At 46.8% G+C, this 72089-nt stretch overlaps 1 protein-coding gene across 4 annotated transcripts; it reads right to left on the bottom strand.

The window, feature by feature from the left end:
* Window positions 1-22635: 22635 nt before the first annotated feature.
* Window positions 22636-69105, bottom strand: gtf2h5 (general transcription factor IIH, polypeptide 5). Of its 4 annotated transcripts, none has more exons than XM_068045788.1 (3): window positions 69025-69105; window positions 36593-36722; window positions 22636-23080 (listed from the first exon to the last, which is right to left on the bottom strand). In XM_068045788.1, exons 2-3 carry the CDS (start codon window positions 36625-36627, stop codon window positions 22900-22902), a joined length of 216 nt encoding a protein of 71 aa, XP_067901889.1. In that variant the 5' UTR covers window positions 36628-36722; window positions 69025-69105; the 3' UTR covers window positions 22636-22899. The 4 variants fall into 4 exon arrangements, with proteins under 4 accessions (XP_067901889.1, XP_067901891.1, XP_067901892.1 ...); XM_068045790.1 differs by lacking the exon at window positions 69025-69105 and adding an exon at window positions 68912-68982; XM_068045791.1 differs by lacking the exon at window positions 69025-69105 and adding an exon at window positions 64715-64734.
* Window positions 69106-72089: the final 2984 nt, after the last annotated feature.

Genomic DNA, 72089 nt, shown 5'->3' with positions numbered 1-72089 from the left:
ACAGAGAGAGAGAGAGAGAGAGAGGGAGCGAGACAGGGGGTGGGACATAGAGAGAGGGGACAGAGAGACAGAGAGAGAGAGAGAGAGAGGGACAGAGAGAGAGATACGCGGGGACAGAGAGAGAGAGAGAGAGTGGGACAGGGACAGAGAGAGAGCGAGGGACAAGGAGAGAGAGAGGGACAGAGAGAGAGAGAGGGACAGAGAGAGAGAGAGAGAGAGTGAGGGGACAGAGAGAGAGAGTGGGATAGAAAGAGAGGGGGGACAACAGAGAGAGTGAGAGGGGAGTCAGAGAGAGAGAGAGAGGGGCCAGAGAGAGAGGGGGGACAGAGGGAGGGGGACAGAGAGAGAGTGAGGGACAGAGAGAGAGAGGGGGAACAGAGAGAGAGTGAGCAATATAGAGAGAAAGAGAGCGATAGGGAGGGGTGTGACAGAGAGAGAGGAGGAGAGAGAGAGAGAGAGAGCGAGACAGGGGGTGGGACAGAGAGAGAGGGGGACAGAGAGAGAGAGAGGCGGGGACAGAGAGAGAGAGAGAGTGGGACAGGGACAGAGAGAGAGGGACAGAGAGAGAGAGAGAAATAGGGGGTGGGACACAGAGAGAGGGGGACAGAGAGAGAACGACAGACAGAGACAGAGAGAGAGAGAGATAGGCGGGGACAGAGAGAGAGAGAGAGAGAGAGAGATATTGGGATAGATAGAGAGGGGGGTACAGAGAGAGAGGGGGGGACAGAGAAAGAGACAGAGGGGGACAGCGAGGGGGGACAGAGGGAGGGGGACAGAGAGAGAGGGGGGGGACAGAGAGAGAGAGAGGGACAGAGAGAGAGAAAGGCGGGGACAGAGAGAGAGAGAGCGTGAGGGGGACAGAGAGAGAGGGATAGAAAGAGAGGGGGACAGAGAGAGGGGGGACAGAGAGAGAGAGAGAGAGAGAGAGAGACAAAGAGGGGGACAGGGAGAGAGAGACAGAGACAGAGACAGATAGGGAGAGAGAGTGTGCGAACAGAGAGAGAGAGTGGGATAGAAAGAGAGTGGGGGACAGAGAGAGAGAGTGGGATAGAAAGACAGGGGGACAGAGAGAGAGGGGGGACAGAGAGAGAGAGAGAGAGACAAAGAGGGGGACAGAGAGAGAGAGACAGAGACAGAGACAGATAGGGAGAGAGTGTGCGAACAGAGAGAGAGAGTGGGATAGAAAGAGAGTGGGGGACAGAGAGAGAGAGTGGGATAGAAAGAGAGGGGGACAGAGAGAGAGGGGGGGGGACAGAGAGAGAGAGAGAGAGAGAGAGACAAAGAGGGGGACAGAGAGAGAGAGAGACAGAGACAGAGATAGGGAGAGAGAGTGGGGGACAGAGAGAGAGGGGGGACAGAGAGAGACACAGAGGGGGACAGAGGGGGAGTGGGGACAGAGGGAGGGGGACAGAGAGAGAAAGAGAGAGACAGAGCAAGAAAGGGGGTGTGACAGAGAGAGAGGGGGACAGAGAGAGAGAGAGAGAGAGAGATAGAGAGCGAGACAGGGGGTGGGACTGAGAGAAAGGGGGAAAGAGAGAGATAGCGACAGAGAGAGAGAGAGACACAGGCGGACAGAGAGAGAGAGTGGGATAGAAAGAGAGAGAGGGGGACAGAGAGAGACAGACATCGAGAGAGAGGGGAGACACAGAGAGAGAGCTAGGAGACAGAGAGAAGGACAGAGAGGGAGAGAGAGTGAGGGGGACAGAGAGGGAGAGAGAGAGGGATGGTGACAGAGAGAGAGAGAGAGAGACAGAGAGAGAGAGAGACAAAGAGGGGGACAGAGAGAGAGATAAAGGGCACGACAGAGAGAAAGATAGAGGGGGGACAGAGAGAGAGAGAGAGAGGGGATAGGGAGAGAGACGGGGACAGAGAGAGAGGGGGAATAGGCAGAGAGATAGAGGGGGGGCGGAGAGAGAGAGTAGGGGACAGAGAGCAGAGAGAAGGGGACAGAGAGAGAGAGAAGGGACAGAGAGAGAGAGAGAAGGAGACAGAGAGAGAGAGAGAGAGAAAGAGTGAGGGTGGATAGAGAGAGAGAGAGAAGGGGGGAGGGGAACAGAGAGAGAGCGGGACAGAGAGAGAAAAGGGGACAGAGAGAGAGATAGAGGGGGAGACATAGAGAGAGATACTGAGAGAGGGAGAGAGATTGGGGGACAGAGAGAGGGAGAGGGACAGAGAGAGAGAAAGAGAGAGAGAGAGAGAGAGAGAGGGAGGGAGCAGACAGCGAGAGGGGGGGACAGAGAGAGAGAGGAGGGTGGGACAGAGTGAGAGAGAGAGAGAGATAGAGAGGGGGGACAGAGAGAGAGAGGGGGGACAGTGAGAGAGACAGAGGACGGGAGAGAGTGAGATGGGGGGGCAATGAGGGAGTGAGAGAGAAGGGGACAGAGAGAGAGAGAGAGAGAGTGAGAGAGTGAGGGGGACAGAGCGAGAGTGAGAGGGGGGGACAGAGAGAGAGCAAGGGACAGAGAGAGAAAGAGAAGGGGAGTCAGAGAGAGAGACAGAGGGGGACAGAGAGAAAGGGGGGAACAGAGAGAGAGGGGGGGACAGAGAGAGAGACAGAGGGGGACAGAGAGAGAGGGGGTCAGAGAGAGATAGGGGAGGATAGAGAGAGATAGGGGGGACAGAGAGAGAGAGTTAGAGGGGGGCACAGAGAGAGTGAGAAGGGGACACAGAGAGAGAGAGAGTGGGACAGAAAGAGAGAGAGAGAGAGTGGGACAGAAAGAGAGAGAGAGAGAGGGGGATGGGGACAGAGAGAGCGAGAGAGAGAGAGTGGGACAGGGACAGAGAGAGGGGGGGACAAGGGGAGAGAGAGAGGGACAGAGAGAGAGAGTGACACAGAGAGAGAAAGAGGGAGCGAGACAGGGGGTGGGACATAGAGGGAGGGGACAGAGAGACAGAGAGAGAGAGAGAGAGGGACAGAGAGAGAGAGAGAGAGTGGGACAGGGACAGAGAGAGAGGGGGTGACAAGGGGAGAGAGAGAGGGACAGAGAGAGAGAGAGGGACAGAGAGAGAGAGGGACAGAGAGAGAGAGAGAGGGAGCGAGACAGGGGGTGGGACATAAAGAGAGGGGACAGAGAGACAGAGAGAGAGAGAGAGAGGGACAGAGAGAGAGATACGCGGGGACAGGGAGAGAGAGAGTGGGACAGGGACAGAGAGAGAGAGGGACAAGGATAGAGAGAGGGACACAGAGAGAGAGAGGGACAGAGAGAGAGAGGGACAGAGAGAGAGAGAGAGAGGGAACGAGACAGGGGGTGGGACATAGAGAGAGGGGACAGAGAGACACAGAGAGAGAGAGAGAGGGACAGAGAGAGATATACGCGGGGACAGAGAGAGAGAGAGAGTGGGACAGGGACAGAGAGAGAGAGGGACAAGGAGGGAGAGAGAGAGTGAGGGGACAGAGAGAGAGAGTGGGATAGAAAGAGAGGGGGGGGGGACAGAGAGAGTGAGAGGGGAGTCAGAGAGAGAGACAGAGGGGCCAGAGAGAGAGGGGGGACAGAGGGAGGGGGACAGAGAGAGAGTGGGGGACAGAGAGAGAGAGGGGGAACAGAGAGAGAGAGAGCAAGACAGAGAGAAAGAGAGCGAGAGGGAGGGGTGTGACAGAGAGAGAGGAGGAGGAGAGAGAGAGAGAGCGAGACAGGGGGTGGGACAGAGAGAGAGGGGGACAGAGAGAGAGATAGGCGGGGACAGAGAGAAAGAGAGAGTGGGACAGGGACAGAGAGAGAGGGACAGAGAGAGAGAGAGAAATAGGGGGTGGGACACAGAGAGAGGGGGACAGAGAGAGAGCGACAGACAGAGACAGAGAGAGAGAGAGAGATAGGCGGGGACAGAGAGAGAGAGAGAGAGAGAGAGAGAGAAAGAGAGAGAGAGAGAGAGGGATAGAAAGAGAGGGGGGGACAGAGAGAGAGGGGGGGGACAGAGAGAGAGAGAGGGGGGACAGAGAGAGAGAGAGGGACAGAGAGAGAGAAAGGCGGGGACAGAGAGAGAGAGAGCGTGAGGGGGACAGAGAGAGAGAGCGGGATAGAAAGAGAGGGGGACAGAGAGAGGGGGGACAGAGAGTGAGAGAGAGAGAGAGACAAAGAGGGGGACAGAGAGAGAGAGACAGAGACAGAGACAGAGACAGATAGGGAGAGAGAGTGTGCGAACAGAGAGAGAGAGTGGGATAGAAAGAGAGTGGGGGACAGAGAGAGAGAGTGGGATAGAAAGAGAGGGGGACAGAGAGAGAGGGGGGGACAGAGAGAGAGAGAGAGAGACAAAGAGGGGGACAGAGAGAGAGAGACAGAGACAGAGACAGAGATAGGGAGAGAGAGTGTGGGGACAGAGAGAGAGAGTGGGATAGAAAGAGAGTGGGGGACAGAGAGGGAGAGAGGAGACAGAGAGAGAGAGCTAGGAGACAGAGAGAAGGCCAGAGAGAGAGAGAGGGGGATGGTGACAGAGAGAGAGGGGGACAGAGAGAGAGAGAGATAGAGAGAGAGAGAGAGACAAAGAGGGGGACAGAGAGAGAGATAAAGGGCACGACAGAGAGAAAGATAGAGGGGGGACAGAGAGAGGGGATAGGGAGAGAGACGGGGACAGAGAGAGAGAGGGGGAATAGGCAGAGAGATAGAGGGGGGGCGGAGAGAGAGAGTAGGGGACAGAGAGCAGAGAGAAGGGGACAGAGAGAGAGGGGACAGAGAGAGAGAGAGAGAGAGAGAGAAGGAGACAGAGAGAGAGAGAGAGAGAAAGAGTGAGGGTGGACAGAGAGAGAGAGAGAGGGGGGGGGGTGGGGAACAGAGAGAGAGCGGGACAGAGAGAGAAAAGGGGACAGAGAGAGAGATAGAGGGCCAGACAGGACAGAGAGAGAGAGATAGAGGGGGAGACATAGAGAGAGATACTGTGAGAGGGAGAGAGATTGGGGGACAGAGAGAGAGAAAGAGAGAGAGAGAGAGAGAGAGAGAGGGAGCGGACAGCGAGGGGGGGGGGGGACAGAGAGAGAGAGAGGGGGGTGGGACAGAGTGAGAGAGAGAGAGAGAGAGATAGAGAGGGGGGACAGAGAGTGATAGAGAGGGGACAGAGAGAGAGAGGGGGGACAGAGAGAGAGACAGAGGACGGGAGAGAGAGAGATGGGGGGGCAGTGAGGGAGCGAGCGAGAAGGGGACAGAGAGAGAGAGAAAGATAGAGAGAGGGAGAGAGAGAGAGAGAGAGTGAGGGGGACAGAGCGAGAGTGAGAGGGGGGGACAGAGAGAGAGCAAGGGACAGAGAGAGAAAGAGAAGGGGAGTCAGAGAGAGAGACAGAGGGGGCAGAGAGAAAGGGGGGACAGAGAGAGAGGGGGGGACAGAGAGAGAGACAGAGGGGGACAGAGAGAGAGGGGGTCAGAGAGAGATAGGGGAAGATAGAGAGAGATAGGGGGGACAGAGAGAGAGAGTTAGAGGGGGGGCACAGAGAGAGAGAGAGGATAGGGGACAGAGAGAGAGAGAGAGAGAGAGAGAGAAGGGGACACAGAGAGAGAGAGAGAGAGTGGGACAGAAAGAGAGAGAGAGAGAGGGGGACCGGGACAGAGAGAGAGAGAGAGAGAGGGAGCGAGACAGGGGGTGGGACATAGAGAGAGGGGACAGAGAGACAGAGAGAGAGAGAGAGAGGGACAGAGAGAGAGATACGCGGGGACACAGAGAGAGAGAGAGAGAATGGGACAGGGACAGAGAGAGAGAGAGGGACAAGGAGAGAGAGAGGTACAGAGAGAGAGAGAGGGACAGAAAGAGAGAGAGAGAGATTGAGGGGACAGAGAGAGAGAGTGGGATAGAAAGAGAGGGGGGGGGTACAGAGAGAGTGAGAGGGGAGTCAGAGAGAGAGACAGAGGGGCCAGAGAGAGAGGGGGGACAGAGGGAGGGGGACAGAGAGAGAGTGGGAGACAGAGAGAGAGAGGGGGAACAGAGAGAGAGAGAGCAAGACAGAGAGAAAGAGAGCGAGAGGGAGGGGTGTGACAGAGAGAGAGGGAGAGAGAGAGAGAGAGAGCGAGACAGGGGGTGGGACAGAGAGAGAGGGGGACAGAGAGAGAGATAGGCGGGGACAGAGAGAGAGAGAGAGTGGGACAGGGACAGATAGAGAGGGACAGAGAGAGAGAGAGAAAAAAGGGATGGGACAGAGAGAGGGGGACAGAGAGAGAGAGAGAGAGAGAGAGAGAGAGAGAGGGAGTGGGATAGAAAGAGAGGGGGGGACAGAGAGAGAGACAGAGGGGGCCAGAGAGAGAGGAGGGACAGAGGGAGGGGGACAGAGAGGGAGAGGGGGGACAGAGAGAGAGAGAGGGACAGAGAGAGAGAAAGGCGGAGACAGAGAGAGAGAGAGAGAGTGGGATAGAAAGAGAGGGGGACTGAGAGAGAGGGGGGGACAGAGAGAGAGAGAGAGAGAGAGAGAGAGAGACAAAGAGGGGGACAGAGAGAGAGATAAAGGGCACGACAGAGAGAAAGATAGATGGGGGACAGAGAGAGAGACACAGAGGGGATAGGGAGAGAGACAGGGACAGAGAGAGAGAGGGGGAACAGGTAGAGAGATAGAGGGGGGCGGAGAGAGAGAGACGGGGGACAGAGAGAGAGGGGACAGAGAGAGAGAGAGAGAGAGAAGGAGACAGAGAGAGAGAGAGAAAGAGTGAGGGTGGACAGAGAGAGAGAGAGAGAGGGGGGGAGAGGAACAGAGAGAGAGCGGGACAGAGAGAGAAAGGGGGACAGAGAGAGAGATAGAGGGCCGGACAGGACAGAGAGAGAGATAGAGGGGGAGACATAGAGAGAGATACTGAGAGAGGGAGAGAGATTGGGGGACAGAGAGAGGGAGAGGGACAGAGAGAGAGAAAGAGAGAGAGAGAGAGAGAGAGAGAGAGGGAGCGGACAGCGAGAGAGGGGGGGGACAGAGAGAGAGGGACAGAGAGAGAGAGGGGGGGTGGGACAGAGTGAGAGGGAGAGAGAGATAGAGAGGGGGGACAGAGAGTGATAGAGAGGGGACAGAGAGAGGGGGGACAGAGAGAGAGACAGAGGACGGGAGAGAGAGAGATGGGGGGGGGGGCAGTGAGAGAGCGAGAGAGAAGGGGACAGAGAGAGAGAGAAAGATAGAGAGAGGGAGAGAGAGAGTGAGAGAGTGAGGGGGACAGAGCGAGAGTGAGAGGGGGGGACAGACAGAGAGCAGGGGACAGAGAGAGAAAGAGAAGGGGGGTCACAGAGAGAGACAGAGGGGGACAGAGAGAAAGAGGGGACAGAGAGAGAGAGGGGGACAGAGAGAGAGACAGAGGGGGACAGAGAGAGAGGGGGGACAGAGAGAGAAAAAAAAAAGCCCATGACATCCAGGGAAATGTAGCAAGGTGGATACGAAATTGGCTCAGTGACAGGAAACACAAAGGGTGATTGTTGATGTATGTTTATGCGACTGGAAGGCCATTTCCAGCAACATTCCACAGGGCTCAGTACTTGGTCCCCTGCTTTGTGTGATATATATTAATGATTTGGGTGTAAATGTAGAGGTATGATCAGGAAGTTTGCGGATGACACAAAGATTGGCCATGTGGTAGAATCCAAGAAGGATAGCAGTAGGCTACAGGAAGATATCGATGGACTGATCAGGTGGGCAGAAAAGTGGCAAATGGAATTCAACCCAGAGGAGTGTGAGGTAATGCATTTATGGAGGTCAAACAAGGCAAAGGAATACACAATTGATGAGAGAACACTGAGAGGTGTAGCGGAAGTGAGGGACCTTGGAGTGAATGTCCACAGATCCCTGAAGGTAGCAGGACAAGTCAATGAGCATATGGGATCCTTTCCTTTATTAGCATTGGTATAGAATACAAGAGCAGGGAGGTTATGCTGGAAATGTATAAATCATTGGTTAGGCCACAAAATGAGTACTGTGTGCAATTCTGGTCACCTCATTACAGAAAGAATGTAACTGCACCAGAGAGGGTACAGAGAAGATTTACGACGATGTTGCCAGGACTGGAAAAATGCATCTATGAGGAAAGATTGGATAGTCTGGGGTTGTTCTCCTTCCAACAGAGGAAACTGTGGAGAGATCTGTTTGAAATGTACAAAATTGTGAGGGGCCTGGAGAGAGTGGAGGTGAAGGGCCTAGTTACCTGAGCAGAGAGGTCAGTGACTAGGAGCATAGGTTTCAAGTTATTGGTAGAAAGATTAGTGGGGAGATGAGAAAAATCCTTTTCATTCAGAGGGTGGTGGGGGTCTGGAACTCACTGCCTGAAAGAGTAGTAGAGGCAGAACCCTCATTTAAAAAGGTGTCTGGATATGCCTCTCAAGTGCCGTAACCTGCAGGGCTACAGACCAAATGCTGGAAGGTAGAATTAGACGAGGTGGCTCATTTTTTGGCTGGCGCAGACACGATGGGCCAAGTGGCCTCTTCTGTGCTGTAAAACTTTTATGATTCTATGAAAGAGAGGGAAAGACAGACAGACAGACAGACCGACAGGGAGAGACTGACAGAGAGGTGGGTGGAGACCTTCTTCCAGATTAAAATTCCGGAATTGCTCCACTGAAGAACAATGTTCACAGCGTAACATAATATTCTGATCAAACTGTCTTCAGGAGTTTACCTTTGGCTGCTTGCTTGACAAAGAAAGCAGAGGATGTGTTTATAAGGTCAAACGGAGGGGCTATGGGTGGGCATCATCTGGAAGAGTTAGAGAATTACATTCATCAATGCACCCGTCTATGTCAACATTTGCTGAGGGAAAGGGGAGGGACTTTTAGGAAACAGCTATGAATTTGACCATTACTATCAATTCTTGATATATGAAGTCTTACATTTTTCCATGTGATGATATAGGCTTCCTGATTTTTTTTGGCAAGTTCTGCAAAAACCCACGTTCAGGGTCAGTCAGGTCGAATAACGGTTGCAAGAAGGTAGGCCTTCACCTGAGCTAGGAATTAATATGTAGAAGGTTGGCTTTTCCAGTTAGGAGCTTAGCTAAATGGAAATAAAAACAATAAAAGTGAATATTGTGCCTTCTATTCAGGTTGACAAAGGTGTTCTTTTTCTTTTGTGTTGTTATGGGAAGCACCATGAAATTTAGTAAAGCCTAGAATTTCCAATTTGGTTCAGTCACGTATACAATTAAAATAACACAAGTTTCTTTATTCAAGACCTCATTTTACCCAAGTGTTCATTTATTCTTACCTATCGAAAGACTCTTCTTCTTCTTCTTCTTTGGCCTCCTTGTCTCGGGATACAATGGGTAAGCGCCTGGAGGTGGTCAGTGGTTTGTGGAGCAGCGCCTGGAGTGGCTATAAAGGTCAATATACTAGAGTGACAGAGTCTTCCACAGGTGCTGCAGATAAAATTGGCTGTCGGGGCTGTTTCGCAGTTGGCTCTCCCCTTGCGCTTCTGTCTTTTTTCCTGCCAACTGCTAAGTCTCTTTGACTCGCCACACTTTAGTCCCGCCTTTATGGCTGCCCGCCAGCTCTGGCGATCGTTGGCAACTGACTCCCACGACTTGTGATCAATGTCACAGGACTTCATGTTGCGTTTGCAGACGTCTTTAAAGCGGAGACATGGACGGCCGATGGGTCTTATACCAGTGGCGAGCTCGCTGTACAATGTGTCCTTGGGGATCCTGCCATCTTACATGCGGCTCACATGGCCAAGCCATCTCAAGTGCCGCTGACTCAGTAGGGTGTATAAGCTGGGTATGTTGGCCGCCTCAAGGACTTCTGTGTTGGAGATACGATCCTGCCACCTGATGCCAAGGATTCTCCGGAGGCAGCGAAGATGCAATGAATTGAGACGTTGCTCTTGGCTGACATACGTTGTCCAGGCCTCGCTGACATAGAGCAAGGTACTGAGAACACAGGCTTGATACACTCGGACTTTTGCGTTCCGTGTCAGTGCGCCATTTGTCCACACTCTCTTGGCCAGTCTGGACATAGCAGTGGAAGCCTTTCCCATGCACTTGTTGATTTCTGCATCAAGAGACAGGTTACTGGTGATAGTTGAGCCTAGGTAGGTGAACTCTTGAACCACTTCCAGAGCGTGGTCGCCAATATTGATGGATGGAGCATTTCTGATGTCCTGGCCCATGATGTTCATTTTCTTGAGGCTGATGGTTAGGTGAAATTCGTTGCAGGCAGCCGCAAATCTGTTGATGAGATTCTGCAGACACTCTTCAGTGTGAGATGTTAATGCAGCATCGTCAGCAAAGAGAAGTTCCCTGAAAATTCCCTATCGAAAGACTGGAGAAGCATAAGAGGCCACATGCAAGTTTACAGTATCAACTTCGCATCTTCATGTTTTACACTATCATATAGGTACATATTATAACTACAATTATACAATAATTAGGTAATCTGAGTTAACACATTGATAGGTGTAACTGGTACCATTGAGGCCTTGAAAATATTTATGGAAAACCCAACATTTGTAACAGTACTGCTCTCCGTATCTGGGCGATGTTAAACTTTTCATTGATTCAAAAAGATTTTGTTGCAGACATTAATTTGTTCTGCAGCAGCAAACCTGGCTCTGACTCAGTTTATACTCATACATTAGGGCAGCACAGTGCTTAGTACTGCAGCCTCACAGCTCCAGGGACCCGGGTTTGATTCTGACTACTGCCTGTGCGGAGTTTGCAAGTTCTCCCTGTGTCTGCGTGGATTTTCACCGGGTGCTCCGGTTTCCTCCCACAGCCAAAGATTTGCAGGTGATAGGTAAATTGGCCATTTATAAATTGCCCCTAGTGTAGGTAGGGAATATGGGATTACTGTAGGGTTAGTATAAATGGGTGGTTGTTGGTCGGCACAGACTCGGTGGGCCGAAGGGCCTGTTTCAGTGCTGTATCTCTAAATAAAATAAAATCAGGGCCTCTATGCGCGGATTCTAGTTCTCTCACTCTAATGCTTTCTGTGTCTGAGGATGGAGCACATTGCAATTTTATGGCATAATCCCTAAAAGTCACAATTTCCATAGCAACACTATCGAGAGACATGTTCTTGGAGATGAACTAGGATAATTAGTGGAATATGCAGATTAAGATTACAGCATTGCTTGGGAGTAATATGCTAGGTTGGTTGTCCAGGCTTAGTTACCAGCTAGAACTATTCCTTCATTCTGACTTGTGGGCATTTACTTACCCTGCCAAAGAGCGCAAGTACATGTTTATCCATCTCAGGATACACCATCTACTCTCCAACAAAACTAAAGGTTGTATGGTGACAGTGGGAGGGTTGGAGGTGGAATTACCTTTTAACTTCTCAAGTAGTGGGGTGACACTGACTTTTGTTCCGTCCCAATTGGATTTGGTTGGTAAGCTGTGGCGTGCACTAGTCCTGGGAGGTGGGTGGTGGGGCTGGAAGTCTCTAACTTTTGGATTTTACCTTTAGTTAGCATACATCTTTTACTAAAGATGTGTTACATTCTTATCAGTGCACCAAATGTTAAAAAATATACACATCACAAGTATAAAGAGAAAAGGGGACTCTGAGGAATAATGATTTATACAGTGCAGAACAGCCCCAATTTGGGGCATGATCTGAATGCTGAGGTACCATGAAATGTAGTGAAAACATGGGCAGTTCACTCAGGAATTTATTCTACTTCCATGGAAATTTGTTGTTTGCTTTAAGCTTACCTAAAAAGTATCACTCACGGTTAATTACTTTGCATTTGAGAGGAGCTATATGTCATAATTTCATTCAATTAGGGTCATTCAGACAGAAAGGACCCTGGAATGCATACATTCTGCATTTCTAGCAATACTATCTACTTTTCTGCAAAAAAGAGTAGTGTTTTTTATATAGTACACATTATGGTGTGATATAACTGGCGATTAACATGCATCGCAAAATAAAAAACATCGTGGAGTTGCTGCACATCAAGTGATGATGTGACAGAAAGTTGGCAGGCACTGTTCTTTTTCTGCAAAAAACCCACCTCTTTTAAAGAACTTATTGTTATGCCAATGTGTTTTGTTGAATGATAATTTTCTTTGGTCCACTGACTGGAGATATGACTTCATTTTTTTTTGAAGAAATTTAATAGGCACTTTTGAAAAAGGGTGACTGCTAGCAGCTTAAGAGATCACATAGCTCGCAACAATGTAACCTACATTGCAAAGGAGTGTGAGGAGGGAGACAAAAGAGTTGCATTTTCCAGAAAGGGCGGCACAGTGGCGCAGTGGTTAGCACTGCAGCCTCACAGCTCCAGCAACCCGGGCTCAATTCTGGGTACTGCCTGTGTGGAGTTTGCAAGTTCTCCCTGTGTCTGCGTGGGTTTCCTCTGGGTGCTCCAGTTTCCTCCCACAGCCAAAAGACTTGCAGGTTGATAGGTAAATTGGCCATTGTAAATTTCCCCTTGTATAGGTAGGTGGTAGGGGAATATAGGAATAGGTGAGGATGTGGTAGGAATATGGGATTAGTGTAGGATTAGTATAAATGGGTGGTTAATGGTCGGCACAGACTCGGTGGGTTGAAGGGCCTGTTTCAGTTCTGTATCTCTAAAAAACCAAGACCCATGACGTTTAAAGGAACTATCTGTTCTTTCAGCAAGCAGAGAAATACTGCTAATTGCTATTTTTGAATGAGTGACTGTCATGTGACACGCCCCTCCCCATCTGTGGTTTTCAAGCTGGTGTTTTCTCTGCAGCAGAGAAGCAACTGGACTCTGACATGAGCAGACCCTAAGTGAGGGTCCCTCTCGCTCTCCATTCCAGTTTGAAAACTTTCAAATCCTGCTTGTTGACTGACCACCTTTGCATACTCCAGCTACAATCAGAAACCCTGTTGGAGGAAATCATCTGCATCGCTATCTCCAAGAAACCCACCAAACCAGTCATCTACCTCTTCAAACTAAAAGCTTCAGGATCAATGAATTCAGCTAGAAGCCAGCCGAATCACCAAACTCCACAGACTCCACAGATTTTTATGGACTCTAACTCAACCAATTTCTTTCCCCACTCTGTAACCTATTTGTGTGTGCATAAACCTGTAGTGTGTGTGAGTGAAAGTTGGCACATTGTTTATTATTTTAATAGTTCAGTGTAGGTATGATTGATTACTTATTTGCTATGATCATAACGAGAACCAAACACCTACTGAATTGGCCAGTACATTCAATTTAAGAAAGAATTAAACCTGTTGTGGTCAAAGAAGAAGAGGGAAAAGAGAGAAGCCCATCAACCCCTCTCACTTGACCATAACACATACTTGATGTTTTAAATAGAATATTCAGCAGGGCCTGCAGATTCAATATTTGAACCTTTAATTATATTTATGGAATATAGACATTGACTTTTGAACAACATACTTTGTTTTTCCAGTTAAATCTTGGCTGCTCAGACTAAATTATCTTTAAATTTTTATTTCAACCTTAGATTAATCTTTTCTCTCACGATTGTCTCCTCCTCCTAACTATTCAGTGAAATATTTGTGGACAGATTGAAGAAGTAGGCTGTACCTGGATTTCTACCAAAGCTACTGGGAGGCGCACAAAAGCCATACAGCTTGAAATACAACATAATATTTTCTTCCTGCCTGTGAGGAGGCATCCTGGTTTTATTTGGATGTTCCTGACAGCCTACGGCACTTACAAACTCACTGAGTTGGGGCGCATGCACAAACTTACTTACACAACACACCCAGTCCCAGAATTTTTCATATTCTGGAACACATTACTTGTGCAATTCAGCAAGTCACCATTCAGCACTATTAACCTCATGAATTTAATTCCATCTCAGCATCACCAGTTATTTATTTGTACCACATGTGGTAGTATGCAGTTAGGAACTATTGAAAACACAGAGAAATTGTGTTAAAGCGGAATCCCCATTTGAAGTACAAGTACCATGCTACCTAATCAGTACAATGTTTGTCTCTGTATGTAATAAGATTGGAGGGTCTGGTGCAATGTTCAAAAGGCATTCCATTTTTCATTGCCGGTAGAATGCAGAACTTTACGAAGAACCAAGAAGCTCACAGCTTATTTAATAATTGTTACAAGGTAAAGTTCAAGTATTCTTTCCATTATATTAAGAGAAAACTAGAAAAGATCACTGTACATTGATAGCACAGCGAAAAATTTCAGCTTAAAAACGAGGTATATATAGTTATTAATATTGTGCCAGTTGCTGCGGAATCCACCCTGCTGCATAAACAGCACCTGAAATATGAATATGAATACTTCTATGCCAAATGTTTGAGGTCAAAACACAGCAGAAAGTACAAGAGCTGTGACCAAATCAGCTGTCAATTCCCGCAAGCAGGAGAGAATCAGAATGTTTCCTGCTAGAAGACGAACACTAGCATTGTTATTTGTGGAAGAAAAAACGTTGAAGGATCGTCTGGGTCTGTAATCTTTAAGCAATGTGGAAGAGGAAGCATCATCTGACTCTTAAAGATTACAAAACCTGTGTTATTGCACGTGGATGATAAAACTATTAAGATTGCATTCACCGACCATTAGGAGCCACACTCTTAATATTTAGCCCTGGAAGCAGAGCAGCAGGTCACCTGCCTATCTTCCGACCAGGAGAAAAGAACAAAGAGGCAATTGAATTACAATACTAGAATTAAAAAGGAGGAAAGACTATGGCACTACTTTCTGAAAGGTTCTTACAAGTGGATGCATAAATCACATTAAGTAAACGCTAAATTAAAGTGACAGCAGTAATAAGTGCTCTACAAGGGTCCAAATGTGTTCTTTAATCCAGATGATATGCTTTGAATATTTCTTTGGATTTTGTTCAGAATGGCCTCATGCCTGTGATTGTGCTTACAGAGCTTTAACATTTTTGGGTATACAGACTTTTCTTACTCTGCAATACAGAGATTAGGAAAAAAACACATTTATTCCTGCAACTGGAATGTTCCCGTAAGGTTTCATTGTACTCATTTACTAATAACCACTTTTTAAAGACTCATAGAATTAATAGTAAATTAGACAGATGATCAAAAAGTAACCTAACAACGGGAAGCAGGTGGTAAATGGAGAAAGCGCAATCTTAAGGCTTGTGGTGAAGTTTTGGAGGTGGCTGTTCCAGGTTCCCAGCTATTTGTACTACTCAAGCATACCTTGGCGAAGAGTCATAGAGTCATACAGCATAGAAATAGGCCCTTCGGCCCACCGCGTCTATGCCGACCATATACTAATCCCTGCATTAATTCCATATCCCTCTATGCCTTGCTCATTCAAGTAACTGTCCAGGTGCCTCCTAAATGTTGCTACTGTTCCTGCCTCCACCACCTCCTCAGGCAGCTCATTCCAGATACCCACTATTCTTTGTGCGAAAAATTTACCCCTTTGATCCCCTTTAAACCTCCTCCCTCTCACATTAAATCTATGTCCTCTAGTTTTAGTCACTCCTACCATGGGAAACAGACTATGGCTATCTACCCTACCTATGCCTCTCATAATTTTATATACCTCTATCATGTCCCCTCTCAGCCTCCTTCGCTCCAGGAAAAACAGACCCAGCATATCCAATCTCTCTTTATAACTCAAGCCCTCCAAACCAGGCAATATCCTTGTGAATCTTTTCTCCACCCTCTCTAGCTTAATCATTCCTGTAGTGCGGCGACCAGAACTGCACACAGTACTCCAAATGCAGCCTAACCAACGTTATGTACAACTGTAACATGACGTCCCAACTCTTGTACTCAATGCCTCGGCCGATGAAGGCAAGCATGCCATACGCCTTCTTCACCATCCTGTCTACCTGTGTTGCCACTTTCAGGGAACTATGTCTCTCTGCTCAAGAACACTACCCAGGGCCCTGCCATTCACTGTATATGTCCTGCCCTGGTTTAACTTCCCAAAATGCATCACTTCACACTTGTTTGTATTAAATTCCATTTGCCACTCCCTTGCCCACTTTCCCAGTTGATCTATATCCTGTTGTAACCTTAGACAACCTTCTTCACTGTCCACTGTACCACCAATTTTGGTGTCATCTGCAAACTTACTAATCATGCCCTTTACGTTCACATCCAAGTCATTACTATATATGACAAACAACAGAGGGCCCTGCACTGATCCCTGCAGCACACCACTGGTCACCGGCCTCCAATCTGGAAAACAACCCTCCACTACCACCCTCTGCCTCCTATCCCCAAGCCAATTTTGTATCCAATCTGCTAGCTCACCCTGGATCCCATGTGTTCAAACCTTCCGGACAAGCCCACCATGCGGGACCTTGTCAAAGGCCTTGCTAAAGTCCATGTAGACAACGTCCATTGCGCTGCCCTCGTCAATCCTCTTGGTCACCTCCTAAAAAAACTCAATCAAATTCTTGAGACATGAGTTCCCACGCACAAAGCCATGCTGACTATTCCCTCCAGTTTGCACTGAAGTGCTGACTTGGATTGCATTAGAGTGCGACAGTGGAAGTTTGGTAACTGAGGATAATTAAGGGTTAATTTTATCTTAAATCTAATCTGTCTTTTATTTAGCAGATCAACTTAACAGTTGCTGTTAGGGTTGGAGAAGGTGAGTTTTAGACCAGCTTTAAACAGGGTTCACTCAGGCTCTGCTTGCAGCTGCACCTTGTTAATTAGAGAATTGGCTTAAACCAGTTTTCAGGGGGCGAGAGTCAGTCAGTATAAAAGTGAGCCATCTTAAAGTGCTGATTTTGTTTGCACTGGAGTGCTACAGTGGAAGTTTGGTAACTGAGGATGTTCGGTGAGGAGCTCCTTTAATTTCCTACCTGTCCTCAGAGTGAGGGGAGCCAAGAGCTTCCAAAGAGCACAGCTGACTGGGAGAAGACTCGGAGGGTGGAGTTCCGGACTGGTAAGTATAAAAAACTTACCTCTGGTAAAAAAAAAAGCTGTGACCTGATTGGCTGGTAGGGAATTTTTTTTACTGAATTTGAAATTAAAACATTGATAAAAATTGATTAAAAACCTAATTAACTAATTAATAAGTAGAGTAACCAGAGGGAGGAGATTACTGTATTTAGATAGCATTTAATATTTATAGTAGGAATCTAGCACAAGGGATCATATAGTTATTATAACAATTTAGTAAGGATTTAATAAATATTTATTTATCTTAAATTAATTTATTAATCAGTGCTAGAAATGTCAGTTAGAGGGGTGAAGTGCTTCACCTGTGAGATGTGGGAGGTCCGTGATGCTTCCAGTGTTCTGGACAACTACATCTGCAGGAAGTGTACCCAGTTGCAGCTCCTCACAGACCACATGGAACGGTTGCAGCATGCAGGTAGCAGAAAGCGTCATAGACAGTCGTTTTAGAGAAGTGGTTACACCCAAGGTGTAGGCAGATAGATGGGTGACTGCTAGAAGGGGCAGGCAGTCAGTGCAGGAATCCCCTGTGTCAATCCCCCTCTCTAACAAGTATACCATTTTGGATATTGTTGGGGGGGATGACCTATCAGGGGAAAACAGCAGCAGCCAGAGCAGTGGCACCATGGCTGGCACTGTTGTTCAGCAGGGAGAGACAAAGTACAGAAGAGCAATAGTTATAGGGGACTCTATAGTCAGGGGCACAGATAGGCACTTCTGTGGATGTGAAAGAGACTCCAGGATGGTATGTTGCCTCCCTGGTGCCAGGGTCAAGGATGTCTCTGAACGGACAGGGGGCATTCTGAAGGGGGAGGGTGAACAGCCAGAGGTTGTGGTACACATTGGTACCAATGTCATAGGCAGGAAGAGTGACGAAGTCCTGCAGGGGGAGTTTAGGGAGTTAGGTAGAAAGTTAAAAAACAGGACCTCTCGGGTTGTAATCTCGGGAAGACTCCCTGTGCCACGTGCCAGTGAGGCTAGAAATAGGAAGATAGTGCAACTAAACACGTGCCTGAGCAGCTGGTGTAGAAGGGAGGGTTTCAGATATCTGGACCATTGGGATCTCTTCAGGGACAGATGGGACGTGTACAAGAAGGACGGGTTGCATCTAAACTGGAGGGGCACAAATATCCTGGCTGCGAGGTTTGCTAGCGTCACTCGGGAGGGTTTAAACTAGTGTGGCAGGGGGGTGGGAACCAGAGCAGTAGGACAGCAAGTGAAAGAAATGAGGGGGAACTAGTAAATAAGGCCAGTATGACCAAGAGGAAGAGCAGGCAGGGAGATGTTGCGGAGCACAGCGGGACTGGTGGTCTGAAGTGCATTTGTTTCAATGCGAGAAGTACAACAGGTAAGGCAGATGAACTTAACGAGCTTGGATTAGTACTTGGAACTATGATGTTGTTGCTATGACAGAGACTTGGTTGAGGGAAGGACAGGATTGGCAGCTAAATGTTCCAGGATTTAGAAGCTTCGGGTGGGATAGAGGGGGAAGTAAAAGGGGTGGGGGAGTTGCATTACTTGTTAAGGAGAATATCACAGCTGTACTGCAGGAGGACACCTCGGAGGGGTCGTGCAGCGAGGCAATATGGGTGGAGCTCAGGAATTGGAAGGGTGCAGTCATGATGTTGGGGGTTTTCTACAGGCCTCCCAATAGCCAGCTGGAGGTAGAGGAGCAGGTATGTAGACATATTTTGGAAAGATGTAAATGTAACAGGGTTGTAGTGGTGGGTGATTTTAACTTCCCCTATATTGACTGGGACTCGCTTAGTGCTAGGGGCTTGGATGGGGCAGAATTTGTAAGGAGCATCCAGGAGGGCTTCTTGAAACAATATGTAGATAGTCCAACTAGGGATGGGACCGTACTGGACCCTGTATTGGGGAATGAGCCCGGCTAGGTGGTCGAAGTTTCAGTAAGGGAGCATTTCGGGAACAGTGCCCATAATTCCATAAGTTTTAAGGTACTTGTGGATAAGGATAAGAGTAGCATGTTCCTGTGAGGAAGAAGGATAAGTTTGGCAAGTTTCGGGAACCTTGGATAATGCGGGATATTGTGAGCCTAGTCAAAGAACAAAGAACAAAGAAAATTACAGCACAGGAACAGGCCCTTCTGCCCTCCAAGCCTGCGCCGATCCAGATCCTCTATCTAAACCTGTCGCCTATTTTCTAATGGTCTGTATCTCTTTGCTTCCTGCCCATTCATGTATCTGTCTAGATACATCTTAAAAGACGCTATCGTGCCCGCATCTACCACCTCCGCTGGCAACGCGTTCCAGGCACCCACCACCCTCTGCGTAAAGAACTTTCCACGCATATCCCCCCTAAACTTTTCCCCTCTCACTTTGAACTCGTGACCCCTAGTAGTTGAATCCCCCACTCTGGGAAAAAGCTTCTTGCTATCCACCCTGTCTATACCTCTCGTGATTTTGTACACCTCAATCAGGTCCCCCCTCAACCTCTGTCTTTCTAATACCCCGTCCGATGAAGGAAAGCATGCCGTATGCCTTCTTGACCACTCTATTGATCTGCGTTGCCACCTTCAGGGAACAATGGACCTGAACACCCAAATCTCTCTGTACATCAATTTTCCCCAGTCAAAAAGAAAAAGGAAGCATTCGTAAGGGCTGGAAGGCTAGGAACAGACTAATCCCTTGAGGAATTAAAAGACAGTAGGAAGGAACTTAAGCAAGGAGTCAGGAGGGCTAAAAGGGGTTATGAGAAGTCATTGGCAAACAGGATTAATCAAATCCCAAGGCTTTTTATACGTATATAAAGAGCAAGAGGGTACATAGGGAAAGGGTTGGCCCACTTATGGACAAAGAAGGGAATCTATGTGTGGAGCCAGAGGAAATGGGCGAGGTACTAAATGAGTACTTTGCATCAGTATTCACCAAAGAGGAGTTGGTGGATGATGAGCCAAGGGAAGGGCGTGCAGATAGTCTGGGTCATGTCAATATCCAAAAGGAGGAGGTGTTGGGCGTCTTGAAAAACATTAAGGTAGATAAGTCCCCAGGGCCTGATGGGATCTACTCCAGAATACTGAGGGAGGCAAGGGAAGAAATTGCTGGGGCCTTGACAGAAATCTTTGCATCCTCATTGGCTACAGGTGAGGTCCCAGAGGACCGGAGAATAGCCAATGTTGTTCCTTTGTTGAAGAAGGGTGGCAAGGATAATCCAAGAAATTATAGGCCGGTGAGTTTTACGTCAGTGGTAGGGAAATTATTAGGTTCTTCGGGACAGGATTTACTCCCATTAGGAAACAAACAAACTTATTAGCGAGAGGCAGCATGGTTTTGTGAAGGGGAGGTCGTGTCTCTCTAATTTGATTGAGTTTTTTGAGGAAGTGACGAAGATGATTGATGAAGGAAGGGCAGTGGATGTTATCTATATGGACTTTAGTAAAGCCTTTGACAAGGTCCCTCATGGCAGACTGGGACAAAAGGTGAAGTCACACGGGATCAGAGGTAAGCTGGCAAGATGGATACAGAACTGGCTCAGTCATAGAAGACAGAGGGTAACAGTGGAAGGGTGCTTTTCTGAATGGAGGGATGTGACTTGTGGTGTTCCGCAGGGATCTGTGCTGGGACCTTTGCTCTTTGTAGTATATATAAATGATTTGGAGGAAAATGTAGCTGGTCTGATTAGTAAGTTTGCGGACGACACAAAGGTTGGTGGAGTTGCGGACAGTGATGAGGATTGTCAGAAGATACAGCAGGATATAGATTGGTTGGAGACTTGGGTGGAGAAATGGCAGATGGAGTTTAATCTGGACAAATGTGAGGTAATGCATTTTGGAAGGTCTAATGCAGGTGGGAAGTATACAGTAAATGGCAGAACCCTTAGGAGTATTGACAGGCAGAGAGATCTGGGCATACAGGTCCACAGGTCACTGAAAGTGGCAACGCAGGTGGATAACGTAGTCAAGAAGGCATACGGCATGCTTGCCTTCATCAATCGGGGCATAGAGTATAAAAATTGGCAAGTTATGCTGCAGCTGTACAGAACCTTAGTTAGGCCACACTTAGAATATTGCGTGCAATTCTGGTCGCCACACTACCAGAAGGACGTGGAGGCTTTGGAGAGGGTACAGAAGAGGTTTACCAGGATGTTGCCTGGCCTGGAGGGCATTAGCTATGATGAGAGGTTGGATAAACTCGGATTGTTTTCACTAGAACGATGGAGGTGGAGGGGCGACATGATAGAGGTTTACAAAGTTATGAGCGGCATGGACAGAGTGGATAGTCAGAAGCTTTTTCCCAGGGTGGGAGAGTCAGTTATTAGGGGACATAGGTTTACGGTGAGAGGGGCAAAGTTTAGAGGGGATGTGCGAGGCAAGTTTTTTACACAGAGGGTGGTGAGTGCCTGGAACTTGCTGTCGGGGGAGGTGGTGGAAGCAGGTACGATAGCGACGTTTAAGAGGCATATTGACAAATACATGAATTGGATGGGAATGGAGAGATACAGTCCCTGGAAGTACTGAAGGTTTTAGTTTAGGCAGGCATCAAGATCGGCGCAAGCTTGGAAGGCTGAATGGCCTGTTCCTGTGCTGTACTTTCTTTGTTCTTAACAGACCATGCCTTTCCAGATGTGTATAAATCCTGTCTCTCAGAATCCCTTCCAATAACTTTTCCACCACTGCTGTAAGGCTTACCGGCCTGTAGTTCCCTGGCTTATCCCAGCTGCCCTTCTTAAATAAAGGCACAACATTAGCTATCCTCCAGTCTTCCGGTACCTCACCCGTGGCTAACCATGATGCAAAAATCTCTGCCAGGGGCCCAGCAATCTCCTCCCTTGCTTCCCATAGAATCCTAGGATACACCTGGTCAGGCTCTGGGGATTTATTCACCTTAATGCACTTCAAAACCTCCAACCTTCTCCTTTGTAATGTTGATATGCTCCAGGATATCGCTATTCCCGCCCTTGAACTCACTAGCTTCCGTGACCTTCTCCACGGTAAATACGGACAAGAAATATTCATTTAAGATCTCGCCCATTTCCCACACATCGATTGCCACACTGTTCCTTAAAGGGACCTTCTCTCTCCCTAGCTACCCTTTTAACTCAATATACTTAAAGAATCCTTTAGGATTCTCTTTCATCTTATCTGCCAGGGAAATCTCATGGCCCCTTTTCACCCTCCTAATTTCCTTCTTAAGTGTACTCCTACATCCCCTATAATCCTCGAGGGACTCGCTCGATCCCAGCTGCCTATACCTGACATATGCCTCCTTCTTTGTCCTGACCAGACCCTCACTATCCCTCGTCAACCAAGGTTCCCCCAACTTGCCAGCCTTGCCCTTCCATCTAACAGGAACATGCCAGCCCTGCACTCTTCCTATCCCACTTGCCAGACGTCCCTTTACCTGTACACAGCCTTTCCCATTCAACTTTTGAGAGTAACTTTTGTAATATGAAATTTACTGATGGTGGCATAAGGAATACAAATTGCATTTAAAAATGGGCTCAGGAAAGACAGATTGATTTTAATATAAATACAAGTTAATCCATATTGGAGAATTTGAACAAGTTGAGAGGCTGCCCTCAGCAACAGTAAAGGAGGAAAAGGAATGGGTGTGATTAGTGATCATTAATTGAAAGCATATATAGTGGTGGAGAAATAAAAAGAATAAATATTCTGGAGTTTTGTTTGATTTCTTTGAGAATCCAGTACGAATCTTGATGGTTCAATGAGCACAGCAGAGTCCATGGTAAGGCTGATGAGCTGAACGGCGTCCTTCTGTGACTGTGACTCTGTAAGGTTAAGTGTGCATGGTCTGTTGAAGGAGCAAGTTGGTATGCCAAATGGCTTCTCCGCTTTCCAGGTTTCCTTATGTTCATACGTTAGCATCTCTGGACTCACTCTGGAGTAAAATGCACATCAACAACCCTGAAGCAACTTTATTTTTATTTCTCCTTTTTGCCAATATCCTCAGTAAAAACAATCCACAGCCAGTTAAAACTACATCATGGAAATGCTTTTATGTATCAAAACAATTAACAGAAAATAAAATTCTTACACATCAGTTGCTCCACTAAACTCTTGTCCATTTCTTTCCAGGCTCCTTGTACCAACTGGTCATTGAAGTATGAATTAATCTCTGAAATGTTAAGGTAGGAGTCCATGCCATTTAAATCACTCATGTCTTACTTTTACTTCTGCATTAGTGGAAATGAGTTTTGGTCCATTAAGTCCCCAACTTTTTCTTGTAAGATATGGACTACCTCAGCCAACACAAATAGATGAGTTTCATCCAGGTCCTGAATTATGAATTTTTTCCCCAAAGCATTTGTATCATCCAAGTACAACAAGAATTGCTTCATGGCTGGGTCACTGCAAAGACAGAAATTGAGAGAGAAATTGCAACAATGTTAATGTCAATCAAGTGGAGTGCAAGCACCCTCCCTTCTTAATGCAGAAAAAACATACTGGACTCTTGGAACATATATCATGTTACTTATCTGTAAATTAATTAAGCAAATTTACCACATGAATGATGTGACCAAATAGTGCTTAAACTGGGTTCCTGTCAGAGCAGAGAACATTAATTCTCATTAGGATATGAGCCATGATTCAAGGCTCTCCAACCAAGAGATACTGTAGCTGCCTCCTACATCAAGGAATGCCATCATTTTCCTAACTAAACTCAGAGTTAAAGCCAATGTCAATTTAAAAATCAATAATAGATTATTAGTTTCATAATCTTTCTCGCCCCCTCCCCCTTTTCAATCTTTGCTTTGAATCAGTGAATGATGACTACTGCGGAAACTGGTTTGCTTAACATGAGGAACTGAGTTATCAGCAGAGACACTGTTAGGATACTTCAATGATTATGCTATTAAGGCTATGTATATCAATCCACAGATACTGCCAGATCTGCTGAGTTTTTCCAGCATTTTCTGTTTTTATTTCAGATTTCCAGCATCTGCAGTATTTAGCTTTTGTATATCAATTACCTCCCTCCTACTGCTGGGCTCAATATTTTAATCAGAACAAATTCACAGGACAAGTGTGTCAAATGCAAAGTCTGACTTTTCACAAATTGAAACTGCACTTAAAACATGTCACTGCAGCAATAATTTCAAATGTACGATTCTTAAGCTGAGAAATTAAACAAATTTTAATGACTCAAGCAGAGGACTGGGTGGCACAATGGACTAAGGTAGCAAACTGTTCATCCACCTCTAGAACTCATGTTTAAATCCAAGTTCAATGATCATACTGCAGTTTTTCCACAGTAGTTATATTTGGGACATTGGACGGAATGGACGTGGACATCAAGGTGAAAGATGTGCTCCAAATCGATTTATTGTATTTTAGTCAGCACAAATGTGATCAACTAAACTCAGAAACAGCCAATGACCCACAACTGAAGGCACTGTGGAGAGTCATCATTTCCCGGCGGAGAAGCAGGAGAAGGTAGCGACTCTTCGGTGGGTAAGTGAAGGCAACAGGAGCTGTGTTTTAAAAGTTGTTTTAAAAGTTGTACTTACTGTTTTCCTTGTGTTCAAGTTACTTTTGGCGCGGGAGGAACCGGAAGCTGGACGGCAGCAAGGACTCCTGGGTAGGTATTTTCTTTAAAGGTGCGGAGCAGAGTTAACCCGAGAAACTACACATGTAGTGTCTCCCACCCATCCTCCTCTAACCTAATAATAAGACCCTTTTTACCCTCCTCCTCTAGCCAAAAAGGACTGAACAGGTAAGCTATTTCACTGTTTTTGTTAATATCTATATTTGTACTTAATTAAGGGGTAATTGAGTAAAAGAAATGGCAGCCAGGGGAGTGCAGTGCTCCTCCTGCAGTATGTTCGAGGTGAGGGGAACCTCCGGTGACCCTGCCGACTTCACCTGCTGGAAGTGCATCCGTCTCCAGCTCCTATCAGACCGTGTTAGGGAACTGGAGCTGGAGCTGGATGAACTGAGGATCATTCGGGAAGCTGAGGGGGTGATAGATAGAAGCTACAGGGATGTCGTTACTCCACAAAACAAAGGCAGCTGGGTAACAGTTAGAGGTGGGAAGAGGTCAGTGCAGGGATCTCCTGTGGTCGTTCCCCTCAGCAACAAGTATACAGTTTTAGATACTGTTGGGGGGGACGGCCTATCGGGGGCAGGCTGCAGTGAACGGGCCTCTGGCACGGGGTCCTGCACTGTGGCTCAGAAGGGAGGGAGGGAGAATGGGAGAGCACTAGTCATCGGGGACTCGATGGTGAGGAGTACCGACAGGCGGTTCTGTGGGCGCAAGCGAGACGCACGGATGGTTTGTTGCCTACCTGGTGCCAGGGTCCGTGATGTTTGTGATCGCGTCTTCAGGATCCTTAAAGGGGAGGGGGAGCAGCCAGAGGTCGTGGTGCACATTGGCACCAACGACGTAGGAAGGAAGGGTGGCACAGATGTTAGAAGTGAGTTTAGGGAGTTAGGCTGGAAGCTGAAAGCTCGGACGGACAGAGTTGTTATCTCTGGTTTGTTGCCGGCGCCACGTGATAGTGAGGCTAGGAATAGGGAGAGAGCACAGCTGAACACGTGGCTGCAGGAATGGTGTAGAAGAGAGGGCTTCCAGTTCTTGGATAATTGGACTGCATTCTGGGGAAGATGGCACCTGTTCAAACAGGACGGGCTGCATCTGAACCAGAGGGGCACCAATATCCTGGGAGGGAGGTTTGCTAGTACTGTTCGGGAGGGTTTAAACTAGTTTGGGAGGGGGATGGGAACCGGACTTGTAGTCCAGGGACCAGTGGGTCCACTCAGAAAGACAAAGAGTGTAGTGAGGTATTGGGGAAGGTAGCACTGTCGCAGAGGACAGATGGGCACGGAGAAGGGTTAAAGTGCGTATACTTCAACGCAAGAAGCATCAGGAATAAGGTGAGTGAATTGAAGGCGTGGATGGGCACTTGGGACTACGATGTTGTGGCCATCACTGAAACGTGGATAGGTGAGGGGGAGGAATGGTTCTTGGAGGTACCTGGTTATAGATGTTTTCATAAGATTAGGAATGGTGGTAAAAGAGGTGGGGGGGTGGCATTGTTAGTTAGAAATAGTGTAACAACTGCTGAAAGAATTTTCGAGGAGGATCTGCCGACTGAGGCACTGTGGGTTGAGGTCAGGAACAGGAAAGGAGCAGTCACCTTGATGGGAGTTTTCTATCGGCCCCCCAATAGCAGCAGGGAGGTGGAAGAGCAGATTGGGAAACAGATTTTGGAAAGGAGCAGAAGTCACAGGGTAGTAATTATGGGGGATTTCAACTTCCCAAATATTGATTGGCAACTCTTTAGATCGAATAGTTTGGATGGGGTAGTGTTTGTGCAGTATGTCCAGGAAGCTTTTCTGACTCAGTATGTAGACTGCCCGACCAGAGGGGAGGCAATATTGGATTTGGTACTAGGTAATGAACCAGGGCAAGTGATAGAGCTGTTGGTGGGCGAGCACTTTGGAGATAGTGATCACAATTCTGTAGCATTCACTGTGGTAATGGAGAGGGATAGGTATGTGCAACAGGGCAAGGTTTACAATTGGGGGAAGGGTAGATATGATGCCGTCAGGCAGGAACTGAGGAGCATAAGTTGGGAGCATATGCTGGCAGGGAAGGGCACGGTCGAAATGTGGAACTTTTTCAAGGAGCAGATAGTAGGGGCCATTGATAAGCATGTCCCTGTCAGACAGGGAAGGGATGGTCATGTGAGGGAACCGTGGTTGACAAGAGAGGTTGAGAGTCTTGTTAGGAAGAAGAAGGATGCGTATATAAGGTTGAGGAAAAAGGGCACAGGCATAGCTCTGGAGGGATACAAGATGGCCAGGAAGGATCTGAAGAAAGGGATTAGGAGAGCTAAGAGAGGGCATGAAAAATGCTTGGCGGGTAGGATAAAAGAAAACCCCAAGGCCTTTTACGCGTATGTCAGAAATATGAGGATGACTAGGGGGACCGTAGGTCCGGTCAAGGACAATAGCGGGAGACTGTGTGTTGAGCCGGAAGAGATAAGTGAGGTTTTGAATGAGTACTTCTCTTCGGTATTTACGAATGAGAAGGGGTGTATTACTGAAGAGGACGGTGTGAAACAGACTGGTAAGCTCGAGGAAGTGCTCGTTAGGAGGGAAGATGTGTTGGGGTTTTTGAATAACTTGAAGATAGACAAGTCTCCCGGGCCTGACGGGGTATATCCAAGGATGTTATGGGAAGCAAGGGATGAAATTGCAGAGCCGCTGGCAATGATCTTTTCATCTTCTCTGTTGACGGGGGTGGTACCAGGTGATTGGAGGGTGGCAAATGTTGTGCCCCTGTTCAAGAAAGGGAATAGGAACAACCCTGGGAATTACAGGCCAGTTAGTCTTACTTCGGTGGTAGGCAAGTTGATGGAAAAGGTGCTGAGGGATAGGATTTCTGAGCATCTGGAAAGACACTGCTTGATTCGGGACAGTCAGCACGGTTTTGTGAGGGGTAGGTCTTGCCTCACAAGCCTGATTGAATTCTTTGAGCAGGTGACCAAGCAAGTGGATGAGGGTAAACCAGTGGATGTGGTGTACATGGATTTTAGTAAGGCATTTGATAAGGTCCCCCATGGTAGACTTATGGAGAAAGTCAGGAGGCATGGGATAGTGGGGAATGTGGCCAGTTGGATTAAGAATTGGCTAACTGATAGAAGGCAGAGAGTGGTCTTAGATGGTAAATACTCAGCCTGGAGCCCAGTTACCAGTGGCGTGCCACAGGGATCAGTTCTGGGTCCTCTCCTGTTTGTGATTTTTATTAACGACTTGGATGAGGAAGTCGAAGGGTGGGTCAGTAAATTTGCAGATGATACAAAGGTTGGTGGAGTTGTGGATACCGAGGAGGGCTATTGTCGTCTGCAAAGGGACTTGGATAGGTTGCAGTGCTGGGCTGAAAAGTGGCAGATGGAGTTTAACCCTGAAAAGTGTGAGGTCGTCCATTTTGGAAGGACAAACATGAATGCAAAATACTGGGTTAACGGTAGGGTTCTTGGGCATGTGGAGGAGCAGAGAGACCTTGGGGTCTATGTGCATAGATCGTTGAAAGTTGCAACTCAAGTGGATAGGGCTGTGAAGAAGGCATATGGGGTGTTAGCGTTCATTAGCAGAGGGATTGAATTTAAGAGCCGTGAGGTGATGATGCAGCTGTACAGGACCTTGGTAAGGCCTCATTTGGAGTACTGTGTGCAGTTCTGGTCGCCTCATTTTAGGAAGGATGTGGAAGCCTTGGAGAGGGTGCAGAGGAGATTTACCAGGATGTTGCCTGGAATGGAGAATAAGTCTTACGAGGAAAGGCTGAACATTCTAGGCCTCTTCTCATTAGAACGGAGAAGGATGAGGGGTGACATGATAGAGGTTTATAAGATGATCAGGGGAATAGATAGGGTAGACAGTCAGAAACTTTTTCCCCGGGTGGAGCAAAGCGTTACAAGGGGTCATAAATTTAAAGTGAAGGGTGGGAGATATAAGGGGGATGTCAGGGGAAGGTTCTTTACCCAGAGAGTGGTCGGGGCATGGAATGCCTTGCCTGGGGAAGTTGTTGAGTCAGAAACTTTAGGGACTTTCAAACGGCTTTTAGATAGGTATATGGATAAAGGAGAATGATGGGGTATAGATTAAATTGTCCTTGACAGAGGACAAAGGATCGGCACAACATCGTGGGCCGAAGGGCCTGTTCTGTGCTGTATTTTTCTATGTTCTATGTTCTAAGGTTGGCCTGATTAATAAAAGGAAGTGCCAGAAACTCTCAGGTGCTTTTGGTCTGAGAGATGAACTCGGTATCTCGAGAGGCATCACCTTCAAAGGAAAACAAGTGATTGTGCCCAAGGCTCTCCGAGAGGACATCTTGTCACAACTTCACCAAGACCATATGGATATAGAGCGAACAAGACAACTGGCAGAGGACACTGTTTATTGGCCAGGGATCAACGGTGACATCGAAAAGTTAGTGAGGATGTGCAAGGCATGCCAGAACCACCAGCCACAACAATGTAAAGAACCTTTACATCCTTCACATGATTCCGTCAGTCCCTGATCTATTTTCTGTAATGGAGATGACCTTATCTTCGTCACCGATTATTTCTCCAAATTTCCAACTGTTCGACAGGTAAAGGACGCAAGCGCAGTCGTCGCAGACACATCGACTGCCTTATTTAGTCTATTCGGTTCACCTGAAGAAATTATTTCTGACAATGGTCAACAGTATACGGGCAGACCTTTCAGGAATATGCGTGCCAAATGGGGTGTACACCAGGTGATGTCCTCACCACATTACCCTGGATCTAAAGGTCGCGCCAAGCGAATGGTTCACACAGTTAAATCACTTATCCTGAAGTGTAGGGCAACAAAACAAGATTTTCGTGTTGCCCTGCTACACCTATGGATATGGGCTTACTGTCACTGGCAGAGATCATGTTTGGCAGACAAATGCGAACGATTCTGCCAAGCCATCACCTGTCCAAATTCTCCGAGATGCAGGAGACACTGCTTGAAAAACAAGGGAGAATGAAGTTGGTGCATGACTGACATGCAGGGCTGGAACAACCTCAGCTACACAGAGGACAAAAGGTCAGGGTCATACACCCCACGATAAGAACATGGTTACCCACAGAGGTATCTAAAGTATGCAGTGAGCCTAGGTCCTGCGAGGTTACAACATCTAGTGGAGTAGTGTTGAGGAGGAACTGAAGTCAATTAAGAGAAGTTTGCAATACTCCAATTGCACACATAGTCATAGAGTTATATAGCACAGAAACAGGCCCTTTGGCCCATCGTGAACCCACAGCGGACTTGAAAGAACACACTCCAAAGATGAGGGTGCAACGGAACAACAGGACAACAACCAACACATCGAGAGCATGTCTGCAAACCAAAAACAGCCAAGGGTGATATCCACATCCCCAGAAGGTTATACCATAAGATCTGGAAGAGTTGTCAAACCACTGAAACGATATCTGGACTCTTAAGCTTCTGCACTCGTAAATTTCACAATCCCTATCCTCATACTTGTAAATTTTATAATCTCTATCCCTGTAGACTGGTACAAAAGGTGAAGTCACAAGGGATCAGAGGTGAGCTGGCAAGATGGATACAGAACTGGCTCGGTCATAGAAGACAGAGGGTATCAGTGGATGGGTGTTTTTCTGAATGGAGGGATGTGACTAGTGGTTTTTTTTTTTAAAAAGAGATACAGCACTGAAACAGGCCCTTCAGCCCACCGAGTCTGTGCCGACCATCAACCACCCATTTATACTAATCCTACACTAATCCCATTTTTCTACCACATCCCCACCTGTCCCTATATTGCCCTACCACCTACAGTGGTACTAGTGGCAACTTATAATGACCAATTTACCTACCAACCTGCAAGTCTTTTGGCTGTGGGAGGAAACCGGAGCACCCGGAGAAAACTCACGCAGACACAGGGAGAACTTGCAAACTCCACACAGGCAGTACCCAGAATTGAACCCGGGTAGCTGGAGCTGTGAGGCTGCGGTGCTAACCACTGCGCCACTGTGTTCCGCAGGGATCAGTGCTGGGACCTTTGCTGTTTGTAGTATATATAAATGATTTGGAGGAAAATGAAGCTGGTCTGATTAGTAAGTTTGCGGACGACACAAAGGTTGGTGGAGTTGCGGATAGTGATGAGGATTGTCAGAGGATACTGCAGGATATAGATCGGTTGGAGACTTGGGCGGAGAAATGGCAGATGGAGGTTAATCCGGACAAATGTGAGGTAATGCATTTTGGAAGGTCTAATGCAGGTGGGAGGTATACAGTAAATGGCAGAACCCTTAGGAGTATTGACAAGCAGAGAGATCAGGGCGTACAGGTCCACAGGTCACAAAGTGGCAACGCAGGTGGATAAGGTGGTCAAGAAGGCATACGGCATGCTTGCCTTCATCGGTCGGGGCATAGAGTATAAAAATTGGCAAGTGATGTTGCAGCTGTACAGAACCTTAGTTAGGCCACACTTAGAATATTGCGTGCAATTCTGGTCGCCACACGACCAGAAGGACGTGGAGGCTTTGGAGAGGGTACAGAGGAGGTTTACCAGGATGTTGCCTGGTCTGGAGGGCATTAGCTATGAGAGGTTAGAAAAACTCGGATTGTTTTCACTGGAACGGCGGAGGTGGAGGGGCGACATGATAGAGGTTTACAAAGTTATGAGCGGCATGGACAGAGTGGATAGTCAGAAGCTTATTCCCAGGGTGGAAGAGTCAGTTATTAGGGGACATAGGCTTAAGGTGAGAGTGGCAAAGTTTAGAGGGGATGTGCGAGGCAAGTTTTTTACACAGAGGGTGGTGAGTGCCTGGAACTTGCTGTCGGGGGAGGTGGTGGAAGCAGGTACGATAGCGACATTTGAGAGGCGTCTTGACAAATACATGAATAGGATGGGAATAGAGAGAGATACGGTCCCCGGAAGTGCAGAAGGTTTTAGTTTAGGCAGGCATCAAGATCGGCGCAGGCTTGGAGGGCTGAATGGCCTGTTCCTGTGCTGTACTGTTCTTTGCACCATCATTACAACTGTGAAGCTGACATCAAATTCTGGTGACTGCACGAGGGCAGTTAAGCATGGAAATCTAGAATAATAAAGCAAAACACTGCGGATGTGGGAAATCTCAAATAAAAACAGGGCTGGAAATACTCAGCAGATCTGTGGAGAGAGAAGCAGAGTTAACGCTTCAGGTCAGTAACATTTCATCAGTTCTGACTAAAGCAAATCAAAGGTCAACCTAGTGGTCACCGAAGTATTATGACAGGAATGTGGATGATAATTTTTGAAGTAAAGAAGAATGTTCAGCCATGATCGTTTTCAATGTCGTAGCAGGCTTGATGGGCCATATGGTCTACTCCTGCTCCTAATTCTTGTGTATGTTCAAGTTTTGATGGTGCCAAGCAAGACATAGCACAGCCTCATACACATTCTGTATTTGTTTTTTCTTTGTTTAGTGCACCAGTGCAATTTGTACAAGGTACTGAAAGGCTGGCTTTGTGGCAGCAGCAACTGAAATCTCTAACAGAACTTTATCATTTCATGCGCAAAGGCTGGTGGGAGTTCAGCATTTCAGGCATAGTATATTTAAAGATTTCACTTGCATTTAAGCAACACGTGGCACTGTTTAGTTCCGTATTGGCTGAATACTTGAAAATCCTAGACAAAGAACAAAGAAAATTACAGCACAGGAACAGGCCCTTCGGCCCTCCAAGCCTGCGCCGATCCAGATCCTCTATCTAAACATGTCGCCTATTTTCTAAGGGTCTGTATCTCTTTAGTTCCTGCCGATTCATGCATCTGTCTAGATACATCTTAAAAAAGACGCTATCGTGCCCGCGTCTACCACCTCCACTGGCAACGCGTTCCAGGCACCCACCACCCTCTGCGTAAAGAACTTTCCACGCATATCCCCCCTAAACTTTTCCCCTTTCACTTTGAACTCATGACCCCAAGTAATTGAATCCCCCACTCTGGGAAAAAGTTTCTTGCTATCCACCCAGTCTATACCTCTCATGATTTTGTACACCTCAATCAGGTCCCCCCTCAACCTCCGCCTTTCTAATGAAAATAATCCTAATCTACTCAACCCCTCTTCATAGCTAGCGCCCTCCATACCAGGCAACATCCTGGTGAACCTCCTCTGCACCCTCTCCAAAGCATCTACATCCTTTTGGTAATGTGGCGACCAGAACTGCACGCAGTATTCCAAATGTGGCCGAACCAAAGTCCTATACAACTGTAACATGACCTGCCAACTCTTGTACTCAATACCCCGTCCGATGAAGGAAAGCATGCCGTATGCCATCTTGACTACTCTATTGACCTGCGTTGCCACCTTCAGGGAACAATGGACCTGAACACCCAAATCTCTCTGTACATCAATTTCCCCCAGGACTTTTCCATTTACTGTATAGTTCACTCTTGAATTGGATCTTCCAAAATGCATCACCTCGCATTTGCCCGGATTGAACTCCATCTGCCATTTCTCTGCCCAACTCTCCAATCTATCAATATTCTGCTGTATTCTCTGACAGTCCCCTTCACTATCTGCTACTCCACCAATCTTAGTGTCGTCTGCAAACTTGCTAATCAGACCACCTATACTTTCCTCCAAATCATTTATGTATATCACAAACAACAGTGGTCCCAGCACGGATCCCTGTGGAACACCACTGGTCACACGTCTCCATTTAGAGAAACTCCCTTCCACTGCTACTCTGTCTCCTGTTGCCCAGCCAGTTCTTTATCCATCTAGCTAGTACACCTTGGACCCCATGCGCCTTCACTTTCTCCATCAGCCTACCATGGGGAACCTTATCAAACGCCTTACTGAAGTCCATGTATATGACATCTACAGCCCTTCCCTCATCAATCAACTTTGTCACTTCCTCAAAGAATTCTATTAAGTTGGTAAGACATGACCTTCCCTGCACAAAACCATGTTGCCTATCACTGATAAGCCCATTTTCTTCCAAATGGGAATAGATCCTATCCCTCAGTATCTTCTCCAGCAGCTTCCCTACCACTGACGTCAGGCTCACCGGTCTATAATTACCTGGATTATCCCTGCTACCCTTCTTAAACAAGGGGACAACATTAGCAATTCTCCAGTCCTCCGGGACCTCACCCGTGTTTAAGGATGCTGCAAAGATATCTGTTAAGGCCCCAGCTATTTCCTCTCTCGCTTCCCTCAGTAACCTGGGATAGATCCCATCTGGACCTGGGGACTTGTCCACCTTAATGCCTTTTAGAATACCCAACACTTCCTCCCTCCTTATGCCGACTTGACCGAGAGTAATCAAACATCTGTTCCTAACCTCAACATCTGTCATGTCCCTCTCCTCGGTGAATACCGATGCAAAATACTCGTTTAGAATCTCTCCCATTTTCTCTGACTCCATGCATAACTTTCCTCCTTTGTCCTTGAGTGGGCCAATCCTTTCTCTATTTAGAATTTAGAACATTACAGCGCAGTACAGGCCCTTCGGCCCTCGATGTTGCGCCGACCTGTGAAACCATCTGACCTACACTATTCCATTTTCATCCATGTGTCTATCCAATGTCCACTTAAATGCCCTTAAAGTTGGCGAATCTACTACTGCTGCAGGCAGGGCGTTCCACGCCCTTACTACTCTCTGAGTAAAGAAACTACCTCTCACATCTGTCCGATATCTATCACCCCTCAACTTGAAGCTATGTCCCCTCGTGTTTGCCATCACCATCCGAGGAAAAAGACACTCACTATCCACCCTATCTAACCCTCTGATTATCTTATATGGCTCTATTAAGTCACCTCTCCTCCTCCTTCTCTCCAACGAAAACAACCTCAAGTCCCTCAGCCTTTCCTCGTAAGACCTTCCCTCCATACCAGGCAACATCCTAGTAAATCTCCTCTGCACCCTTTCCATAGCTTCCACATCCTTCCTATAATGCGGTGACCAGAACTGCACGCAATACTCCAGGTGCGGTCTCACCAGAGTTTTGTACAGCTGCAGCATGACATCGTGGCTCCGAAACTCGACCCCCCTACTAATAAAAGCTAACACACCATATGCCTTCTTAACAGCCCTATTAACCTGGTTAGCAACCTTCAGGGATTTATGCACCTGGACACCAAGATCTCTCTGTTCATCTACAGTACCAAGAATCCTCCCATTAGCCCAGTACTCTGCATTCCTGTTACTCCTTCCAAAGTGAATCACCTCACACTTTTCCGCATTAAACTCCATTTGCCATCTCTCAGCCCAGCTCTGCAGCCTATCTATGTCTCTCTGTACCCGACAACATCCTTCGGCACTATCCACAACTCCACCGACCTTAGTGTCATCTGCAAATTTACTAACCCACCCTTCTACACCCTCTTCCAGGTCATTTATAAAAATGACAAACAGCAGTGGCCCCAAAACAGATCCTTGCGGTACACCACTAGTAACTAAACTCCAGGATGAACATTTGCCATCAACCACCACCCTCTAGTTACCCTCTTGCTCCTTATATATGAATAGACATTTATTAATTGAGAAAACAAGGCAAAAAGCCAAGGCTGATGAAGACTGCAAAGAGTAAAAGAGAAGGCAAGTTAATTCTGAAAGTAGAAATTAGATAGCAAGCTTGAATTTCAAACACCTGATGAGTGTAGGAGTGACCCAAGACTGTAGAAATTAAAGGAATTCACAGTTTTGAGATTCTGAGAAAGAATGAGCTCAGAGTAGGTGCCTGTAGGATATATCTTGATTTCAATGCAGTGCAAATGTAGAAGGAAGAAACAGGGTATACGCCAGGGTATTTGCAGCCCAATCTAATCCCACCTTCTTGCACCTGGTCCGTAGTCTAGCAGGTTACAGCACTTCAGGTGCAGGTCCAAGTACCTTTTTAAATGAGTCGAGGGTTTCTGCCTCCACCACCGATCTGGGCAGCGAATTCCAGATACCCTCTGGGTGAAAAATATTTTCCTCATGTCCCCTCTAATCCTTCTACCAATCACCTTAAATCTGTGTCCCCTGGTAATTGACCTCTCTGCTAGGGGAAATAGGTCCTTCTTGGACCTATCTAGGACCCTCATAATTTTGTACACCTCAGTTAAGTGGAACATGAGTTAACGTCAGAGACACACATCTCAAACATAATGTGAGAAGGTTTCACAGATCTAGACGGGATAAGGCTTACTGTTGGTCATAATGGTAGAACAGAGTGCAGCAATGGTGGGATGTTCTTTAACACCAAGATTTGATCAGATGACATCAACCAGCAGTGATAACAGTACAGTATCAGCACAACCCTAAACAACCTACAGAGTTGTAATAATCTATAATCACTGATTAAATCACATTTTAAAAGGATCCATTTGATATTCACCAGTATCCTGATTAGTTGACTGGAAGGCGAGATGAAAGCAGCATTGCAAAGACAGCTATACAGCTGGGTAACAATGAAAGTATATATGGAAGACAAATGTGTACTACAGATTTCACACAAATTACTTAGAGCTCCTTTCCTATTTATGTGAGCTTGCAATCATTGTTTATAAGTTACAAAGCAGGAATCAAGCTCCTCACCACCTGGAATTGCACATCAGCTTCAAGTGTTATCATTTAATTGCAAGTATTATGGTTAGCTATATCCACAACTACAAGATCTCCTTTCCAATGAGGCAGTGAAGACAGTGCGGAATTTCAGTTTTACTGCTACCTATAAATGATTTCTGACCAGAAGGAACCAAAAAGCTGGAGTGTTTCCTCCAACTCTCAACAAGTTGTTGTGGCACCACTTTGGACTTGGAAGTAGCATAGTAATATGGTTTACAATTAATGCAATTTAGCAATTGTCACTGGATGCTGTAATGTAAACCTTGGCAGCCTGAAATGGAGTACGATATCTCTTTCTCTGCTTCAATCTGGAACTCCCTTCCTAACAGCACTGTGGGTGTACCTACCCCACATAGACTGCAGCAGTTCAAGGAGGCGGCTCACCACCACCTTCTTCAGGGAAATCAGGGATGGGCAATAAATGCTGTCCTAGCCAGCAACACCCAGATCCCATGAACGCATAAAAAAAATTGACTATCTAGCAACCACCATCCTTGCTGAAACTTCAGGCAAAAGTGCGATGTCTCACAACAATTGTGTCAATTCCAGGTTGTGTTGGAGACCAATATTGATCTAACATAGGAAACTTTAAGAGCACGAAAAGGTCTTTGGCCAAATGACTCATCTTTTTAAGGACTAAAAATGGATTATCATTGCTTTGCACCTGACAGGTGGAAATTTACCTGGTGGTTATTCACCCACATGATCTTGCAAGATCATAGCTAGTTGTTTATTCTGGTCTATTGTGCAGTTTCTTTAGGAAATCCAGAAGAAGTGTTTACTCACCATTCAATGAGAACTCCTTTCAAGACATTAACCATCTTTAAATGGAGCTCTAAGATGATTGTCAACAGTCACTGTTGATCACCAAACTGCACATGAACTAGACTGCACATAAACCTGTAAGTCTTCAGAGCTAAAGATCAGAAACAAAATTTACAGACATTATAAAACACATATTTAATTCCTAAAATAGAACTTAAAACACAGTAGTTAATTTCTCATCACAGTATGCACATACAAAAATGATACAGCCAAAGACCACAGGCTCATCAAGCACTCTCCATTCAGACTCGGTGCAACTACCTACTTCATTTACCCATCCCTTAAACACAAATCTCCTTAGAAAGGTTAATTGTATATATCTATGCTATACACAAGTTAATTGCCCAACATACTTCTCAGGTAATACAGTCAGCTCATCACCACAAATTGCCTTCACCACTACACAGTCCAGATCTGTAACTATCAAACAACAGCCTAGTGGTATCGTGCAAAACACTGACATACTGTACAACCAAAATTGAAGAGGCTGACTATACTGCTAGGTGCTTTTCATAGTTCAAGTGGACATAGAAGGCAATATGAAAATTTCACTGTTTTACATCTTTTCTTTAAACAACATAATATGAGCCATTTCTCACATGCATATTTGCTTCAGCAATAATCCTGTTCATTTTATTTGCAATGAGCAGACATTAAATCAATGGCAAATCCGGTTGGGGGGTAGGGGAGGGGAGGGGAGGCTGGCACGCTGGAGGGCAGCATACAAGGAGGAGGAGGCTGATGAGCCAGTGGATACTGGGAGGAGGCTGGCAGCTTTGCTGAAGGGCTTGGGGGAGTTCTCCTGGTCCTTCTGCCCCGCAAGGAGAGCTAAAAGAGCCATCCGCCTTGGTCAACTGGCAGCTTCCGCCTCGGATCAACTGCCACAAATCCCACAGTAAGTAAGTGGGAGACCAACCTAGTAAATATAAGTAGCAGCACCGATGATGCCATAAGGCCACGACTTTGCAGGAGTCCATGGCCTGATTTCTGCACTTTAAAATAGAAAGGGGCGGGAATTGAGTTGGGTTGGCTGATCCTGATATCTTCATCCTCTTCTGCCTGTCTGGGTGTGGTAAAACCGAGGCAAACAATTCATTTTTCTCACCATTTCTTATTAATACTAAGGTACTCACATTTACAGAATTACCAGTATAATAACTCACTGAGTGTGTTAAATGAACATTGGGCTGAATTTTATATTCCTGCTACCAAAACAGTGTCGGAGCTGCCATGATTTTAAGCAAGGCAGCTCATTTAAATAGTCAGGGCGGGCCGCCCCTCCCCAACCCCCGATCACATGGAGGGGGTGGGCTGTCCGTCCCCAACAATGGTGTCAGCTGCCTGTGCGCAGGCGCTGATGCCATTTTTAAAGGGCTTTGAGCCCCTACTGTTAAATTTAAATATTTAAAACTAAAGGGAATAAAAAAATTAAATACATTTATTTTGCCCTTCTCCCATCCCCCAACGACAATTAAATTAATTACTTGCCCTCTCCCCCCCAAAGCCCTTACCTTGTCCACCTGACCTTCCCGCACCCCACCCCCCCCAACAAAGTGAATAAACTTTTACCGAAATCCCTTCCCACCATCCCTTACACCAATGATGTCACTTTGACCCCGTTCACTCCCTCTCCCGTACTGAGAAACGTTTTCCCGGATGGGGATCGGAAGGTGTAGAAGTGCTGGTCAGCAGCTGGAAGATCACACCGGGACGGAAGGCGGAGGCGTAAGTATAATTAATGCATTAATTTAAATTTATTTGGATATGTAAATGGGGGTCCCATTGCTGAGCGGCAGGGAGGGCTGCCCCGAGGCAATATCGGGCTGGACCCTCCCAGCTTCGGGGTGCAAGGCGGCCCCCTCCTCCCACCACCACCACGAACTCCAACATCGGGGGTGGGGGTCTGTAAAATTCAGCCCTATATTTGCAAGGTGCTTCATGAAAAATAAACAACTGTCTTGAAAACTAACCCTGAATCTATAAAGCCAAAGGTGTCCTTTGTTACTCCAAGCAACAAAGGTCACTTCAATGCTTGCCGTATTATAGGATAAAATGGGGGTTGGAGGGTGGAAATGTTTTATGGCAACAATCACAGTAATGGTAGTGTAGTGGCTATATTACTGGACTAGTAAACCTGGACTCACATTCCGACAGCACAAATTCAGAATTCTACCATGAAAGTTTAAAAAGTTGAATTCAGTTTAAAAATAAAATCTCGAAACAAAAAGCTGGTTTCAGTAAAACGGATCACGAAGCTATTGGATTGTCGTAAAAACACCCAACTGATGTCCTGCAGGGAAGGAATCCCGCCGTCAATACCAGTCTGACCTATACGCGTCTCTAAACCCCCATCAATGTGAATGACTCTGAAGTGATGCAGCAAACCACTCTGTGTCAAACTTTTTCAGGGTAAGCAGAAATCAACCTAGGAATGGGAAATAAACGCTGGCCTTCCCGGCAACACCCACATCCCATATATGAATAGAAAAAAAAACAATTTTGCAGCTGTCTACTGGCACCAGAACAAAATCTGGTTGATTCTGACTCAACAAAACAATTGACAAACACAGCTTAAAAGTCACTTGTATTAAAGATTTAGCATCGAGCTACGCAGCGGACTCAATCTGTAAAACATGCCTTGTATTTTCATGAAAGATATATAAATATATTGTATATTAACATAAATTTTCCTTCTTTCTTCATGAGCCTTGCAGCAGTATCAGTTCAATTTTTACCCCCTACTTCGGCACAAAAAACAAATATGGCCGAAGGATAACTCTGACCCCAGTTCAATAAGAGCACTTATCGAGCAGATTGAAGCAGAGAAAGTGATATCGCACTCCATTTCAGACCGCCAAGGTTCACATTACAGCATCCAATGACAATTGCTGAATTGTAAACTTGTAAACCATATTACTGTGTTACTTAAATCCATGAGAGAATCATCCTAAGACTAATTTGTGCCATTTTTAGTAATTAACTGTACATAGATGCTCATTTAAAAGTTGAGTAAACATTGTTTTGTCAATTTCTTAGCTGGATCACAATTATTTTAATATAGAGCACTAGGGAAAAAAATCAACAGGCACTTGGAGAGATTTGAGCTAAGTAAGAACAGCCAGCATGGATTTGTAAAAGGCAGATAATGCTCGACTAATCTAATTGAACATTTTGATGGAGTAACAGAGAAGGTTGTTGAAGGGAATGGAGTGGATGTTGTCTATATAGATATTAAGAAAGCATTTGACAAAGTACATAAAAGGCTGGTTAATAAAACTGAGGCTTATGCAATAGGAGGGTCAGTGTCAGCTTGGATTAAAAAATTAGCTTAAGGACAGAAAACAGCAAGTCATGGTAGATGGTTGTTTTTCAGACTGGTAGACAGTGGTATTTCCCAAGAGTCGGTGCGAGGACCACTGCTTTTTTTGATATATATAAATGACTTGTATATAAGGGTAGGTGGTGGCGTAGTGGTATTATCACTGGACTTGTAGCCCAGAGACCCAGGGTATTTCTCTGGAGACATGGATTCGAATCCCACCACAGCAGAAGGTGGAATTTGAATTTAATTAATAAATCAGGAATTAAAAGCGAGTCTAATGATGGCCATGAAACCATTGTCGATTGTTGTAAAAACCCATCTGGTTCACTAATGTCCTTCAGGGAAAGAAATCTGCTGTCCTTACCTGGTCTGGCCTACATGTGACTCCAGACCCACAGCAATGTGGTTAACTCTTACATGCCCTCTGAAATGGCCTAGCAAGCCACTCAGTTGTACCTAACCGCTACGAAGTCAATAAAAAGGAATGAAACCGGACGGACCACCCGGCATCGACCGAGGCACCGGAAATGACAACAGCAAACCCAGCCCCGTCAACCCTGCAAAGTCCTCCTTACTAACATCTGGGGGCTTGTGCCAAAGTTGGGAGAGCTGTCCCACAGACTAGTCAAGCAACAGCCTGACAGAGTCATACTCACGGAATCATACCTTACAGACAATGTCCCAGACACTGCCATCACCATCCCCAGGTATGTCCTGTCCCACCGCCAGGATAGACCCACCAGAGGTGGTGGCACAGTGGTATACAGTAGGGAGGGAGTTGCCCTGGAAGTCCTCAACATCGACTCCGGACCCCATGAAGTCTCATAGCATCAGGTCAAACATGGGCAAGGTAACCTCCAACTGATTACCACCGACCGCCCTCCCTCAGCTGATGACTCAGTACTCCTCCATGTTGAACACCACTTGGAGGAAGCACAGGGGGTGGCAAGGGCACAAAATGTACTCTGGGTGGGGGACTTCAATGTCCATCACCAAGAGTGGCTCGGTAGCACCACTACTGACCGAGCTGGCCGAGTCCTAAAGGACATAGCTGCTAGTCTGCGGTGGTGGGGGAACCAACACGAGGGAAAAACATACTTGACCTCGTCCTCACCAATCTGCCTGCCGCAGATGCTTCGATCAATGACAATATTGGTAGGAGTGACCACCGCACAGTCCTTGTGGAGACGAAGTCCCGCCTTCACATTGAGGATACCGTCCATCATGCTGTGTGGCACTATCACCGTGCAAAATGGGATAGATTTCGAACAGATCTAGCAATGCAAAACTGGGCATCCATGAGGCGCTGTGGGCCATCAGCAGCAGCAGAATTGTACTCAACCACAATCTGTAACCTCATGGCCCGGCATATCCCCCACTCTACCATTACCATCAAGCCAGGAGACCAACCCTGGTTCAATGAAGAGTGCAGGAGGGCATGCCTGGAGCAGCACCAGGCACACCTCAAAATGAGGGGTCAATCTGATGAAGCTACAACCCAGGACTACTTGCATGCCAAATTGCGTAAGCAGCATGCCATAAACAGAGCTAAGCAATCCCATAACCAATGGATCAGATCTAAGCTCTGCAGTTCTGCCACACCCAGCCGTGAATAGTGGTGAACAATTAAACAACTAACTGGAGGAGGTGGCTGCACAAATATCCCCATCCTCAATGATGGGGGAGCCCAGCACATCAGTGCGAAAGATAAGGCAGAAACATTTGCAACAATCTTCAGCCAGAAGTGCCGAGTTGATGATCCATCTCGGCCTCCTCCTGAAGTCCCCAGCATCACAGATGCCAGATTTCAGACAATTCAATTCACTCCGCGTGATATCAGGAAACGACTGAAGGCACTGCATACTGCAAAAGCTATGGGCCCTGACAATATTCCGGCAATAGTACTGAAGACCTGTGCTCCAGAACTTGCCGCGCCCCTAGCCAAGCTGTTCCAGTACAGCTACAACACTGGCATCTACCCTGCAATGTGGAAAATTGCCCAGGTATGTCCTGTACACAAAAAGCAGGACAAGTCCAACCCGGCCAATTACCGCCCCATCAGCCTACTCTCAATCATCAGTAAACTGATGGAAGGTGTCCTCAACAGTGCCATCAAGCGGCACTTGCTTAGCAATAACCTGCTCAGTGATGCTCAGTTTGGGTTCCGCCAGGGCCACTCAGCTCCTGATCTCATTACAGCCTTGGTTCAAACGTGGACAAAAGAGCTGAACTCGAGGTGAGGTGAGAGTGACTGCCCTTGACATCAAGGCAGCATTTGACCGATTATGGCATCAAGGAGCCCTAGCAAAACTAAGGTCAATAGGAATCAGGGGGAAAACCCTCCGCTGGCTGGAGCCATACCTAGCGCAAAGGAAGATGGTTGTGGTTGTTGGAGGTCAATCATCTCAGCTCCAGGACATCACTGCAGGAGTTCCTCAGGGTAGTGTCCTAGGCCCAACCATCTTCAGCTGCTTCATCAATGACCTTCCTTCAATCATAAGGTCAGAAGTGGGGATGTTCGCTGATGATTGCACAATGTTCAGCACCATTTGTGACTCCTCAGATACTGAAGCAGTCTGTGTAGAAATGCAGCAAGACCTGGACAATATCCAGGCTTGGGCTGATAAGTGGCAAGTAACATCTCCAACAAAAGAGAATCTAACCATCTCCCCTTGACATTCAACGGCATTACCATCACTGAATACCCCACTATCAACATTCTAGGGGCTACCATTGACCAGAAACTGAACAGCAGTGGACTGGAGGGCATGTCTTATGAAGAAAGGTTGAGGGAGCTAGGGCTTTTCTCATTGGAGCGAAGAAGGATGAGAGGTGACTTGATAGACGTGTACAAGATGATGAGAGGCATAGATAGAGTGGATAGCCAGAGACTTTTTCCCAGGGCGGAAAGGGCTATCACCAGGGGGCATAACTTTAAGGTGATTGGAGGAAGGTTTAGGGGAGATGTCAGAGGTAGGTTCTTTATACAGAGAGTGGTGGGTGCGTGGAATGCACTGCCAGCGGTGGTAATGGAAGCAGATACATGAGGGACATTTAAGCGACTCTTGGATAGGTACATGGATGATAGTAGAATGAAGGGTATGTAGGTAGTTTGATCTTAGAGTAGGTTAAAGGGTCAGCACAACATCGTGGGCCGAAGGGCCTGTACTGTGCTGTACTGTTCTATGTTCTATATAAATACCGTGGCTACAAGAGCAGGTCAGAGGCTAGGAATCCTGAGGCGAGTAACTCACCTCCTGACTCCCCAAAGCCTGTCCACCATCTACAAGGCACAAGTCAGGAGTGTGATGGAATACTCTCCACTTGCCGGGATGGGTGCAGCTCCAACAACACTCAAGAAGCTCAACACCATCCAGGACAAAGCAGCCCCATTGATTGGCACCCCATTTACAAACATTCACTCCCTCCACCACCGACGCACAGTGGCAGCAGTGTGTACCATCTACAAGATGCACTGCAGCAATGCACCAAGGCTTCTTAGACAGCACCTTCCAAACCCGTGACCTCTACCAACTAGAAGGACAAGGGCAGCAAATACATGGGAACACCACCACCTGCAAGTTCCCCTCCAAGTCACACACCATCCTGACTTGGAACTATATTGCCGTTCCTTCACTGTCGCTGGGTCAAAATCCTGGAACTCCCTTCCTAACAGCACTGTGGGTATACCTACCCCAAATGGACTGCAGCGGTTCAAGAAAGCAGCTCACCACCACCTTCTCAAAGGCAATTAGGGATGGGCAATAAATGCTGGCCTGGCCAGTGAAGCCTACATCCCAAGAATGAATAAAAAAAAACTTGTATATTGAAACAGAGAGTAACATTTCAAAATTTGCCGATGATACCAAACTTGGAGGTATGACAGACAATGAGGGTGATACCAATCGAATGCAACAGATAGATAGGCTAGCAGAATGGGCAGACAAGTAACATGTGGAATTTAACACAGAGTAGTGTGGGGTGATGAATTTTGGCAGAAGGAATAGGGAGAGGCAACATAGACTAAATAGCATAGTTCTAAAGAGTATGCAATAACAGAGGAACCTGAGGGTTCATGTGCCATAGATCTTTGATAGTTCCAGAACATTTTGAATCACATGGGATCTGGGCTTCATAAATAGAGGTATTGAGTACAAGAGCAGGGAAGTTATGCTGAACCTTTGTCTTTGGCTCTGGTTGGGCCACAACTGGAGTATTGCATACAGTTCTGGTCACCTCATCTTAGGAAGAATGTGAAGGTCCTTGAGAGGGTGCAGAGGAGATTTATAAGAATAGTTCCAGGGATGAGGAAATTTAAGTGCCAGGCAATGACCATCTCTAACAAGAGAATCTAACCATCTCCCCTTAACATTCAATGGCATTACGATCACTGAATCCCCCACTATCAACATCATGGGGGTTACCATTGACCAGAAATTGAACTGGAGTAGCCATATAAATACCATGGCTACAAGAGCAGGTCAGAGTCGAGTAACTCACCTCCTGACTCCCCAAAGCCTGTCCACCATCTATAAGGCACAAGTCAGAGTGAGATGGAATACTCTCCACTTGCCTGGATGGGTGCAGCTCCAACAACACTCAAGAAGCTCGACACCATCCAGGACACAGCTGCCCGCTTGATTGTTTGTGAATGGGGTGACATTCACTTCCTGCACAACCGACACACAGTGGCAGCAGTGTGTACCATCTACAAGATGCACTGCAACAATGCACTAAAGCTACTCAGGCAGCACCTTCCAAACCCGTGACCTTTATCACCTAGAAGGTCAAGGGCAGCAGATGCTTGGGACACCACCACCTGCAAGTTCCCCTCCAAGCCACAGACCATCCTGACTTGGAACTGTATCGCCGTTCCTTCACTGTCGCTGGATCAAAACCCTTCCTAATAGCACTGCCTTTGCCCCATATCCCTTAACACCTTTGGACAACAAAAATTTAATGGTCTCAGATTTAAAATTTCCAACCTTTGGGTGGCACAGTGGTTAGCACCGCAACCTCACAGCTCCAGCGACCCAGGTTCAGTTCTGGGTAGTGCCTGAAAGGAGTTTGTAAGTTCTCCCTGTGACCACGTGAGTTTCCGCTGGGTGCTCCGGTTTCCTCCCAAAGCTGAAGACGTGCAGGTTGTTAGGTCAATTGGCCATTGTAAATTGCCCCTAGTGTAGGTAGGTGGTAGGAGAATGGTGGGGATGTGGTAGGGAATATGGGATTAATGTAGGATTAGTATAAATGGGTGGTTGTTGGTCGGCAGATTTCCTCTCCAGGAGTGAATCATATGTGTTTTTACGACAATCCGGTAGTTTCATGATCATTGTTACTGAGACTAGCATTTGATTCCAAATTTATTAATTGAATTTAAATTCCCCCAGCTGCCGTGGTGGGCCGAAGGGCCTGTTTCAGTGCTGTATCTCTAAATAAATAAATAATTTTTTAAAAATTAGGTTGGAGAAGCTGGGGGATGTTCTCCTTGGAGCAAAAGAGTTTGAAGGGAGGTTTGCTAGAGCTGCATAAGATCATGACAGGTTTAAATAAGGTTGACCAAGAAAGTTGTTCCCACTAGGGACTAAGGGACACAGATTTAAGGATTTGGCCAATAGATACAGGGCTTTAAGTAGCAAGTGGTAATGACCTGGAACTCACTGCCTACAAAAGGTGGTGGAAGCGGAAATGATCAATGGTTTCAAAAGGAAATTGGACAGGCACTTGAGGAGGGCTATGGGGATAGAGCAAGGAATGGGACTGACTGGATTGCTCTAGAGAGGTGGCATAGACTCAATTGGCCAAATAGCAGCATACCACTGGTAGCATAGTGACAATGTTACGGGACTAGTAATCCAGAGGCCCAGACTAATGTTCCAAAGACACGAGTTCAAATCTCACCACGGCAGCTGGGGGAATTTAAATTCAATTAATAAATTTGGAATCAAATGCTAGTCTCAGTAACAATGATCATGAAACTACCGGATTGTCGTAAAAACACATATGATTCACTCCTGGAGAGGAAATCTGCCGTCATTACCCAGTCTGGCCGACATGCGACTCCAGACCCACAGCAATGTGGTGGACTCTTATCTGCTTTCTGAAAAGGCCTAGCAAGCCACTCAGTTGCATCAAACCGCTAGAAAAGCTGAAGAATAAAACTGGACAGACCACTTGGCACCAACCTAGGCACCAGAAACGACAAAGGGACATGCTGCCCAGTCAACCCTGGAAAGTCCTCCTCACTAACATCTGGGGACTTGTGCCAAAATTGGGAGAGCTGTCCCACAGACTAGTCAAGCAACAGTCTGACACAGGTCATACTCACCAAATCATACCATACAGCCAATGTCCCAGACTCTTCCATCACCATCCATGGGTATGTCTTGTCCCAACACCAGAGGTGGTAGCAGAGTGGTATACAGTCAGGAGGGAGTGGCCCAGGAAGTCCTCAACGTTGACTCAGGATCCTATTAAATATGCTGGCGTCAGGTGAAACACAGGCAAGAAACCCTCAGTTGATGGCGTGGTGCTCCTCGATATTGAACACCACTTGAAAGAAGCATTGAAGGTAACAAAGGCACAGTATGTACTCTGGGTGGGACACTTCAATGTCCTTCACCAAGAGTGGCTCAGTCGTGCAACTACTGACTGAGCAGTGAAAGACACATCTGCCAGACTGGGCCTATGGCAGGTGGTGGGAAAACCAACAAGAAGAAACCTACTTGACCTCGTCCTCACCAATCTACTTGTTGCTGATGCATCTGTCCATCACAATATTGGTAGGACATACCTGGGCAATCGCACAGTCCTTGTGGAGACAATATCTCACTAAGGATACCATCCATCGTGTTGTGTGTCATTATCACCGTGCTAAATGGGATAGATGCAGAACAGATCCAGCGGCTCCACAATCTACAACCTCCTGGCCTGGCATATCTCTCATTCTACCACTACCATCAAGCCAGGGGACAAATCCTGATTCAATGAGGAATGTAGAAGAGCATGCCAGGCATACTCGGTGAAGCTACAACACAGGACTACTTGCAGTAGAAGTAACATGCTAGAGATAAAGTTAAATGGTCGCACAACTAACGGATCAGATCCTGAACGGTGGTGGACATATAAGCAACTAACCAGAGGAGGCTCCAAAAACATCCCCATCCTCAATCATGGGGGAGCCCAGCACATTAGTGCAAAAGACATAGCTGAAGCATTTGCAATCATCTTCAGCCACAAGTGCCGAGTGGATGATCTATCGCGGCCTCCTCCTGAGGTCCCCAGCATCACAGATGCCATTCTTCAGAAAATTCGATTCGCTCCAGGTGATATCAAGAAACAGCTGAAGGCACTGGATACAGCAAAGGCTACGTAGCCCTGACAACATCCCGGCTGTAGTACTGAAGACCTGTCATCCAGAAATAGCTGAATCCTTAGCCAAGCTATTCCAGTAAAGATCCGAAATTGGCACCTACCCGACAATGTGGAAAATTGCCCAGGTATGTCCTGCCCACAAAAAACAGGACAAATCCAATCCAGCCAAATACTGCCCCATTAGTCTACTTTCAATCATCAGCAAAGTGATGGAAGATGTCATTGACAACGCTATCAAGCGGCACTTGCTCATGAATAATCTGCTCACTAATGCTTAGTTTAAGTTCTGCGAGGGCCACTTGTCTCCAGACCTCAACACAGCCTTTGTTCAAATATCGACAAAAAGAGCTGAATTCTGGAGGTGAGGTGAGAGTGACTGCTCTTGACATCAAGGCAGCATTTGACCAAGTATGACATCAAGGAGTCCGAACAAAATTGAAGTCAATGGAAATCAGGGGAAAAACTCTTCACTGGTTGTAGTCCTACCTAGCATGAAGGAAGATAGTTTTGGTTGTTGAAGGCGAATCATCTCCGCCCCAGGACATCACTGCAGGAGTTCCTTCAGGTCGTGTACCAGGCCCATTGATCTTCAGCTGCTTCATCAATGACATTCCCTCCAACACAAGGTCAGGAGTGGGGATGTTTACTGATGATTGCAGTGTTCAGTACCATTTATGACTCCTGAGATACTGAAGCAGTCTGTGTCCATATGCACCAAGCCCTGGACAATATTCCAGCTTGGGCTGATAAGTGGCAGGTTACATTCATGCCACACAAAGTGCCAAGCAATGGCCATCTCCAACAAGAGAGAATCTAACCATATCCCTTTGACATCCAACAGCATTGCCATCGCTGAATTCCCCCACCATCAACATCCTGGGGATTACCATTGACCAAAAACTTAACTGGACCGGCCATATAAATACGGTGGCTACAAGTGGATACTTGTATGGTAGGCTGGTCCAGAAGGTTCGAACACATGGATCCAAGGTGAGCTAGCCAATTGGATACAAAATTGGCTTGGTGATAGGAGGCAAAGGGTGGTAGTGGAGGGTTGTTTTTCAGATTGGAGGCCGGTGACCAGTGGTGTGCCGCAGGGATCGGTGCAGGGCCCTCTGTTGTTTGTCATATATATTAATGACTTGGATGTGAATATAAGGGGCATAGAACAGAGAACAGTACAGCACAGTACAGGCTCTTCGGCCCACGATGTTGTGCCGAACCTTTAAGCTACTCTAAGATCAAACTAACCACCTACCCTTCATTCTACTATCATCCATGTACCTATCCAAGAGTCGCTTAAATGCCCCTAATGTAACTGCTTCTACTACCAGTCCAGGCAGCATCCTGGTAAATCTCCTCTGCACCCTCTCTAAAGCTTCCACATCCTTCCTATAATGAGGCGACCGGAACTGAACACAATATTCCAAGTGTGGTCGAACCAGGGCCTGATAGAGCTGCAGCATAACCTCACGGCTCTTAAACTCAATCCCCCTGTTAATGAAAGCCAACACACCATACGCCTTCTTAACAACCCTATCAACTTGGATGGCAACTTTGAGCGATCTATGGACATGGACCCCAAGATCCCTCTGTTCCTCCACACTACCAAGAATCCTGTCTTTAAGCCTGTATTCCGCATTCAAATTCAACCTTCCAAAAAGAATCACTTCACACTTTTCCAGGTTGAACTCCATCTGCCACTTCTCAGCCCAGCTCTGCATTCTGTCAATGTCCTGTTCCAACATACAACAGCCTTCCACACTATCCACAACTCCAGCAACCTTCGTGTCATCGGCAAACTTGCTAACCCAGCCTTCCACTTCCTCTTCCAAGTCATTTATAAAAATCACAAAGAGCAGAGGTCCCAGAACAGATCCTTGTGGAACACCACTGGTCACCGAGCTCCATGCTGAATACTTTCCATCTACTACCACCCTCTGACTTCTATGGGCCAGCCAATTTTGTATCCAGACAGCCAGCTTTCCCTGAATCCCATGCCTCCTTACTTTCTGAATGAGCCTACTATGGGGAACCTTATCAAACGCCTTGCTAAAATCCATATACACCACATCCACTGCTCTTCCTTCATCAATGTCACATCTTCAAAGAATTCAATAAGGCTTGTGAGGCATGACCTGCCCCTCACAAAGCCATGCTGACTGTCTCTAATCAAACTATGCTTTTCCAAATAATCATCAATCCTGTCTCTCAGAATCCTCTCCAATAATTTGATTAGTAAGTTTGCAGATGACACCAAAGTTGGTGGTATAGTGGAGTGAAGAAGGTTATCTAAGGTTACAACAGGATATAGATCAACTGGGAAAGTGGGCAAGGGAGTGGCAAATGGAATTTAATGCAGACAAGTGTGAAGTGATGCATTTTGGGAAGTTAAACCAGGGCAGAACATATACAGTGAATGGCAGGGCCCTGTGGAGTGTTCTTGAGCAGAGAGACCTTGGGGTGCAAGTCCATAGTTCCCTGAAAGTGGCAACACAGGTACACAGGGTGGTGAAGAAGGCATATGGCATGCTTGCTTTCATCGGCCGAGGCATTGAGTACAAGAGTTGGGACGTCATGTTACAGTTGTACATAATGTTGGTTTGGCCGCATTTGGAGTACTATGTGCAGTTCTGGTTGCCACACTACAGGAAAGATGTGATTAAGCTAGAGAGGGTGCAGAAAAGATTCACAAGGATGTTGCCTGGTTTGGAGGGCTTGAGTTATAAAGAGAGATTGGATAGGCTGGGTCTGTTTTCCCTGGAGTGAAGGAGGCTGAGAGGGGACATGATAGAGGTATATAAAATTATGAGAGGCATAGATAGGGTAGATAGCCAGAGTCTGTTTCCCATGGTAGGAGTGACTAAAACTAGAGGGCATAGATTGAAGGAGAGGGCGGAGGTTTAAAGGGGATCAAAGGGGTAAATTTTTCACACAAAGAATAGTGGGTATCTGGAATGAGCTGCCAGATGAGGTGGTGGAGGCAGGAACAGTAGCGACATTTAAGAGGAAGCTGAACAGGTACTTGAATGAGCAAGGCATAGAGGGATATGGAATTAATGCAGGCAGGTGGGATTAGTATAGATCGGCATTATGGTCGGCATGGACGCAGTGGGCCGACCGGCCTGTTTCTGTTTCTATGACTCTAAGTGCAGGCCAGAGCTTGGAATTCTGCAGCAAGTAACTCACCTCTTGACTCCCCAAAGTCTGTCCACAAGTCAGGAGTGTGATGGAATACGCTCCAAATGCCTGGATGAGTGCAGCTCCAAAAACACTCAAGAAGCTCAACACCATGCAGGATGAAGGAGCATGCTTGATTAGCACTCCCTCCACCATCAGCACACCATGGCTGACATGTGTACCATTTACTAGATGCACTGCAGCAACTTGCCAATGATTCTTCGACAGCGCCTTCCAAACCCACGGCCTCTTACATTTAGAAGAGCAAGCGCAGCAGGCACATAGGAACACCACCATCTGCAAGAAACATCACCCCTCCGCCACCATCCCATCCCACCCCAAGTAACACACTGTCCTGATTTGGAAAATTTCCTTGATCCTTCCTAGTCACTAGTCAAAATCCTGTAACTCCCTACCTAGCAGCACTGCGGGTGTACCTACACCACAATGACTGCAGTAGTTCAAGAAGGCCGGTCACTGTGACTTCTCAAGGGCAATTAGGGATGGGCAATAAATGATGGCCTTACCGGCGACGCCCACATCCCATGAATGAATGAAAAAAACTCACCATTTATTGTAATAGTGAACAGCTGTATAAAAGCAATAGTATATTAAAGTTTGGTGTCGGGGGTGGGGCACTTTGGTGGTGAGGATGTGATTAGGGATGACCGCTGTTTGTAAAAGGAGGAAGGGATAGCCTGAGTAATTACAGACCAGGCAGCCTAACCTCGTGGGTAAACAAGTTTTTTTTTTGAGATACAGCACTAAAACAGGCCCTTCGGCCCACCAAGTCTGTGCCAACCAACAACCACCCATTTATACTAATCCTACATTAATCCCATATTCCCTACCACATCCCCACCATTCTCCTACCACCTACCTACACTAGGGGCAATTTACAATGGCCAATTTACCTATCAAGTTATTGGAACAAATTCTGAGATACAGCATAAATCGTTATTTAAAGAGGCCTGGATTAATCAAGGACAGTCAGCACGGATTTGTTAAGGGAAGGTCGTGTCTGACTAACTTGGTTGACCCTCCTAGTTACCTCCTCAAAAAAATTCAGTGAGGATAGCGTGCTTGATGTAATCTACATGGATTTTAGCAAGGCTTTTGATACACATAACAGACTAGTCAGAAAATTAAAAGGTCATGGGATCCAAGGGAAAGTGGCATGGTTGGATCCAAATTTGATTCAGTGGCAGGAAGCAAAGGGTTATGATCAATGGGTGCTTTTGTGACTGCAAGGTTGTTTCCAATAGGGTTCCACAGGGCTCAGTACAGGGTCCCTTGCTGTTCATTATATCAATGATTTAGAATTAAATGTAGTGAGGAAGAAAACTGTAGACTGCAGCAAGGTATCAATGGTTTGGTCAGGTGAGTAGAAAAGTGACAAATGGAATTCAACCCAGAGAAGCGTGAGGGAATGCATATGGGGAGGACAAACAAAGGAATACACAATAGATGATCGGATTCTGAGAAATGTAGAGGAAAAGATAGAGCAAGAAGTGTATGTCTACAGATCCCTGAAGGTAGCAGGACAGGTAGATAAGGTGGTCAAGCAGGCATACGGGACACTTTCCTTTATTAGCCGAGGCCTAGAGTACAAGAGCAGGGAGGTTATGCTAGAAATGTATGAACATTTGTTAGACCACAGCTAGAGTACTGCGTACAGTTCTGGTCACCATATTACAGAAAGGACGTGATCACACTAGAGAGGCTACACAAGAGATTTACAGGGATGTTGCCGGAAATAGAGAATTTAAGCTATGAAGAAAGATTGGACAGGCTGGGTTTGTTTACTTTGGAACAAAGGAGGCTGAAAGAGATTTAATTGAGGTGTATAAAATTGTGAGGATACAAAAGGACCTATTTCTGTTAGCCAAGGTCAACAATCAGGGGGCATAGATTTAAATACATTTGTGGAAGGATTAGAGGAGAGTTAAGGAGAAAACTTTGTCCAGAACTCACTGCTTGAAAAGGGTGGGAGAGACAAAACCCTCATTGCATTTAAAAACAAGTGCACATCCATGTGAGGTGCCTTTATCTACAGGCTACACACCAAGAGCTGGAAAGTGGCATTAGAATGGATTACTCTTTTCGGCCGACACTGACAAGATGGACCGAATAGCCTTCTTCTGTGCCAACAATTTATGTTTCTCTGTAAAACCACTCAGGTCCAAATCATGCAGAGGTTATTGTTGCCGGATTAAAAATCCTTTTGTGTGACCATAACTGCAGGAAATCCGCAAACATTTACATGCTGCCACTCGGCGACATGATCTAAAAACAAATGTTAGGTTCGAAATGTATTGATATAGTGTCTTTTGCAACCTCATGATGTATCAAAGCACTATACAGCCAATGAAGTACCTTTAAAAATTTGCACACAACAGCAATGTGAAAATTATTATACACTTTATTTAGTAATATTTTACACTGACAACACCCAACTCTACCTCACCACAACCTCTCACAACCCCTCCACTATCTCTGTTATCGGGCTGCTTGTCCGACATCCAGTCAAAGAACAAAGATAATTACAGCACAGGAACAGGCCCTTCGGCCCTCCAAGCCTGCGCCGATCCAGATCCTCTCTCTAAACATGTCGCCTATTTTCTAAGGTTCTGTATCTCTTTTCTTCCTGCCCATTCATGTATCTGTCTAGATACATCTTAAAAGACGCCATCGTGCCCGCATCTACCACCTCCGCTGGCAACGCGTTCCAGGCACCCACCACCCTCTGCGTAAAGAACTTTCCACGCATATCCCCCCTAAACTTTTCCCCTTTCACTTTGAACTCGTGTCCTCTAGTAATTGAATCCCCCATTCTGGGAAAAAGCCTCTTGCTATCCACCCTGTCTATACCTCTCATGATTTTGTACACCTCAATCAGGTCCCCCCTCAACCTCCGTCTTTCTAATGAAAATAATCCTAATCTACTCAACCCCTCTTCATAGCTAGCGCCCTCCATACCAGGCAACATCCTGGTGAACCTCCTCTGCACCCTCTCCAAAGCATCCACATCCTTTTGATAATGTGGCGACCAGAACTGCACGCAGTATTCCAAATGTGGCCGAACCAAAGTCCTATACAACTGTAACATGACCTGCCAACTCTTGTACTCAATACCCCGTCCGATGAAGGAAAGCATGCCGTATGCCTTCTTGACCACTCTATTTACCTGCGTTGCCACCTTCAGGGAACAGTGGACCTGAACACCCAAATCTCTCTGGACATCAATTTTCCCCAGGACTTTTCCATTTACTGTATAGTTCACTCTTGAATTGGATCTTCCAAAATGCATCACCTCGCATTTGCCCGGATTGAACTCCATCTGCCATTTCTCTGCCCAACTCTCCAATCTATCTATATTCTGCTGTATTCTCTGACAGTCCCCTTCAGTATCTGCTACTCCACCAATCTTAGTGTCGTCTGCAAACTTGCTAATCAGTCCACCTATACTTTCCTCCAAATCATTAATGTAGATCACAAACAACAGTGGTCCCAGCACGGATCCCTGTGGAACACCACTGGTCACACGTCTCCATTTTGAGAAACTCCCTTCCACTGCTACTCTCTGTCTCCTGTTGCCCAGCCAGTTCTTTATCCATCTAGCTAGTACACCTTGGACCCCACGCGCCTTCACTTTCTCCATCAGCCTGCCATGGGGAACCTTATCAAACGCCTTACTGAAGTCCATGTATATGACATCGACAGCCCTTCCCTCATCAATCAACTTTGTCACTTCCTCAAAGAATTCTATTAAGTTGGTAAGACATGACCTTCCCTGCACAAAACCATGTTGCCTATCACTGATAAGCCCATTTTCTTCCAAATGGGAATAGATCCTATCCCTCAGTATCTTCTCCAGCAGCTTCCCTACCACTGACGTCAGGCTCACCGGTCTATAATTACCTGGATTATCCCTGCTACCCTTCTTAAACAAGGGGACAACATGAGCAATTCTCCAGTCCTCCGGGACCTCACCCGTGTTTAAGGATGCTGCAAAGATATCTGTTAAGGCCCCAGCTATTTCCTCTCTCGCTTCCCTCAGTAACCTGGGATAGATCCCATCCGGACCTGGGGACTTGTCCACCTTAATGCCCTTTCGAATACCCAACACTTCCTCCCTCCTTATGCCGACTTGACCTAGAGTAATCAAACATCTGTTCCCAACCTCAACATCCGTCATGTCCCTCTCCTCGGTGAATACCGATGCAAAGTACTCGTTTAGAATCTCACCCATTTTCTCTGAATCCAAGCATAACATTCCTCCTTTGTCCTTTAGTGGGCCAATCCTTTCTCTAGTTACCCTCTTTCTCCTTATATATGAATAAAAGGCTTTGGGATTTTCTTTAACCCTGTTTGCTAAAAAGCCTTGGGATTCTCCTTAATCCTGTTTGCCAATGACTTTTCATGACCCCTTTTAGCCCTCCTGACTCTTTGCTTAAGTTCCTTCCTACTTTCTTTATATTCCTCAAGGGCTTTGTCCGTTCCCAGCCTTCTAGCCCTTACGAATGCTTCCTTTTTCTTTTTGACGAGGCTCGCAATATCCCTCGTTATCCAAGGTTCCCGAAACTTGCCAAACTTAACCTTCTTCCTCACAGGAACATGCTGGTCCTGGATTCTAATCAACTGACGTTTGAAAGACTCCCACATGTCAGATGTTGATTTACCCTCAAACAGCCACCCCCAATCTAAATTCTTCAGTTCCTGCCTCTTAATGTTATAATTAGCCTTCCCCCAATTTAGTACGTTCACCCGAGGACTACTCTTATCTTTATCCACAAGTACCTTAAAACTTACGGAATTATGGTCACTGCTCCCGAAATGCTCCCCTACTGAGACTTCGACCACCTGGCCGGGCTCATTCCCCAATACCAGGTCCAGTCTGGCCCCTTCCCTAGTTGGACTATCTACATATTGTTTCAAGAAGCCCTCCTGGATGCTCCTTACAAATTCTGCCCCATCCAAGCCCCTAGCACTAAGTGAGTCCCAGTTAAGATAGGGGAAGTTAAAATCACCCACCACAACAACCCTGTTGCTTTTACATCTTTCCAAAATCTGTCTACATATCTGTTCCTCTATCTCCCGCTGGCTGTTGGGAGGCCTGTAGTAAACCCCCAACATCATGACTGCACCCTTCCTATTCCTGAGCTCTACCCATATTGCCTTGCTGCATGAGCCCTCCGAGGTGTCCTCCCGCAGTACTTCTTTGGCCTCCTTATCTCGATAGACAATGGATACGCGCCTGGAGGTGGTCAGTGGTTTGTGAAGCAGCACCTGGAGTGGCTATAAAGGCGAATTCTAGAGTGACAGGCTCTTCCACAGGTGCTGCAGAGAAATTTGTTTGTCGGGGCTGTTGCACAGTTGGCTCTCCCCTTGCGCCTCTGTCTTTTTTCCTGCCAACTACTAAGTCTCCCGCAGTACAGCTGTGATATCCTCCTAAACCACTAATGCAACTCCCCCACCCCTTTTACATCCCCCTCTATCCCGCCTGAAGCTTCTAAATCCCAGAACAGTTAGCTGCCAATCCTGTCCTTCCCTCAACCACGTCTCTGTAATAGCAACAACATCATAGTTCCAAGTACTAATCCAAGCTCTAAGTTGATCTGCCTTACCTGTTATACTTCTCGCATTGAAACAAATGTATTTCAGAACACCAGTCCCGCTGTGCTCAGCAACATCTCCCTGCCTGCTCTTCCTCTTAGTCTTACTGGCCTGATTTACTAGCTCCCCCTCAGTTATTTCACCTGCTCTCCTACTGTTATGAGCGGCATGGACAGAGTGGATACTCAGAAGTTTTTTCCCAGGGTGGAAGAGTCAGTTACTAGGGGACATCGGTTTAAGGTGAGAGGGGCAAAGTTTAGAGGGGATGTGCGAGGCAAGTTTTTTACAGAGGGTGGTGAGTGCCTGGAACCTGCTGCCAGGGGAGGTGGTGGAAGCAGATACGATAGTGACGTTTAAGAGACATCTTGACAAATACATGAATAGGAAGGGAATAGAGGGATATGGGCCCCGGAAGTGCAGAAGGTGTTAGTTTAGGCAGGCATCAAGATCGGCGCAGGCTTGGAGGGCCGAATGGCCTGTTCCTGTGCTGTACTGTTCTTTGCTCTGGTTCCCACCCCCCTGCCACACTAGTTTAAACCCTCCTGAGTGACGCTAGCAAACCTCGCAGCCAGGATATTTGTGCCCCTCCAGTTTAGATGCATCCCGTCCTTCTTGTACAGGTCCCACCTGTCCCGGACGACATCCCAATGATCCAGATATTTGAAACCCTCCCTCCTACACCAGCGCTGTTCAGCCACGTGTTTAGCTGCACTCTCCTCTTATTTCTAACCTCACTGGCACGTGGCACAGGGAGTAATCCCGAGATTACAACCCTAGAGGTCCTGTTTTTTTTTAAACTTTCTACCTAACTCGCTGAACTCCCCCTGCAGGACCTTGTCACTCTTCCTGCCTATGTCGTTAATACCAATGTGTACCACAACCTCTGGCTGCTCACCCTCCCCCTTCAGAATGTCCCCTGTCCGTTCAGAGGCATCCTTGACCCTGGCACCAGAGAGGCAACATACCATCCTGGAGTCTCTTTCACGTCCACAGAAGCACCTATCTGTGCCCCTGACTATAGAGTCCCCTATCACTATTGCTCTTCTGCACTTTGTCCCTCCCTGAACAACAATGCCAGCCGTGCTGCCACTGCTCTGGCTGCTGCTGTTGTTTTCCCCTGATAGGCCACCCCCCCACTCCCCCCCCCCCCTCCAGGAGTACCCAAAACAATATACTTGTTAGAGAGGGGGACAGCCACAGGGGATTCCTGCACTGAGTGCCTGCCCCTTCTAGCGGTCACCCATCTATGTGCCTGCACCTTGGGTGTAACCACCTCTCTAAAACTCCTGTCTATGATACTTTCTGCCACCTGCATGCTCCTAAGTGTAACCACCTCTCTAAAACTCCTGTCTACGATGCTTTCTGCCACCTGCATGCTCCTATGAGCATCCAATTGCTGCTCCAACCGATCCATGTGGTCTGTGAGGAGCTGCAACTGGGTACACCTCTTGCAGATGTAGTCGTCCGGAACGCTGGAAGCGTCACGGACCTCCCACATCTCACAGGTGAAACGCTTGAAACGACATTTCTAGCAATAATTCATAAGTTAATTTAAAATAAATACTTAAATACTTATTAAATCCTTACTAAATTAAGTTACAATTAACTATATGGTCCCTAGCGCTAGATTTCTACTATAAATATTAAATGCTAAATACAGTAATCTCCTCCCTCCGGTTTAGTTCCTCCTCTACTTATTAATTAATTAGTTAATTGGGGTTTTAATCAATTTTAATCAATGTTTTATTTTCAAATTCAGTGCAGATTCCCTACCAGCCAATCAGGTCACAGTTTTCCTGTGACGTCACTGACATCAGACAAGAATCAACAGGGTATTCTCCCATGAAAGAACCGGCATGAAGTCTGCGTTAAATTTGAATCCAGATATTGGAGTAGAAGTAACAGTGCACCCTAGCCTACTGTATGCACTAAGTCCCATTCACCCATCGCCTCTGTGCTTGCTGACTGGCTCCCGACCTGCTAATGCCTCAGATTTAAAGTTCGCTTTCTTGTTTTCAAATCCCTGCATGATCTTGCCTCACACCCTGCCCCCCACCCCTACTTTTCTGTAATCTCCTCCAACCATCATGAGATTTCTGCACTCCTCCAAATCTGGTCTCCGATGCATCCCCAATGTTAAATCACCATTGGAGGCTGTGCCTTTAGCTGCCTAGGTCCTAAAATCTGGAATTTCTTCTGTAATCTTCTCCGCCTCCCCCGCCTCCTTTCGTATGTTCCTTAAAACCTAGCACTTCGACCAAATTTCGGTCATTAGTATCTCATGTAGCTTGGTGTCAAAATTTGTTTGATAATGCTCCTGTGAATTCTCAAACCATTAGGATAGATTCAGAACAGATCTAGCAACTCAAAACTAGGCATCCATGAGGTGCTCTAGGCATCCATGAGGTACTTTGGGTCATCATCAGTAGCAGAATTGTATTCAATCACAATGTGTAACCTCATAGCCTGGCATATCCCTCACTCTACTACTGCCATCAAGCCAAGGAATCAACCCTAGTTCAATGAAGAGTGCAGGAGGGCATGCCAGGAGCAGCACCAGTCATACTTAAAAATGAGATGTCAACCTGATGAAGCTACAACACAAGGACTACTTGCATGCCAAATAGCAGAAGCAGCATGCAATAGACACAGCTAAGCAATCCCACAACCAGTGGATCAAATCAAAGCTCTGCAGTCCTGCCACATCCAGTTGTGAATGGTGGTGGATGATTAAACAATTAACAGGAGGAGGAGGTTCCATAAATATCCTGATCCTCACTGATGGGGGGAGCCCAGCACATTAGTGCAAAAGAAGAGGCTGAAGCATTTGCAACCAGCTTCAGCCAGAAGTGCCAAGTGGATGGTTTATCTCAGACTCCTCCTGAGGTTCCCTGCATCACAGATGCCAATCTTCAGCCAATTTGATTCACTCCACGTGATATCAAGAGACGGCTCAAAGCACTGGATACTGCAAAGATTATGGGCCTTGACAACATCCCGGCAGCAGTACTGAAGACTTGTGCTCCAGAACTAGCCATATCACCAGCCAAGCTGTTCTAGTACAGCTACAACACTGGCATCTACCCTAAAGAGCAAGAGGGTAGCCAGGGAAAGGGTTGGCCCACTCAAGGTCAGAGGAGGGAATCTATGTGTGGAGCCAGAGGAAATGGGCGAGGTACTAAATGAGTACTTTGCATCACCAAAGAGGAGGACTTGGTGGATGATGAGTCTGGGATCTACCCCAGAATACTGAGGGAGGCAAGGGAGGAAATTGCTGGGGCCTTGACAGAAATCTTTGCATCCTCATTGGCTACAGGTGAGGTCCCAGAGGACTGGAGAATAGCCAATGTTGTTCCTTTGTTTAAGAAGGGTAGCAAGGATAATCCAGGAAATTATAGGCCGGTGAGCCTTAAGTCAGAGGTAGGGAAATTATTAGAGAGGATTCTTCGGGACAGGATTTACTCCCATTTGGAAACAAATGGACTTATTAGCTAGAGGCAGCATGGTTTTGCGAAGGGGAGGTCGTGTCTCACTAACTTGATCTAGTGTTTTGAGGAAGTGACGAAGTTGATTGATGAAGGAAGGGCAGTGGATGTTGTCTACATGACTTTAGTAAAGCCTTTGACAAGGTCCCTCATGGTAGACTGGTACAAAAGGTGAAGTCACATGGGTTCAGAGATGAGCTGGCAAGATGGATACAGAACTGGCTCGGTCAGAGAACACAGAGAGTAGCAATGGAAGGGTGCTTTTCTGAATGGAGGGATGTGACTAGTGGTGTTCCTCAGGGATCAGTGCTGGGACCTTTGCGCTTTGTAGTATATATAAATGATTTGGAGGAAAATGTAGCTGGTCTGATTAGTAAGTTTGCGGATGACACAAAGGTTGGTGGAGTTGCGGATAGTGATGAGGATTGTCAGAGGATACAGCAGGATATAGAGCAGTTGGAGACTTGGGCGGAGAAATGACAGATGGAGTTTAATCCAGACAAATGTGAGGTAATGCATTTTGGAAGGTCTAATGCAGGTGTGACCACCTCTAGGCGCTTACCCATTGTCTCTCGAGACAAGGAGGCCAAAGAAAGAAAGAATGCAGGTGGGAAGTATACAGTAAATGGCAGAACCCTTCGGAGTATTGACAGGCAGAGAGATCTGGGCGTACAGGTCCACAGGTCACTGAAAGTGGCAACGCAGGTGGATAAGGTAGTCAAGGCGGCATACAGCATGCTTGCCTTCATCGGTCGGGGCACAGAGTCTTAAAATTGGCAAGTCATGCTGCAGCTGTACAGGACCTTAGTTAGGCCACACTTGGAATATTGCATGCAATTCTGGTCACTACACTACCAGAAGGACGGTGGAGGCTTTGGAGAGGGTACATAATGCTCTGCTCCTCTTACCCCTTCCCTTCTGAGCAACAGGGACAGACTCTGCGCCAGAGACCTGTATCCCATTGCCTACCCCTGGTAAGTCGTCTCCCCCAACAGTATCCAAAACGGTATACCTGTTGTTCACCAATGCCCTGTATAACTGAAGCATAACATCCTTACTTTTATTTTCAATTCTTCTCATCATAAAGGATAGCATTCCATTAGCCTTCTTTATTCATTGCTGCAGTTTTGGTCACCTTATTTAAGGAAGGATATGAATGCGTTGGAGGTGGTTCAGAGGAGGTTTACTAGATTGATACCTGGAATGAGCGGGTTGTCTTTTGAGTAAAAGTTGGACAGACTGGGCTTGTTTTCACTGGAGTTTAGAAGAGTGAGTGGAGACTTGATTGAAGTACATAAGATCAAGAATGGTCTTGACAAGGTGGATGTGGAAAGGATGTTTCCTCTTGTGGGTGAGTCCATAACGAGGGGGCACCATTTTAAAATTTGGATTGCCCTTTTAAGACAGAGATGAGGAGAAATTTTTTCTCTGAGGGTTGTGCGACTTTGGAGCACTCTACCTCAGAAGGTGGTGGAGGCAGGGTCATTGAATAATTTTAAGGTGGGGGTAGATAGATTCTTGTTAGGCAAGGGAATCAAAGGTTATCGTGGGTAGATGGGAGTGTGGAATTCCAGACACACACACATCAGCCATGATCTTCTTGAAAGGCGGAGCAGGCTAGAGGGGTCGAATGGCCTACTTCTCATAATTCGTGTTCGTATGTTTGTATCATGGGATATCTCTCCCTGCTGCACAAACTCCTTAGCATTAAATGTGGCCATTTCTTTTGTTCCTAGCACTGTAGAGGAAAACAGAAGAGTACAAGAAAACCTGTTTGTTTACCCTTCCACAATTTAGAGGTCAATTTTCCCTCCCGTTTTCCAAATTTCCCGTTTGTCTGGCAGTTCAGATCCCAGACAAGCCCCCAATTGGTTACGGCCACCTGGTGAGGGTGGTTTGCACTGTTCAACTCCCACCTGACTGCAGCAAGTATTTTTTGGTTATGAGGGTATAACCCTAACTTGTTTTATTTGTCAAATGAACAGCTGCCTTGTGGGCGTCTCGGGAGAGACCACGGCTAAGGGAGTAAACCCTAACAGAAAATCCGGAGTGGAACCCCGTAGGCGGTCATGTGTCACCTTTGGCATGTTTCCGGCAGTTCCTGCAGCCATACCGGTGCCAAACGTCGTGCTCTGCACTCCTTTGGACCCCACCAGAAAGGCCGAGAGGGGGGTTTTGACGCTTGGGCAACTCTCAACCTCCATACATTCGCCCAGGCATGCGCCATGGAGAGGTCACTCCATAGTTGCCTCACAGCGACTGACACCACTGACCACCTCTAGGCGCTTACCCATTGTCTCTCGAGACAAGGAGGCCAAAGAAGAAGTTTGCTAAAGATATTTCATGACCCCTTTTAGCCCTCTTAATTCCTCGTTTCAGATTGGTCCTACATTCCCGATATTCTTTCAAAGCTTCGTCTTTCATCAGCCGCCTAGACCTTATGTATGCTTCCTTTTTCCTCTTAGCTAGTCTCACAATTTCACCTGTCATCCATGGTTCCCTAATCTTGCCATTTCTATCCCTCATTTTCACAGGAACATGTCTCTCCTGCACGCTAATCAACCTCTCTTTAAAAGCCTCCCACATATCACATGTGGATTTTTCTTCAAACAGCTGCTCCCAATCTACATTCCCCAGCTCCTGCCGAATTTTGGTATAGTTGGCCTTCCCCCAATTTAGCACTCTTCCTTTAGGACCACTCTCGTCTTTGTCCATGAGTATTTTAAAGCTTACGGAATTGTGATCACTATTCCCAAAGTAGTCCCCTACTGAAACTTCAACCACCTGGCCGGGCTCATTCCCCAACACCAGGTCCAGTATGGCCCCTTCCCGAGTTGGACTATTTACATACTGCTCTAGAAAACCCTCCTGGATGCTCCTTACAAATTCTGCTCCATCTAGACCTCTAACACTAAGTGAATCCCAGTCAATGTTGGGAAAATTAAAATCTCCTATCACCACCACCCTGTTGCTCCTACATCTTTCCATAATCTGTTTACATATTTGTACCTCTATCTCACGCTCGCTGTTGGGAGGCCTGTAGTACAGCCCCAACATTGTTACCGCACCCTTCCTATTTCTGAGTTCTGTCCATATTGCCTCACTACTCGAGTCCTCCATAGTGCCCTCCTTCAGCACAGCTGTGATATCCTCCTTGACCAGTAATGCAACTCCTCCACCCCTTTTACCTCCCTCTCTATCCCGCCTGAAGCATCGATATCCTGGGATAAAATAAAAGCAAAATACTGCGGATATCCTGGGATATTCAGTTGCCAATCATGCCCTTCCCTCAACCAAGTCTCAGTAATAGCAATAACATCATACTCCCAGGTACTAATCCAAGCCCTAAGTTCATCTGCCTTACCTACTGCACTTCTTGCATTAAAACAAATGCACCTCAGACCACCAGTCCCTTTATATTCATCATCTGCTCCCTGCCTGCTCTTCCCCTTAGTCACACTGACTTCATTATCTCGTTCCTTACAGGCTTTTGTTACTACCTCCTTACTGTCAACTGACCTCAATTGGTTCCCATCCCCCTGCCACATTAGTTTAAACCCTCCCCAACAGCGTTAGCAAAAGCACCCCCAAGGACATTGGTTCCAGTCCGGCCCAGGTGTAGACCGTCCAATTTGTAATAGTTCCACCTCCCCCAGAACCGGTCCCAATGTCCCAAAAATCTGAACCCCTCCTTCCTGCACCATCTCTCAAGCCACGCATTCATCCTGACTATTCTTTCATTTTTACTCTGACTATCACGTGGCACTGGTAGCAATCCTGAGATTACTACCTCTGAGGTCCTGCTTTTTAACTTGGCTCCTAACTCCCTAAACTCTGCTTGTAGGACCTCATCCTGTTTTTTACCTATATCATTGGTGCCTATGTGCACAATGACAACTGGCTGTTCACCCTCACCCCTTTAGAATGTTCTGCAGCCGATCTGAGACATCCCTGACCCGTGCACCTGGGAGGCAACATACCATTCGGGAGCCTCGTTTTCGACCACAGAACCGCCTATCTACTCCCCTTACAATCGAATCCCCTACGACTATAGCCCTTCCACTCTTTTTCCCGCCCTTCTGAACAGCAGAGCCAGCCACGGTGCCATGGACCTGGCTACTGCTGCCTTCCCCTGGTGAGCCATCTCCCTCAACAGTATCCAAAACGGTATACTTGTTTTGGAGGGAGATGACCGCAGGGGACTCCTGCGCTGCCTTCCAGCTCTTTCTCTGCCTTTTGGTCACCCATTCCTTTTCTCCCTCAGCAATCCTAATCTGCGGTGTGACCAATTCACTAAACGTGCTATCCACGACCTCCTCAGCATCGCGCATGCTCCAAAGTGAGTCCATCCGCAGCTCGAGAGCCGTCATGCGGTCTAACAAGAGCTGCAGTTGGACACACTTCCTGCACGTGAAGGAGTCAGGGACATCAGCCATGTCCCTGAGCTCCCACATTGAGCAAGAGGAGCATGACACGGGTCTGAGATCTCCTGCCATTTTTAATCTTAAGCTTTTTTTTTAGATTACAAATACAGCACTGAAACAGGCCCTTCGGCCCACCTAGTCTGTGCCGAACATCAACCACCCGTTTCTACTAATACTACACTAATCCCATATTGCTACCAAACATCCCCACCTGTCCCTATATTTTCCTACCACCTACCTACACTAGTGACAATTTATAATGGCCATCAACCTGCAAGTCTTTTGGCTTGTGGGAGGAAACCGGAGCACCCGGAGAAAACCCACGCAGACACAGGGAGAACTTGCAAACTCCACACAGGCAGTACCTGGAATCGAACCCGGGTCCCTGGAGATGTGAGGCTGCGGTGCTAACCACTGCGCCGCCCCAAGCTTAACTTCGTTAAGTGAAAAAGGAACGAAAAGTTTTTACCAATCACGATAAAACCAGAGAAATAGAAAAAACCTTACCTTATAAACACCCCACCGAGTCCTTTTTTTTTGGTTAGAGGAGGAGGGCGGGTGGGAGACACGACAAGTGTGGTGTCTCGGGTTCAGAAACCGCCCAAATATATAGTGTTTTACTTACCCAGCAGCCCCCTGGCCTCCGCCGAAAACAAAAGGAAATTAAGTTTACTTTCAAACTGACCTTCCCAGCTGCTCACTCGCTCACACTCTGCTCCCGAAAAAGCTGCTGCAATAAAAGTCCTGGATGAACAGAAATTTCCTCCAATTAAATATTGGGAAGACTGAAGCTATTGTCTTCAGTCGCTGCCCACAACTGTGTTCTCAAGCTACTGATTCTATCCTACTTCCTGGCAATTGTCTCAGGCTGAACCAGACTGTTCGCAACCTTGGAGTTCTATTTTGATCTTGAGCTGAGCTTCTGACCAAATATCCTCTCAATCACACCTACTTCTGTAATATCACCCGTTGCTGCTGAAACCCTCAACAATGCTTGCTTCCTGATCCACTGTTTCAGTACTCTGCTGGCCAGCCTAGACCTTTTACTATGTTAAATGAAAATTGATGTCATCCTTTCACAATTTATTATATCAGCACCTTCGCTCGTGCCCTGCCCCACAGGTTTTGCATGCTTTTACAAACAGCCTAAATCTAATTTTCTTCTTAAAATTGCCTGTATTTAGATTTTCATAAAGAATTCTTCAGATAGCGTTCACTGTGAACCAGTAATGTTGGGGATTATATCAGCCAAGAGCATTTCCTTCAGCCTGTCCGCTCCACACAATCAGATATCCCACTTTACATAAAAGTAGAATCTCATAATCTAGACAGACACTTCGCTCCAGTACAGTACCAAAGTATACCAGTAAAGTGGTGTTGCACTGTCAGTTGTCCAGTCAGGTGGACATTCCTCCCTCAACCAAGATCAGCAAAAACCAATTAACTAGTTCATCCATCTGCTATTTGTAGGACCTTGTGCATTAACTGGCTTCCATTACTGCCCACAAAACAACAGTTGCTACACTTCAAAATAGATTCAGAGCAAAGCACACTGGGTTGCCCTGAGGATGTACAGGTGCAAGTTCTCGATCACAAACCAGCCGTAACTCCAAACAACCCCCAGGAGTCAGACCCTCCAGGTAACATACAATACACATTGGTCACAGCATTAGAGGATGACTAGATGACGTTACACCAGTCAAAAGGCAGTACTTTTCTAGTGGTGTAGAAGACATCCCAGTCAGGTCTTAAATGCCTTCTGAAATGGCCTCGCAGGCCACTCAGTTGTATCAAACGCTACAAAGTTTAAGAAAAGGAATGAAACTGGACAGACCACCCGGCAACAACCTAGGCACCAGAAACGACAATGGCAAACCCAGCCCTGTTGACCCTGCAAAGTCCTCCTTACTAACATCAGGGGATTGTGCCAAAATTGGGAGAGCTGACCCACAGACTAGTCAAGCAAAGCCTGACATAGTCATACCCATGGAATCATACTTGCAATGTCCCAGACACCACCATCACCAACGCTGGGTAGGTCCTGTCCCACCTGCAGGACAGACTCAGCACAGGTGGCAGCACAGCGGTATACAGTCGGGATGGAGTTGCCTTGGGAATTCTCAACATTGACTCCAGACCCCATGAAGTCTTATGGCATCAGGTCAAAGACGAGCAATCCTGCTGATTACCACCTACTGCCCCCCTTCGGGTGATGAATCAGTGCTTCCCCATGTTGAACACCAGTTGGAAGAAGCACTAAAGGTAGCAAGAGTACAAAATGTACTCTGGGTGTGGGACTTCAATGTCCATCACGAAAAATGGCTCAGTAGCACCACTACTGACTGAGTCCTAAAGGACATACCTGCTAGACTGGGTCTGCAGCAGGTGGTGAGGGAACCAGCAAGAGGGAAAAACATACTTGACCTCGTCCTCACCAATCTACCTGTCGCAGATGCATCTGTCCATGACAGCATTGGTAGCAGTGACCCCCACACAGTCCTTATGGAGATGAAATCCCGTCTTCACATTGAGGATACCCACTATCACGTTGTGTAGCACTACCACTGTGCGAAACGGGATATATTTCGAACAGATCTAGCAACTCAAAACTGGGCATCCATGAGGCGCTGTGGACCATCAGCAGCAGCAGCATTGTGTTCTACCACAATCTGTAACCTCAAGGCCTGTCATATCCCCCACTCCACCATTACCATCAAGCCGGGGGAACAACCCTGGTTCAATGAAGAGTGTAGGAGGGTGTGCCAGGAGCAGCAGCAGGCATATCTAAAAATGAGGTGTCAGCCTATTGAAACTACAACACAGGACTACTTGCATGCCTAACAGCTGAAGCAGCATGCGACAGGGCTAAGCGCTCCCAAAACCAAAGGATCAGATCTAAGATCTGCAGTCCTGCCACGTCCAGTCATGAATGAAGTACAATTAACCAACAACAGGAGGAGGAGGAGGCTCCACAAACATCCCCATCTTCAACGATGGGTGAGCCCAGAAGATCAGTGCAAAAGACAAGGCTGAAGCATTTGTATCCATCTTCAAGCAGAAGTGCCGAGTGGATGATCCATCTTGGCCTCCTCCTGAGGTCCCCAGCATCACAGATGCCAGTCGTCAGCCAATCTGATTCATTCCACATGATATAAAGAAACGGCTGAAGGCACTGGATACTGCAAAGGCTATAGGCCCTGGCAACAATCCAGCAATAGTAGCGAATACTTGTGCTCCAGAATTAACCGTGCCCCTAGCCAAGCTACAACACAGCTACAACACCGGCAGCTACCCGACAATGTGGAAAATTGCCCAGGTATGTCCTGTAGACAAAAAGCAGGACAAATCCGACCCGGCCAATTACCACCCTATCAGTCTACTCCCAATCATCAAAGTAATGGAAGGGGTCGTCGATAGTGCTCAGCAATAACCTGCTCAATGATACTAAGTTTGGGTTCTGCCAGGGCCACTCAGCTCCTGACCTCATTAAAGCCTTGGTCCAAACATGGACAAAAGAACTGAACTCCAGAGGTGAGGAGAGAGTGACTGCCCTTGACATCTAGGCAGCATTTAACCGGGTACTGCATCAAGGAGCACTAGCAAAACTGGAGTCAATGGGAATCAGGGGGAAAACACTCCACTGGTTGGAATCATACCTAGCACAAAGAAAGACGGTTGTTGGAGATCAATCATCTCCGTCCCAGGACATCACTGCAGGAGTTCCTCAGGGTAGTGTCCTAGGCCCAGCCATCTTCAGCTGCTTCATCAATGACCTTCTCTCCATCATAAGGTCAGAAGTGGGGATGTTCGCTGGTGATTGCACAAAGTTCAGCATCATTCGCGATTCCTTAGATACTGAAACAGTCCATGTCCATATTCAGCAAGTCCTGGACAACATCCAAGCTTGGGCTGATAAGTGGAAAGTAGTATTCACGCCACACTGTGCCAGGCAATGATCATCTCAAACAAGAAAGAATCTAACCATCTCCTCTTGACGTTCAATGACTTTACCATCGCTGAATCCCCCGCGATCAACATCCTGGGGTCACCATTGACCATAAACTGAACTGGACTAGCCACATAAATACAGTGGCTACATGAGCAGGTCAAAGGCTGGGAATTCTGCGGCGAGTTACTTATCTCCTGTCTCCCCAGCACCTGTCCACCATCTACAAGGCACAAGTCAGGAGTGTGATGGAATACTCTCCACTTGCCTAGATGGGTGCAGCTCCAACAACACTCAAGAAGCTCAACACCATCCAGGACAAAGCAGGCCACTTGACTGGCACCCCACCACCATCTTCAACATTCACTCTCTCCATCACCGACACACAGTGGCAGCAGTGTGTGCACTATCTACAAGAAGCACTGTAGCAACTCACCAATGCTCCTTAGACAGCACCTTCCAAGCCCGTGACCTCTTTCCTGGGCAGGAAAAGGGCAGCAGATGCAATGAAACACCACCACCTGCAAGTTCCCCTTCAAGGAGCACACAATCCTGACTTGGAACTATATCGACATTCCTTCACTGTCGCTGGGTCAAAATACTGGAACTCCTTTCCTAATAGCACTGTGGGTGTACCTGCACCACATGGACTGCAGCGGTTCAAGAAGGCTGCTCACCACCACCTTCTCAAGGGCAATTAGGGATGGCCAATAAATGCTGGCCGAGCCAGCGATGTCCACATCCCATGAACGAATAAAAGTGGATGAAGAGCAAGCTAGGCCAGATCAGGTCTGTCCCATCATGGACCTCCTCTCCCTCATAACCCTTGTATGTCCGCTACACCCTCTCTGAAAAATTCAATCACCACCATAAAACAAAATCAGACGAAACTGACTGGAAGCAAGTCAATTATCTAGACAGTGCAAGAAGACCAACCGTATTAAGCAAGGATCAGTTTATTACAGATCATCGCAGAAAAACACTCATACAACTTTCGCCATGTATAAAAAAAAGTCTATGTTCAAAACAAAATGGCCATTCTTACATACCATCGCTGAGCGAACTGCATAATCTCACGCATAATTAACAATCCGGAACTGCAAATTAAAGGCACCAGAGGCCGGTTTGCTCTGGATTGGTCAGACGGATCGCACTGTCAGAAGCAAAGTAGCCCTGGATTGGTCAGAATGATCGAGGTATCCGCGGCAGGTTAGCCTTTGATTGGTCAGACGGATCGTCCGTCAGACGCACAGTAGCCTTGGATTGGTCAGAATGAACGGGCTGTCAGAGGCAGGTTAGCCTTTGATTGACAGTCGGATTGGTGTGTCGGAAGCATATTAGCCCGGGATTGGTTCAAGCAGATCGCCCGTCAGCGGCAGATTAGGTCCTGGATTGGTCAAACACATCGGACTGTCAAGAGTCAGAAAAGGACCAAGATAAAACAGGAGTAAAAGTTCTAAATTAAAAACAAGAAAGTGCTGGAAATGTTCAGCAGGTCTGGCAGCATCTATGGAAAGAGAAGCAGAGTTAACGTTTCAGGTCTGCTTCTCTCTTCGCAGATGCTGCCAGACCTGATGAGTATTTCCAGCATATATTGTTTTTATTTCAGATTTCCAGCATCTGCAGTATTTTGCTTTTATTTTCGTAAAAGTTCTAAATTGGGGGAAGGCAAATTTTACGAAACTGAGAGGTGACCTGGCGAAAATGGACTGGATACAATCTACTTGAAGGAAAATCAGTGGCAAACTAGTGGGGGGGATTCAAAAGCGAGATTCTACAGGCATAATGTAGGCATGTCCCCACAAAGATAAAGGGTGGTACTGCCAAATCTAGAGCCCCCTGATTATCTCAAAGCATACAGGGCAAGTTAAACCAGAAAAAAAAGCTTTTGACAATCACAAAAAACGTAATACTTTAGAAAGCCTAGAGGAGTGTGCAAGGCAAGTTCTTTACACAGAGGGTGGTGAGTGCCTGGAACTTGCTGCCGGGGGAGGTGGTGGAAGCAGGTACGATAGTGACGTTTAAGAGGCATCTTGACAAATACATGAATAGGATGGGAATAGAGGGATACGGTCCCCGGAAGTGCAAAAAGTTTTAGTTTAGGCAGTCATCAAGATCGGGGCAGGCTTGGAGGGCCGAATGGCCTGTTCCTGTGCTGTACTTTCTTTGTTCTTTGAGTATAGAAAGTGCAGGGGTGAAGTCAAAAAGGAAATTAGAAAAGCAAAGAGAGGACATGAAAAATTACTGGCAGGTAAAATCAAGGAAAACCCAAAGATGTTTTATCAGCAAAAGTTTGGATGATCAGCCATGATCGTATTGAATGGTGGAGCAGGCTCGAAGGGCCGAATGGCCTACTCCTGCTCCTATTTTTCTATGTCTGTATAACTAAGGAAAGGCCTATCAGAGATGTACAAGGTAACTTATGCGTGGATGCAGAAGATGTGGGCAGGATTCTTAATGAGTTTTTTGCCTCTGTCTTCACAAAGGAGAGGGATAATGCAGACGTTGTAGTAAAAGAGGAGGAGTGTGAAATATTAGATAGGATAAGCATAATGAGAGAGCAAGTACTAGAAGGTCTGACATCCTTCAAAGTGGATAAATCGCTAGGTTGTTAAAGGAAGCCAGGGAGGAGATAGCGGATGCGCTGAGGACCACCTTCAAATCCTCACTGGATATGGGCGAAGTGCCAGAGGATTGGAGGTCTGCGAACATTGTACCATTGTTTAAAAAGGGTGCAAGGGATAGGCCAAATAATTATAGGCTGGTCAGTCTGACCTCAGTGGTGGGTAAATTATTAGAATCAATTCTGAGAGACAAGATAAACTGCCACTTAGAAAGACACAGATTAATCATGGCTAGTCAGCTTGGATTTGTTAAGGCAAGGTCCTGTCTTAATAACTTGATTGAGTTGTTTGAAGAAGTAACAAGGAGGATTGATGGGGTTAGTGCAGTGGATGTGGTCTACTTGGATTTTAGTAAGGCATTTGACAAGGTCCCGCATGGCAGACTGGTCAGAAAAATGAAAGCCCATGGGATACAAGAGAATGTGGCAGGGTGGATCCAAAATGGAATCAGTGACAGGAAACAAAGGGTAGTAGTAGACGGATGTTTTTGTGAATGGAAGGTGGTTTCCAGTGGCATTCCACAGGGATCACTGTTGGGTTCCTTGCTGTTTTTGTAGTATATATTAATGATTTGGACTTAAATGTGGGAGGCATGATTGTGAAATTTGCAGATGATTGGTCATGTGAAGAGGATAGCTGTAGTCTCCAGAATGATATCAATGGTTTGGTTGAGTGGGCGGAAAAGTTGTAAATGGAATTCAATCCGGAGAAATGTGAGGTAATGCACTTGGGGAGGGCAAATAAAGCCAGGAATACACAATTTACGGGAGGATATTGAGAGGGGTAGAGGAAATGCATATCCATAGGTCCCTGAAGGTGGCAGGACAGGTAGATAAAGTAGTGAAGAAGGCATATGGAATGCATTCCTTTATTGGCTGAGATGTAGAATACAAAAGCAGGGATATAATTCTGGAACTGTATAAAATGCTGGTTAGGCCACAGCTGGAGTATTACATACAGTTCTGGTCACCACATTACAGGAAGGACATAATTGATCTGGAGAGAGTACAGAGGAGATTTACAAAATGTTGCCAGGGCTTGAAAATTGCAGCTATGAGGAAAGATTGGATCGGCTAGGGTTGTTTTCCTGAGAACAGAGGAGACTGAGGGGTGACTTAATTGAGCTATACAAAATTATGAGGAACCTGGATAGAGTAGACAGGAAGGACCTGTTTCCCCTAGCGGAGAGGTCAGTTATCAGGAGGCACAGATTTAAGGTGATTGGTGGAAGGATTAGCGGGGACATGAGGAAAAACCTTTTTCACCGAGAGGGTGGTGGGTATCTGGAATTCGCTGCCTGGATTGGTGGTGGAGGCAGAAACCCTCAACTCACGGACATGCACCTGAAGTGCTGTAACCTGCAAGGCTATGGACCAGGTGCTGGAAGGTGGAATTAGATTCAGCCAGCACAGACACGCTGGTCTGAATGGCCTCTTTCTGTGCTGTAACTTTTCAATCGTTCTATGTTTCTATGGTTCTTACCCCCCCCA

The sequence above is a fragment of the Heterodontus francisci genome, chromosome 13 (assembly GCF_036365525.1).
Source record: "Heterodontus francisci isolate sHetFra1 chromosome 13, sHetFra1.hap1, whole genome shotgun sequence".
Lineage (NCBI taxonomy): Eukaryota > Metazoa > Chordata > Chondrichthyes > Heterodontiformes > Heterodontidae > Heterodontus > Heterodontus francisci.
The sequence above is the reverse complement of the archived record's forward strand: the minus strand, read 5'-3'. Positions and strand labels throughout refer to the sequence as shown.

Bases quoted from the DNA above. Each gene is read 5' to 3' on its own strand.
- gtf2h5 (XM_068045788.1), bottom strand. From the start codon at position 36,627: ATGGTTAATGTCTTGAAAGGAGTTCTCATTGAATG. The intron at 23,081-36,592 runs GTGAGTAAACAC...CTGTCTTTGCAG, and splicing joins AAAGGAGTTCTCATTGAATG to TGACCCAGCCATGAAGCAAT.